Source organism: Sphaerodactylus townsendi, linkage group LG08 (genome assembly GCF_021028975.2).
Source record: "Sphaerodactylus townsendi isolate TG3544 linkage group LG08, MPM_Stown_v2.3, whole genome shotgun sequence".
Lineage (NCBI taxonomy): Eukaryota > Metazoa > Chordata > Lepidosauria > Squamata > Sphaerodactylidae > Sphaerodactylus > Sphaerodactylus townsendi.
The window spans coordinates 51,263,171-51,335,259 of NC_059432.1; the positions used below are offsets into that span (position 1 = coordinate 51,263,171).

The window sequence follows — 72,089 nt, forward strand, 5'->3', positions numbered from 1 at the left end:
ATGGATTTGCTCACATTAATTGGTTTGACTGCAGAATGATCATTGCTGATAGAAGGAAAGGCGTGCTTACTAAAGGCTATAAATACTGAGACACATATGCAAATTTACATATGATGGGAAATATATGTATTTTATGCACTGTAAACTAAATTGATCCCTTGCTGGTCTAAAGAGATTAACAGATGGCTTGAATATGGCCCTGTGAATTTTGATTATGCCCAGATGGGGTGGGGGGGGGAGCAAAACTATTCACACTGAAGTTATTGGATCTCTCTAGTGGAGAGATTTCAATGGCAGCTGGATCAACTCTTGGTGATTACGTGCCAGGAATTGCCCCCTCTTGCAAGCAGAATGAGTTCCTTTGAAAACCATAATGAATTCCAGCCTTGAAAAAAACTCTAAAATTTATGATCTTTCAACTAAATGATGTTCCTTAAAAAACAATTTAATTTTACATAAACAGATGCATCTATTTATTTACAGACTAAATTTTGAGAGACTTGATTCTCATCTGTTCACAGAGCAAATAATGGTGAAAATATGTTCTCCATACACATACACTCATTTTAGAAAGTATTTTCTTAATTTCAGCCATTCCCCAATGCATAAATATGGAAGGTTTCCCCATTTATTATACAGCACATTACTCAAATGATGCTATGATCACTTTTTAGTGTGGGATGTGCTATTTGTGGAACAGAAAGAAAGAGTCATTTTCCAGTTAGATTAAATTCTAGGCAATATAGATTTTCAGTTATAGAAATGTAAAATCCAATTTAAGGTTCACTTGTGAAAAATCAGTAAGATCACTTTGTCGATAAAAATAGAAAACCAAAATTATCATTTGAACTTTAGCCATCTTTTGTTCAAACAAAAGTCATCAGCACAATACAAAGAATAATTGAGTCTACCCGTATTCCCTTTACATAATTTTAATAGGAGTATGTTGGAAGCTTTATTTATTATTTATTTTAAAATATTCTAGAGATCTGCCCAAGGTGACAAACATTAAAAATCAGGTCATTGCCATCAAAGCACATTCAATCAGCACAGGCCAATGCCATTAAAACAAGCCAGGATTTAACAAAAGGAGAAAATACACAACGAACAACCTCAATCAATGTAGACAAATTGTCCTTGGACCAGAAAGAGGCCATACAGTGTTCAAAAGACAAAACCACTTTGTTAAAAGCTGGCTGAAAAGGAATATTTTAACATGGTGCTCAAAAGAAAGTTAGGTATGAGTCGGGTGAGTCTTGCAGGGGAGGGAACTGTAAAGATAAGATGCTACCACCAAAAAAAGCCCAGTCTCTTTATGTTGTCTTAATAAAGTCCAGGTCAGTCAAAGTCGGAAACCCCCTTTTTACTTTGTTTTTTTTTCCTATCAAGTCACAGCTGACATATGGCAAACCTGTACAGGTTTCAAGACAAGTGATGTTCATAGTGGTTTGCCATTGTCTGCACATCACGATCTTGGTTTCCTTGGTGGTCTCCTAGCTAAATACTAGTCAGGACAGACCTTGCATAGCTTTTGAGATCTAATGAGATCAAGCTAGCCTGGGCAATCCAGATTAGAGCTTGCTGTCCCTGCCTTTTTTCTTTTTTCTTCTTGTTTATTTGTTCAAAGTGCCATCAAGCCACAGCTGGCTTTTGGAAAACCAATAAGGATTTCAAAGCAAGAGACCTACAGAGATGGTTTGCCATTGCTTTCCTCTGCGTGGTGGCCCTAGAATTCCTTGGTGGCTTCCCATTCGAATACTTACCAGGGCCAACCCTGCTTAGGTTCTGAGATCTGATGAGATCATGCTAGTGTGGGACATTGTTACTTTAGCAAGGATCATATTCCTAGTCTAATCCATGTGACTTTTTTTGAAGCTGAATAATGATGGTAACAGCAAATTTCTGGTAGAAAATCCACTAATCACCACCACAATGTTTAGTAAATAGAGTTCACTATTATCAAAGTGTGTGATTTAATTGGTCATTCTAATGTCTGAAATGTGAAACCTGATGATCTATATCCTAATGAATAAGGTGGAGTCTTTGGCCATGTAAGACTGCTGCTACTGGAAGACACAGGATCCTATGCAGTGGTGGAATTCAAATAATTTAACAACTGGTTGTTTACAAGCACCATTTTAACAACCAGTTCCACTGAAGTGGTGCAAACCTGCTGAATCCCACCAGTGACCCTATGGTTATGGGAGACAGGGAATTGCTTTTGTTATTCCTTACATAGGACAGAATACAGCACTAGAAGCCAAGCGGGATCAGTTTGCCTTGATATATATGAAAATGCATTACAAATGTGTATTTATGGTAATGCAAGATAAAGCAAATCTCACCCAAATTATTAGAATTAGATAAAGCAAATCTCACCAAAATTATTAGAATTTGCTAGCGGGTACAACAAGTCTTTAGAAATGAGAAGATGGGCACATACAAACATACAAATCTAGTCCCACATTTTTTCCTTTCCTTTCTCTCTCCCAAAACCTCAGGCCATTTCCGCACGGCCTCCAGTCGCCCCCACGCCGCCAAGAGTTCTGGCGGCGTGGGGGCGTAAGCCTGTTCGCACGCATGGCTGCGAGGCAGGCGGCGAGGAAGAGCGACAGGCGGCTGGCGGCTCCGCACGGAGCCGCCTCTTCCCCCTTCCCCGCCCCACTCACGGTGTCCTCGTCGTCGCCTGCTGGGCGTCGCAGCCCCGCCCACGCTGCCCTCCGACCCCTGGAGGTCGGAGGACAGTGTGGGCGGGGCTGCGACGCCCAGCAGGCGACGACGAGGACACCGTGAGTGGGGCGGAGACGGGAGACAGCGTCTTCCCGGCGGCGCGGTTCGCACCGCGCCGCCGGGAAGACGCTTCCTCCCCAACAACAACCCTTTAAAGGGTTGTTGTTTAGGGCGGCCTGAGGCCGCCCTGGGGGGAGGGAAGCGGAGTCAGGTCGCCGCTGCTGCAACCCTGTGCGAACGGCGGCCTGGGGGTGGCGTTTTTAGCGCCCCCAGGCTGTCGTTAATGGGCCGTGCGGAAACGGCCTCAGTTTCCCTACTATGTTAGCAATACTCTTGGCAGAAAAACAGCCCAATAAATCAAGTTCTGATGTGGTAATCTGCCTTGCCCTTCCCCATTTGCTTCAGACAAGTTTTTCCTTTCTATTGTAGAGCACCAAATGCTTATAACTAAGTATACATCCATCCCTTTTAAAATGGACTAATTTTTTGTAAAATGTGTAGATACCCTTTTTGAGTGAAAGGGAGTAGAGGGTTAGTGACCTCACAGCTCTTTACCAAGTCATGCTTTTGCACAGCAGTCTACTCACCTAGAAAGCAGAAAGAATGATATTCGCTGAACTCAGTTGATGAAGAACGTTGCACACCCTAAAATGAGTGAGTATGTTTTATAACAAGCTTACCACTAAGATTAAGTGCATCTAATAAGACTTTTATACATTAACACTAAAACTGGTTAATGGAAAGTATGTGCCTCTTGATGGTTATAAAGCAGCTAGTTCTTTAGCAGCTCTGGACTCTGAATCTCAAAAAAGAGGAAGGGGAAAAAACTTGGAAGGATTCATGCTTACTAAGTGACAGGACTATATTTGTCAAAGAACACATATATTTCAGACCTGTGTAATTATCTCAGGCCAATTTTTAACTGTTTGAAAGCAGCTCTTTACTTGGGATAATTTGATATATAAATCTGTATTCTCACCAGGTATTATTTACCTTTCCATTAGGGTCCAGAGGTGAAAAAAAATCTAGTTTGCTAATCTAACAATGCAGTTTCTTACTAGTTTCCCTAAAACATACCAACACCATGAAGTACTGCTTCTTCAAGAAAAGCACTACTGTAACACAAAACTGTGATTAACATTGATTATATCTACTAACTAAATGCTTTCCTCAGAGCAGCAAGATAATGTAAGCCACCCTGGGATTTTAAGAACTCAAAATTGCTTTTCATTATTTGTCTGACCAGCTATAGGTGGCTTCTACCCTGCGTTCATCTTGAAAGTTCACTTGCTTTTCTTTTTCTCCGAGCGCCATTTCCCCATGATATGCCTCTGATCACAGGGGGAACATCTCTTTGGGTGAACATCTTTCACTTCCACTTGAAACAAGGCTTTCGTCAGTATGCTTCAATGTCCTCTGGCAAAGTGTGTCACAGCATTGTGCTGCAATTCTTGATCAGGAAATTCCTCAATATTTAGAAGTGGGTTTTAAGGAGGGCGGGATTGGGGGGGGGGGGGGGAGAGGCCTCAGTAGGGTGAAGAGCCATAGATGTTTTCCTCCAAGGCAGCCATTTTCTCCGGGGAAACTGATCTCTGTAATCTGTAGATCAGTTGTAATTCCACAAGGGCCCCTTCCGCACACGCAAAATAATGCGTTTTCAAACCACTTTCACAACTGTTTGCAAGTGGATTTTGCTATTCCGCACAGCTTCAAAGAGCACTGAAAGCAGTTTGAAAGTGCATTATTCTGCATGTGCGGAATGAGCCAAGGTTTCCAGGCCCCAGCTAACGGTTGGCTACTCTAGTACAGTACCATGCCTATGTCATGCCTATACATTAGTCAATTTATTATTGCAGTCTACTGATTTTTATGCTCAATTCAAAAATTTAATAATTTTATTATCAAAGAAGTCATATCCCTGGTGTCATAGTAGCTTCAGACATTATATTGATAAAAGTATGGAATTGCTTGCGGTTTGTATCCTCTGCCCTTTCACAGTTAGATGCATGTTTTAAATGACCGTCGCTGATTCCACGTTCAGTCTCTTTTGTATTCCCTTCGGGTTGGATTATCAGTCATCCACATGTTTTTGCCTCTTCAGAATTTACTGTGCTCTCAGGTCAGACTCTCCCTGCAGTTTCCAAGGCAGGGTAAAGTACAACTTTTCAGGGAAAAGTGAAGGAAAGGGGGGGGGATCAACATGTGTTTTGCTTCTTTTGGTTTCTTCACTCCTCCCGGCTTTCCCCACCCACACAACAGCAGTTCCTTCCAATCAGACAGAACAAGGAAGTGGGGGGTGGGCCAAATGGCAAATTGTCTCAGCTGTGATCACTTTGCAGTAGGAGAATCTTGTTCAAAAAAAAACCCTGGGAAAAACCCACTGTAAAACACACAGCCTAAGGTAAACCATACATGCTTAAAAGCCATGATACTGGCTACATTCCATTGTCTGCTTTTTCCAAGAACTGGTTAAAAAAATTAGATAATCTTATGGGCTGATACCAAAAGTGCACAGACACTAAGTACTAATTCTCAACTAAAAATCTCAAACTGAATTCATTTTTATTGTACTATGTGTGCATTTTTTAAAAATCAGAATCAGAAGCATACATTGGCAATGAATAGTGGTGGTCTCTAGAATGCTTACTCGTCCTATTTTATTGAATAAGGCTTACTCCCAATAAAGTTTTTTGAGGGGAGGATGGCAGCCATAATAATTCAACCATATTCATCCAAGACATTTGGACACATCCAACAGCTTGTTGAACAACTGGCTTCTGCTTGCAACTGAAGAGCAGGACAAGAGCCAAACTGATGGGAATTATTAGTCCAGGCTGAGATTTCTCCCCCTTTCACAAGTGACACCCCTGAACCATCTCGACTTTTGAGATAGGTGCTCCACTCAGCTAAAGTTTTTAATCATTCCTCTCAGTTCTTTCCCTGTGTTTGCTTTTTTTATTCTGATTGCTCAAAGTTCCATAGCCACTGAACTATGCTGGACATTGCTGCTGCCAGTAATCAGACCTGATTTAAAGGTGAAGCTGGATGATCCAATTTATCCATTTAAGCTGGATTGGTTTGCCACAGTATAAATTGTTAGCAGGGAAGGAATCTGTAGTATCAACAGGAAGGGAAATTGTGCAGACAACAATGACCCAGTTTAGAGAAGAAGTGTAAAGTAATGCTTAACAGATCCCATCTTCTTGCCATGTAGTATCACATTTGAATATGGCCTTGATTTACTTTAGATTTGCTACAGAAACTATTTCTCAGGTATAACAACCAATGTTCTACAGTCCAGAATGCTGGGTTTGACATCCACGTTCCAATTAGCCTTGATGTTGTAGTCCCAGTGGCTCACCATAACTAACCTTATGGATATGTCGTGTAGATAAAACAAACTAAAAGTACATAATGAAAATCATCAGCCTAAATACATTTTTATTTGGAGACCTGGGATTCTCCTGCAGTTTTTACTCAAGTAGTTGCCTCTCTCTCTCTCTCTCTCTCTCTCTCTTTCTCTCTCTCTCTCTCTCTCTCTCTCTCTTTCTCTCTCTGTCTGCCTTTTACACCAAGACTTCTAAAACAGTGTAACAAAGATCAGTATATGTACACTGCACAATGCAATAAAACTGGACCACACCATTAGGCAATAGATCATAGGTGTCAGACTCGCGGCCCTCCAGATGTTATGGACTACAGTTCCCACCATCCCCTGCCAGCATCAGGGGCCGCGAGTTTGACACCTGTGCAATAGATAATGTAATAATATCAGATTACTTCACTAGAGAAAAATGAAGTTTAAAGCTAGTTACCATATACTATAAACAATGAAGTAGGAGGGGAAGAAAAAAAGAAGAGGAAAACTGTTTAAAAATGGTCAGTCAATTAAAACAACAACCCTATTCCTCAAACAACCTTACATATTTCATGTACTCTTACAGTAGAGTCCTAAGCACAGCTATACCTTTTTAAATCCATAGGAACTATTCTAGTGTAAGGATGCTTAGGAGAAGTAGATTGAAGTCCAGTAGCATCTTAGAGACCAACAAGATTTTCAGGGTAAGAACTTTTGACAGTCAAAACTCCCTTTGTTCGTATGAATTCATCAGAACTACAGTCATGTTTGTGTATGTTGGCCTTGGCACAAAACACTGAATCTATTCTTTTAACTCTGCAGTCTGCAGAATGTTATATGTAATGTTCCAGTGATTTCTAACTTAAACTCGTAATTAGTTACATGAGATTCTTTGCAGAAATCATAAGGATTTGTGCCTTGTTTTTGTACTACAGCGATGACAAAAAAATAGAGGATCTGGGTTCACTGTGGTTCAGTGTATGGATGTTTATGTGTGATTTTGCAGTAGATTTCAACAGTCTGTATATGAATCAATAGGGTCCTGGAGAATCTGCAGTGGTGCCATGAAAAATCTGTGATTTTTCAAGTGTTTTCTGTGGACATGGATGCATTCTTTGATTTGAGCATGGATTTTGTAGGATTGCCTGTGAAATCATGATGATTCATTCGTTGAATCCTTGCTTTTGCATCGCAAGTAGAACCATGGAGCCTTGGATCATGGCTTTTTAGAGGAGCCTGCGGACAGAGAGTTGATCTGTGATTTAATAGGATGGGTGGGGGGAGTATAAAAAAGCCAGATCCCAACTTGTACTGTTTTCCTCCAGAAGCACATTCATTCAATGCCACTAATGTCCACACAACTGCCTTCTGAGTAACAACACTGTTATTTAACTTTGCTAATTTCACTGGGATTTTTTTCAGTTATAAATTGAACTTTTGACTGTGCCTAACTAGACAGACCTGGATGCTTCCAGGTAAAACACCTAAGCAGAAACGCGCGTTTGAATTTAAGCCAACCCTAACATCTCTAAGCAAATCCCATGGAATCAACTGAACAGATTTCTAATTATATGCCTCAAAGGAACTATATGTTCCTGCTAAATCTGTCATTATCTGTGTAACGTAGAAAGAGCTGCGACTATTCCGCAGATTAGAGGAAGGGCTTGAGTACCAAGGCGCCCTATCCTGTGTGTCACAAACTGCGCTTCATCAGCTCTCTGTGTTTTGATTTTTTATCCAAAGCGTGCCCGGTAGATCCATTCTCCTCAATAGGCTTCCACTTGTACGGGCCGCTGCATTCTGTTTCCTTTACAAAGTCCCCAAGAAGACCCCCTGCAAAGGCCAGCGATGCCAACCGCGGCCTGGGCTGGGCACGACGCTCTGCGGCGGCTGAGAAAGGGAAGGAACCCCTCTGCCCTCCGCCCTCTGACCGCCCAGGGAAAGAGGCGGCGCCGCTCACTCGCTCCCGCTCCGCCGGGCTGGCTCAGGCAAGATGGGGAATGCGGAAGTGGAAGCTCCGGCTCGGCAGCGCTGCAGACTCTGCCGATGCGAAGCGGCGAGGCATCGCTGAGACCCCACCTGCGGCGCGCCTTCGCCCTGCAGGCCCCGCGGGAGGCGGCCGCGCTGGCTTGGCTAACACGGCCGTGGGCAAGGAGGCGGGCGACGCGGTTGTTTCTCCCTTGCCTTGTCTCCCAGCTGTTTTAGGGAGGTGACCCGGGAAGGGCGCAGGGAGGCCTGGTGGTGCCCCGCTTGGATGGGGGGAGGGTGGTGGTCGCTCCGTGCCAACTCCTCTTCCCCGCTCTGGATGGACGGAGCCATTTTGCTCCGCTCGCTATTTCCTTGCCCCTCCCTACCCGCAGAAATGAAATAAAGGGTACTTGGGGCAGCCTTGATTCAGATAGTGTAGGGGAGCTCAGGGGGTGTTTGCCAGTCGGGGAGTGTCACTTCAGAGATTACTCAAAGGCTTTATTGTTACTTCAGTGTTACTCAAAGGTTTTATTGTTATTTTATTGTTACTTAAAGGTTTTATTCTCTCCCGCCCCCTGGGTTGAGTGTGGGAATGGAAGTGATGTTCACAGAGAGGGTGGAAGGAACTGATTGGGTTGGGTTACAAAAGAAGAATCAGTGAAAAGATCTCTGTGTGGACCATAGTCTCAAAGAGATTAAGAAATCTGGGCCCTTGGCTAAGGAATAGTTGAGAGGTTGCACATATCAAGGTTCTGTAGGGTTTTGGAAGTGCACCTCTGAAGTAGTAAGATCTTTGCAAGCTTTCATTGATCACTGCTGCTTGAACCCCATGTCGGAGACTATGTTGGCCGAACAAACCCAGAAGTGGTTCCCCACTCATGTACAGGTCACAGTCCTCCAGGCCAGAGGCTTAAAGCCAAAGGGCAAAGGTGGCACTAATGATACCTACACAATCATACAGCTGGGGAAGGAGAAGTATTCCACATCTGTGGCAGAGAAGACCCTGGACCCTGTGTGGAAAGAAGAAGCCTCATTTGAATTACCTGGATTGCTGATGGAAGGAAATGCAGAAAAATACATTCTCTCTTTGATAGTCATGCACAGGTCTCTTGTTGGCCTTGATAAATTTCTGGGACAAGTTGCAATAAATCTGAATCACATCTTTGAAGACAAGCTAAGAAGAAAAACAGAGTAAGTGTTGTTTTTCTAATACTGAAAATCTAGATTGAAACTTTTTTAAAAAAATACAGGATTACTGTAATGCACCTCAAGCTTTCTGAACATTATTACTGACTTATCAGGAGACCAAATAAGTAATTTTATTCCAAAATGGTAAATGAGAGCTCATCAGGGGATTATGGAGTGTGTGAGTCACTCATCTGTCATAGGATAGCTGGTGTGAAGTAATGGCTAAGGGAATGAGCTGGGATCTGTGATGTTGCCCGTTCACATCACGTCAGTCACATGTTCCCTAGGTGGCTTAGGACAAGCCATTTCCATATGACCCTTTCCTACAAATGGGAACAATAACCTACTGTACTGGGTTGCAAATAAAGTGATTTGAACTCTGGAATACTAATTTTATTGATGGTATCCTAGTCCACAGTGAACCTGAAGTGCACACTTTAGGATTCGGTGAGTTTGCTGGTATACAGTTCATTGGTGATGTGTAGTAATAGCTGCACCTGTCCAAATGGTAGATGATTGTGAACTATGTGGATTTCTATACCATCACCAGAAGATACTAGGAGAATGTAAACTAGTCTCATGGTAATGTTATTTTTCTTCTGTGGCAGGAAATAATATGAAGGACTAAGTGCTGAACAAAGAAACTTATTTTGGAATGTCAGTATTTTGGAATGTATACAGAGTTTTATTGTAGTGGTTTTAACGAAACTGTCTTTTTAGAGATCTGTATAGGCCTTCTCTGGCATGTAGATTTTTTATACTTTCTCTATCTACTTTACCTGCTGGTCAGTTACCTTATAGCACTTAAATGCCGTCGAATGTATGACAAGCTGTGTTCCTGTCTGTGATAGTTCCAGAAATCCACTGATTTAATATAATAATAATGCATAAGATTTCATATATTGTAGGTGTGTATTTATTCATCCCATATAATTTATACTTTTTGAGATCTTATACATTTTGAAATCTTAGCTACCCATGGCCCAATATTGAACAGGTCAAGAAGGAGTCAGCAGTAATGCCATTTTCAGTGTATGTGTTTATTTGCTTAATGCTGTCCCTGTAATTCTTTCATATATCTATCATCATTATTATTCATGCCTGAACAGTAATAACATTGTGTATATTTATTAATTAGGAAGCAATTAACTGTGTCCAAAGAAAGATTCTACAGTTCTTTCAAGGGTGGATTCTGGGCCTTGAAAATGTGAACTATCTCCTTTGGAGAGAAACACAGATTTTCAGGAAGTCTGCCATAAACTGCAATTAATTTGTTTTTAAATTTCAGTTCTAGTGAATCCTAGATTTCTCTTAAATAGAAGACATTTCTCCATTTTATGTAAGTATTTATGCAATGGGCTATAGTGTTTCTGTGAATTGCTCACTTGTCAAGAAGTTTCTTCATGGAATTTTACACAACATATTGTTGAAGGCTTTCACGGCCGGATACAACTGGTTCTGGTGGGTTTTCCAGGCTGTGTGGCCGTGGTCTGGTGGATCTTGTTCCTAATATTTCACCTTCATCTGTGGCTGGCATCTTCAGAGGTGTTTCACAGAGGGAAGTCTGTTACACACAACAAGATCCACCAGACCATGGCCCCCAGCCCAGAAAACCCACCAGAATCAGTTACACAAAATAGTTAATGGAAGAATAATGACATGAAATATTACTAAATGGAGGACAGTGTAAAATAATGTACATAATAAAGTGAATGGAAATTGTTCATAGAATCATGGAGTTGGAAGAGACCCCAAGGGTGATCAAGTCCAGTGCAGGAACACACAATCAAAGCACTCCAGACAGATGGCCATCCATCCTATGTTTAAAAATCTCCAAGAAGGGGACTCCACCACACTCGGAGTCAGAGATAGTGCATTCCACTGTCGAACAGCCCTTACTGTCAGGAAGTTTTACCTGATGTTTAGGTGGAATCTCTTTTCCTTTACCTTGAACCCATTACTCCAGGTCCTAGCCTCTGGAGCAGCAGAAAACAAGCTTGCTCCCTCACCAACATGACATCACTTCAGATATTTAAACATGGCTATCATGTCACCTCTTAACCTTCTCTTCATCATACTAAACATACCCAGCTCCCTAAGTCTCTCCTCGTAGTGCATGGATTCTAGATCTTTTACCATTTTGGTTGCCCTCCTCTGGACCCGTTTGTTGTCGAAACCAAACTAATTCATTAGGGGGAAGTGCTGCTATTCTTGTATTGTAAAGTTGCAACATTATTTTCAGATCCATTTTATAAACATGTTGAAAGGCTGACTGTTGTGGGTTATTCAGTCTGTGGCCATCCATTGGCTGGGTGAAACGTTAGGAGCAAAAAATACCAGATCATGACCACACAGTCCAGAAAACCCACAATAGCCAGTTAATTCCAGCCATAAAAACCTTCAACAATACAATGTTGAAAAGCACTAATGAGTAAACCACCTCTGCTGGAAAATCCATTTTCATGTACAAAACTAAAGTCCAGTGGTACCTTAGACTAATAACACTTATTTTGTTTTGTTTTACTACAGCAGACCCTTCTGCTTTCTCATGTATTACTACATTCCTGTTTTGCTCCAACTTTTTACTCCATCCCCATTTGACACTGAAACCGTAATTACATTAATTAGTCAGAGGAACAAGGATCATAGTTCTAAGTAAAAATTTTCATGAAAAATATAATTTGTCTGAAAATTCCTCCTATTGGCTGATGTGATTGGCATCACTGGTCTATGTATCTGCTTCCACTAAAATGCTTACTGATTAGCTGGATTTTCTCATATCTTCTTATCAGGCTTTAAGGTGAGAAGGCTGTAATATTTAGATGGGTAGAAAATGGGTGCTCAGTTTGTCATCTGATGTTATTGTTGGGGTCTCACATTCTTTCCTGATAGATCTTATGTCACTCCCATCGGCACCCTAAAGAAGAAATAGGTAGATGAAAAGGATGTGAGAATGCAGGATTTGAATGAAACACATACAATATGTGTAACTTGAATGGTCTTTGGGATCATGCTTGCTCTCTTTTGAGAGGAAATCACCCAGGACATGTGAACTGAGCAACTGAGGTACCTGTGGATTGTTATGTTTGTTAGTATACTGGAGTTCCTACTTTGTTAGCTCAATTTTGCAGTTTCATCTTTGTTATGGGGCTTTTAATTTAGAATCCAAAACAGGTACCAGAAATACTTGAGTTGATGCCTGAGTTGAGGCAGTGGTTTTCTCCATTTAAAATGGTGTCATCTATCCTGAGAATTATCTGTGCTCTTTAACCCTCTTCTTCAGGACAAGCTGCTGTGAGTTGGAGGCAAAAGAACGTGATCTGTATGTTCTCAGGGCAAATCCCTGTTCTTAAATCAGTGCACATGTTCCAGACTTAGACCTGGTGTTATAAACCAGGCCATCCTCTTCCATGGCATTGATGAGGGGTTTAGGTGTCTGGGATTTCATATTACCTCTCCAAATTTTGTTGTGATCTCCTTGTCACGCTAAGCACTTCACCAGTACCCCCAGGAACCATAATTTCTATTGTGCCAATGTATTTCTCATGAAAATTTGGCAGGGAGTTTGATGAAAAGGAGAATTTCAGGTGTTTGTGAGCATAAAATGTCAGAGAAGCTCATTCAGGATACTTCCCTTTTGTCAGTCTATTCATGGAATGCCTTGTTCTTCTCTAACAATGCAAATTACTGCAGCTGAAGTAAATGGTGTGAAAACTGGAACATAATGTATGTAGATCTTTTCACACCCTCTAAGGGCCACAATTTATATTGAACAGCCATGATTTTCTGTTACAAGTCTGAAGTAAATTCCTATTCCAAGAAATGTCATTTAAGTCCTTGCAGCATGTCACTCTTCATGATTACATGGCAAAAGGAGGTGAGAAGCCAAGGAAAATGTGAGTGTAACAGTTTATACCTTTCTGTCACTGGCTGTATTGGTGTATGTCTTTTGGCCTCTAAAAAGTTAATCAATAGAACGTTCCTAGATTATCACTACCACTTGGCTTCTCAGTTTCCCCTGCCAGGTTATGGCTTCTGCTGTCATAAGACTTTTTATAGTTTAAATAAGAAGAAAGGGAGTTTGGATTTATACCCCACCTTTTCCTCCTGTAAGCAGACTCAAGGCAGATTACAAACTCCCTTCCCTTCCTCTCCCCGCAACAGACACCTTGTGATGTCGGTGGGGCTAAGAGAATTCCGAAGAAGTGTGACTAGCCCAAGGTCACCCAACAGGAATTCAGGAGTGTGGAAACAAATTTGGTTCACACCAAATACAAATGTGGATATCGCCATATATCACCCAGTTCTCCAGATTAGAGTCTACTGCTCTTAACCACTCCACCACACTGGCTGGAACCCTAATGTTTTTTAGCCTACAGATACTGTGGGAATTTTAAGAAAGGGTAGTAGGAACCATTGCAACATGGCTGCCAATAAGGCAGGAATGTAGCTCTGTTCAGAAATTACAGTAAACTCATCCTGCATGTACTTATGTACCTGTGTTTGTAAGAAAGACCCAATGCATGCTTGCTTTTCAGATGAAAGCAGGGGACCAGTATCTACATAAATGTGGAATTTATATCACACGTTGTGTTGCATATGACTTGAGAATTACTTAGTGCATATATAAAGGAAAATGAAATGTATGTTTTTTCATTTGTTTACAACATTTATAGCCTGTGTTTTTGCCCTCAAAAAAGCCATCAAGGTGCCTAACAGTTTAAAACATAAATGATAACATTACCCTTTAAATCAAATCAACCCCTTACTGCCTTGAGAGACTCTGCTAAGAGTGAAGCTTCTTGATAGAATCTACACTCCTTACGGCATAGCTGACATACACAAACCTTCTCATGCTAAGGTGCGTGTTCAAAAGGGCCTTACACTACTTTGTCAATATTATGGAGTACATGTTAGACTTCATGTTTTTTGTAGGCTCTTTAAGCAAACATGGAAATTCAGTGTGTAGAAAACAAGCAGAGTTGAAAGCAGAACAGGGCAATCATGATTTATTTATTAATTTAAGGAATGTATATGCTACCTATGAAGAAAGTGTTCAAGGCAAAATCTGAGACCTGTGGATATCAGCATAGAGCAGGGATGTCAAACATATAGCCTAGGGGCTGCATCCGCACCCTTGAGACTGTTTATCAGGCCTGGGAGCCAGCTGGAAGAACCCTCTCCCCTTACCAGGCCAGGTTGGGAGCAAGGGATTGGTTCCCTCCACTGACTCATGAACCTGATACACCCTCTCAAGGCAGTCTTTCTGTGGGTTCGTCAGTCCAAGCACCCCCAGTGCCATTCTGGGGCCAGCTGAGGCAGCCACCCCCCACCCCGGGCCCAGCCCAACCAAGTCACATTTATGTCATATCTGTGCCTCCTACAATACGTTCAACATTCCTGGCATAGAACTTCAGTATGGAAGCATGATATCTGAACTAGAGATACTGGAGCACTAAGACCAAAATGTCTTTTAAGTTGTTGCCTGGAAAGTCGCATTTCTCACTCTTCCAGTGTGGAAGAGACTGTATGGGCTTAGTTCTAGCCTGCATGTTTCTTTGTAGCCAAAAAGCTGAACCTTGGTAAATTACTATAGGTGACAGATCTCCAATGCATGGTGATATTATAACTATGATATAGGAAAACAAGACAGTTGCATGGTGATGTAGGCATTGTAAAAATGTTAGAATACCGTTGTTTAGGAAAACAAGAATCAGAAGTATTTTATTCTTCCTCCCCAACCTAGTAGCACTTTTCTTTCATACACCATTTTGGTGTATATGTGAAACCTATGGACAAATAAGATTTCTGGTATATGTAGTCCAGTTGTAGTTATTTATATGGAGATTAAGAGTGCATTGGTATTCTGAGCTGCCCATGGACTCATAATTCTAAATGCAAAAGTTGGATGCCCGGCAAGCATAATTTCAATTTCTTTCAGAACAGCTAATATTTTTTTTATTAAATTGAGATTTTTTTGCTTTCAAACGCATTTAGCAGATCTAGAGTATTATAGTCAAAGTGACATTGATGTGACCATAACAGTGCTTATTTGGGAGGATAAATGATCCAAATATTTGATGAAGTGTCTTTATTGGTAATATTTTTAGTTTTTAATATATTTAATAGTTTCCTCCTTCCAACACAGCTGTACATATGGTGCTCTAAGAGACAGACTTCAGAGTCACTAGAGTATTACAAAAAAGATATTTAATATTCTGCACAATGCTAAACTTTGTCAGCAATTCCCTAGTGTGCTTTTTTTTTCTTTGTAAGGAAAATGAAGGCTACCAGCTGATCTAGAGTTCCTAGGAAGATTTCTGACCAAGCAATATGTAAGACTTTCTGTTTATCAGGAAGAAGTATGGTTGATGTGGCTTTAGCAGTATATTAGACTACAGACTAATAGTCTCTTGTATGTAGCACATTTAAATTACTTTTGATTGCCCCATTGAACAGTATATGCCTTTAAAATAATCCGTGTGGTAAAGTTTCTTCAAGCTGTGATATTATGAAGGGGCCCCTCTTGTATTACATATTTTACTGTCTTCATTCTGGCACAAGATTTAAGCAGCTAAAACAATGGTTAATATCACTCGGCATATAAATACTTTTATTACCATTATTCAGATTTTTTTTTTCCTTTCATGAGTGTGAAAAATCATTAGTTTAGGTTTTTGGGGCCTTTTTAAACTCTTGTTCAGAATTGGTGCAGGTGGTGATCATCAAGATTTTATTCACAGATCTTGTGTCGTTGCACCAGAAGTGCTATGAGCTACTCATGTTCCATTTCCCTTGGTTAGATGTTGCTGAGGATGGAGTAAAGGGGGCATAGAGCCTGTTCTTTAGTTACTTCAGAAAAATCTGAAACTACTGTTTCTTTCCTTCTCAACACAGTGAGAATTAAGAGGTAAAGCAGACTGTGTCATGATTGGATAAATGTAGTATCTTCCTCACTAACCAGTCTATACTTAGAAATATTTTGGAGGATGATGAAGCTTCAAGAACCCATTCACATAAGTACAGTACAGGTTGTTTTATCAGTTGTAGTTTCTTTTTCCTGTGACTGAGGGGAAGGGTGCTCAGGAACCTCAACCAGATTGACGTTGGAAAGTAAGATTTGCTGTTTGGGTCAGTAGCATGGGTTTCCATATCATTTGATATTAGTTTGGATTAGTGTTATGGAAGACAGAGGCCAAAATGTAGAAGACAACACCTTTAGAAACTTGCTTTCTGTATATTTGCTTAACCCTGTATTTTGGAAATGCTGTAATTTCTGTGAAATATCTTAATTGATCACTGATGGTATTACACTTGTGTTGTAGGGAAGAAGCCATAATAGAAACAGTAGTCTTAGTTACACTTCTTTTCACAATGTCACTAGATCAAAAAAGTCAATGGGCATATATTTTAAGTACACACTCCTTGTTAATGTAGTTTATATTTGCAAAAGCACCTTTTTGAAGAAATGATGGTTTGTGCATTATATTTCCATCAGATTAGATCTTGTAGTGATTTTTAGAATCTTAGGCTGTTTCCACACGGGCGGAAAACAGCACCCTAGGGACGGTAAAAACACCATCCCTGGGACGCTGTTCGCAGAGCAGCAGCGTCATGCTCGCCCCCCTCAAGTGGTGCGAAAATGCTGATTTCAAAACTCATTCAACGAGTGAGTTTTTTGAAAAGCAACATCTTCTACCTGGTACCGTGCGAACGGCAGTGGGTGGAATGTGGCGTTTTCCCCGTGCCGCTTTCCCCCGTCCCCACGCTCGCTCGCCCATGCAAAAACAGCCTTAGATTTAATTCTTACACAAAACATTTAAAATAAAAATCTGTAAACAAGTGAATTTGTGGGCTTCTTGTATTGCTCAAATCAGGGGACATTTTGCACATCTTTTGATTGTTGTCTGAGTGGTATTTAGCAATGTATCATAATATGATATATATTGTTTACAACAGTAGTAGAGTGTTATCAGTCAGATTCTATCTAATACCCCATTGTTACTGTCTTTTGTTATCTGTGACTAGCAATAAAGCTCGTTGAGTAAGAAAATACAACAGACTTCAGAAAATTGTTGTTTGCAAAGCTAAATCCTGGCTTTGCAAATGGCGGGGGGGGGGGACCAACATTGTGCCTATGAAGATGGGGAGAGTTCTTCCCATCTTCATGCCCCCTCCACTCATTTGCAAAACTGGATCCTGGTTTTGCAAAAGGGAGGGGAGCCAGCAGGGTGCTGTTGCCTTCATGCAGCCGCTTTTGCAATGGTACCCCCTCCTTTTTGAAAGGTACCTGTGCGAAGGCAGCCACGTCCCCTATAGTGGCAGCCTTTGCAAAGGTTGCTGGGATGTTTAATCTTTCCTTTTGTGGGGAAAGCTGGAATCTAGACCCTCCTGAATGGTCTATACGAGGTCTATACTTCCCAGCAGTCCTTGCTTTTTCTGGTTTGTTATCGGGAACCTGCTGCTCAATTATATAGTAAGAAGATTCTACTTTTCCCTTTTCTGCTTTTTTCAATTGAAGCCAGCTGTTGTAAATGCTTAAATGTGTGTGCATTTTTGTATCTAGAAATACTGTAAACAACCCCCCACATAGATAATCAAATGATTTTTAATGTGTTTTAGTACACTATAATGTAAAAACTGGAAATAAGTTTGGTATGTAATAATTCAATGCTAAAACTTATATCTTCTTGCCAAATTCTTTTCCTAATATTCTTCTCCTATTTACGTAGCATGCCCCATCTAATAAAAAACATTTGTTGTCCCAGTAACCCTTGTTCACATTCATTTACTCAGAAGATTTATCACCGTATATGCTCGTGTATAAGTTGACCCACATATAAATCGAGACACCTAATTTTACCACAAACAACTGGGAAAACGTATTGACTCGTATATAAGTCGAGGGTGGGAAATGCAGCAGCTACTGGTAAATTTCAAAAATAAAAATAGATACCAATAAAATTACATTAATTGAGGCATCAGTAGGTTAAATGTTTCTGAATATTTATTTCAAAGAAAAACAGTAAACTGGCTCTGTAAGTGGAAAAGAGGGTCAACAAGAACAATATGGTCTCAACAATAACTTTAAAAGTACAAAAACCTTAGCTCAATCAGCAACCAAGCTAAAACACAAGAGTTAAAATCCTTCAAAACTGGATTCCTCCTCATCTGTATATCCAAATGTAACCCAGCTTAGATTTTAAGAGGGATATTATCAGAAGTAGAAATTTACTACTAGCTTCCATTGTAAACAATGGGGGATGGGGCACCCCCTTTGGGGGATCAATAACTTTGGATCCCCTGACCCAAACTTCACCAAACCTGGCTGGTATCATAAAGAGACTCTCCTGATTATACCAGCCTGGTTTGGTGAAATTTGGTTCAGAGGGTCCAAAGTTATGGACCCTCAAAAGGGTAGCCCCAGCTACTGTTAGCTCCCCTTGAAAACAATGGGGAATGGGGACACCTCCTTTGGGGGTCCATAACTTTGGACCCCCAAAACCAAACTTTACCAAACTTGGCTGGTATCATCAGGAGTGTCTTCTGAGGGTACCCTGAAATTTTGGTGCCGCTAGCATAAAAACTGTGCCCCCTGCTGGCCGGCAGAGTAAAAACACACAAAAAATTTAATGACCTGTGTATAAGTTGAGGGGAGCTTTTTCAGCATTAAAAATGTGTTGAAAAATTCGACATACATGAGTATATGTGGTACTTGAGTTTGTTCTCCCCAGTACTATAAAAGATGTATACCGGTACATTGTACCATTTAAAAAAAACTCCTAGACTCTGATTGACTTCTAATTCTAGTTTTAAGTTAGTGTCACTACAGTTGCATATATTACAGTGTCTGCTATTGGATTTCTGCTTTAAAAGGCCACTGCGTATATCTCTATTTATACAGATATTCTGAAAAATCAACACAGGTTTTATTAGAATTATTTTGCAAATATGAACCTACAGGTATTGTTCCACTTTGCCAATGAGGGTGAAAAGAAATTGGTCCTAATTGTTGTTAGCTTTCTTTGCACTGACTCCAAAGGCTGTATGCAAAGTGTAGCCTTTATATTAATCGGAGTCCTTTGTTCAAATCAGTGGTTATCTGTGTCAAGATTGTTTGGTCTGTGAATACAGGCCGTGCAAGTAGTGAAACATGCTAGTTGTTAATAATGAGTATTAAGGGTTGGTTGGTAAATTATTTCGCAGGTTTTAGCTATGTAGACTGGCCACAAGGAGAGTCCAAGATGTTTATTTAAAACCTTAAAGTCCATTATGGATTATTATAAACATAATAAACATCAGGTATTAGTTCAGAAATCTTTAATTGAAAACATATGCCAATATGAAAATATATTTACTAGTTACTGTTACAGAGCTTTTAGGCAAACCTGAATTGAAATGACTACAGAGCTTATTTCTCAGTGTCGCCAGTTGCCATTCCTTCTAAATTATATACATTAAGCTAAGTTTCCTTTGAATAGTTTTTCAATTTTTTAAAGTGGAGCATTTCTGTTCTCAAGTGCTGGATCTGCTAACTCTCCAGGACTGCATACTTGTGAGCAAGTCCTATCAAAATAAATAGACGTTTCATCTAAGTAAGTGTGTATAAGTAAGATGCACATGTAGTTCATAGCATTCCGTGATAAAATATAGAGTGATTATTTATTTATTTATTTATTTATTTATTTATTATTTATTTATTTATTATTTATTTTATTAAACTTTTATACTGCCCCATCCCCGAAGGGCTCTAGGATCTAGGATTAATGTATGAAAATGGTAGTGGTGTTTGTCCCAGCTTGGGGGCTATTGGGATGTAGCATCACGGCAGTGGTGCTTTGCCACAGCATCACGGCAGTGGTGGGATTCAAATAATTTAACAACCGGTTCCGGAGGTGGGATTCAAATAATTTAACAACTGTTTTTTTACAAGCACCATTTTAACAACCGTTTCTGCCGAAGTGGTGTGAACCTGCTGAATCCCACTACTATGTAGCTCCTGCCTTTTCTGTGTTTTTCCTGAATTTTTCCCCAAGTCTGTTTCACTGTGATGTTAGAGGTTGTAGAAAAGTTGGGGGACATGTGTATGAACAGGAAAGTCCAGATCTTCCTACTCCCACCTGCATCATTTCCTCTGCTCAAATGCTCTGCAGCAGCCATTCACATCCTACTGGATGGCTTTTTTAAAAGATTGGCAATGGACATATCATTATAATGTTATTGTAATCTATCAGTTTCTCTGAATTTTCAGCTTTCATTTTTTAAAAAATAGCCGCTTTGGTTGTGAAGATATAAGGGGAACGGCATATATCTGCAAGGAAAGTGACTTGTGGCATTATGTGGATTACAAAAAAAGTCCCCCACCTCGGTGGTTCGGGAGATGGCCTGTGTGGGAGAGTTGGGCAGGGAAATTTGCCATGTGGAAGCTCTAATGGTGCTGTGTTGTATCGGCTGCCATAGCAGCAATGAAGAAACTAATCAAGCTGAACCCTTTATGGAAAACACCATTGTTTGGGGAAAGGGTTTGCTTTTCTTAAATGAAGGAGAAAAGATTTTGGATTTTCATGTTTCCTCATATTTCAGAGGTCTTATTTCTAGAAGAAGCTTTTTGTTTGTTTTAAAATAAGCATTTAACGTATTTCTATCTCTTACCTTATATTAAAACATTAACAAACTCCACTTAGTATATTTATGTTTTCTGATACCAAGGATTTAAAGCTTAATGGAGAAGTAGGCTAGTGTTCTGTTCAAATTACTACATAGTTTTGATTTTATTCATATGTGCATGGAAGCTAATTTACTTCAGTAATTAGGAGTTTACCACATTGTTTGATCAATTAGTCCAACTGTTAAAAGAGTTTTTCAGTTATTTAATGGTATAATCTTTTGAGTTTCCTATACGCATCATAATTTGTTGAAGTCCGTGAATATTTCAAGACCTTTTACAAGTGTGTGGATGGGCAGTGCCAAGAATAATTTCAGTACATTTTTAACTGGATTTTCTCTATGCTGGAGGATTTTGTTCTTGTCTTGTTTTGCTTATCAATTTGATCAATATATATCCAATTAACTGGTTTCTTCTTACTGTTTTCTATACTTCCTTGCAGAACATGACTTAAGGAAGAGGTAATGGAGAATTCACCCCAATCCAAAGCAGCAAAAAAATCTTACTATGTCATCTCAAGTTCTTTATACATAGTGCTGGCACCTTTTTTAAGCATCCCAGCAATTCTGGCGATCCCAGAACCAATAAGAATCAATCCCATTTGCTGAAAAGAGTGTGTTTAATTCAACAGAGTTTGTACATATAGATAATATTTGGAAAGTTCATGTGCATGGATGCTGACAGGGTATGGAAAGGAGGTCAAAAGAACATTCAGCTCTGGGCCCCTTAGACATACAGAAGGCCCAAATATTTCCTTTAACAACTGAGCTTTCAAAGCCCCCACCAACACTGGAAAATGTAGCTAAGCATTTTTTTTTGGGGGGGGGGAGGTTGCTAGGTAAGTTATTGACGTCCAGAACTGTTAAGGTCATGTTTTCAGGAATGCGTCTTCCAAGAACAGCAGGTGAACAGGCAGTGCTGAGTGATCTGAGCATGTGATTGAGATGGTGGCATCAGGAGGAAAGGTTTAGCAGTGGGGACAATGTCATAGACAATAAGTAGCATTTAAGTGGTTTGGGTGCTTTATAAATAAAAATGCATTTCAAGTGGTTAGAACATTCAGAAAATATTTGAGTATGCTTGCTGCATTTGTACCAACGTTCTCTTGATTAACAGAAATCAGCTTTTAATTGCTAACATTTCATGTCAAGATCCTATGCTGCAAAATGTATGCTTAAAACTTTGTCCAAAACCATTGAGATGTAGAGATGGTTTAATTTTATTAATTGTATCTTGTTATTATTAAATGAGATTTTTAAGCGGCAGTTCAAACAGAATAGAATATTTGGTTCAGTGCAACACAGTTTATTGGGTGTTATCTTCTCTTTTAAGGTGGTTTAGCCTAGAATCTAAACAAGGAAAAAGAACTAAAGACAGAGGAGACATAAAGGTCAACATACAGTTTATGAGGAACAATATGACAGCAAGTATGTTTGATCTCTCAATGAAGGACAAAACTAAATCTCCTTTTGCTAAACTAAAGGACAAAATGAAGGGGCGCAAGACTGATGGGACACTTTTGGATACATCTTCTGCAATCATCCCAAGCACTCATACTCCAGAAATGAATGCTGCAGCTTCCCTTAGTGAAATACAGTTAAAATCAAAACCAAAAAAGCCTTTCCTTTTGGGACCTCAGAGACTATCATCAGCTCATTCAATGTCTGATTTAATTGGACCTCAAGTGTCTTCAGAAAAAAATAAATCAGGCACAGTTGGCAATCCATACCTTTTCAGACGTCAGCTAGAGTCTGTTGGTTCTATGGATGAAAGCGGTAAGTTAAAATTTTTGGATTTTAATCAGTGACAATGGTTGGACATTGGTATCTGATATTAATATATGTACTTCTGTGCCAACTCTCAGAAGATGCCTGAATGAAGAACAAGTTAAATGTGTAAAATCCAATGACGATAATAAAAAATACTTTGAAAATATGCAAAGTTTTGATAAAATGAAATGTTTAAATCAGTGCTGAAAAGACTTCGTTTTTGCAGGCATCTCATTGCTTCTCACTCCATGTATGCTGACTTCTATAGTGATATCCTCTGCATGCAAATGTGGCAGATAGTATTGTAAATCAGCTTTAGTTATGCCTCAAATAGGAAACCATTACATATAGAGAATTGTGACAGCTGACTGTGGCAGCTGAAATGTTGTTATGATCCCATTCATACCATGCCAAGACTCTGCTTAGTTTTTCTCCATGACAGAGACTGCTTTTTAGATTAACGATAGCTGATCCCAGTGGTGGGATTCAGCAGGTTCGCACCACTTCGGTTGTTAAAATGGTGCTTGTGGACAACCAGTTGTTAAATTATTTGAAACCCACCACAGGCTGATCCTATTGGAGTACAATTGACTTGCTCAGTTTTGCTAATATGTTGTAGGTTAGCTGCCAATTCCAGCGTACAATGGTTTATGATGGTATTCTAATCACTGTATCTTTCCATCCTGGGCACTCGCTTGATTGTTCACTACTGCTCATTCTCCTGTAGTTTTAGAGCAAAGTAAATTTGAAACAGATGGTAGATCACCGTGTCTAGATGTATTTTGCCTCTTAATAAAGCCAAAATTATTTTCATACAATGGAAATTTTGAAATTATGTGGGGAAATTGTAGAAATTTGGGAAAAAATCTATAACATATTCAATCCTGATTTTTTCATACAAAATCCAAACTCACTTCTTTACTTTGAGTGCAAAATATATTATGTATACATTTATAGCTTGACAATATTGCATTGATGGGATATAGTTATGAAATGTTAAAGCACAATTGTCCCCCACCTACAAGTTACAAATAGATAGCATCATATTTGTAGTAAAAGGGAAGTTCTTATGTGAACTTTTTTTCTGCTTCAGAAAACTATGCAGAAACAGCCACTTCTGTCTACCCAAATAGCCTCACGTATACACCATAACTAACAATAATTCTTTCAAGCTTCCAACTCGCTGAGAAACCTGGTATCTGGTTCTGTCCTGATCATTAGCAATGTTAAGAGACTGTCTTTAAACTGAGACTGAGTTAAACTTTAGAGACTGAGGCCCCTTCCGCACACGCAAAATAATGCGTTTTCAAACCACTTTCACAACTGGTCGTTTCCCCACTTACCATGACCACCCTTTGCTGCATGCTACTCTCAGCGCGTGTCATTTCTGCGCGGGGTCATCAAAAGGTGCCGTTTTGAGGAGCACCAGGAACGACGCGCGCTGAGGGGGCGCGAGAGCGGCAGCGTCGGGGTGGTGGCGGAGTGCCGGGGGACCCCGCGCTACTTGGTGACAGTAGCGCGCAGCCGATGGTAAGTGGGAAAATGACCACTGTTTGCAAGTGGATTTTGCCATTCCGCACAGCTTCAAAGAGCACTGAACGCAGTTTGAAAGTGCATTATTCTGCATGTGCGGAATGAGCCTGAGTTAGAGACTGAGTTAGAGTTAGAGACTGAGTTAAACTTTAAAATACATATCTCTTCAATAATACATCACAGACACACAGAGTACCATTGAAACTGTGGACAGAAGTAGCCACATGAAACCTCATAGTGTGTCACTTGAAATGTATTGCTTAAAACAGTACCCTCAACTTTCTTTTTCTAAACAGAAAAACTTTCTGAAAGATTAGTAGCTTCCAGTTCTGAGGGTTTTTTTAAATTTCTGTAAACTTCAAAGAAATGAAAATAGCCATTGATTGGAATAAATTTGTCTTTTCTCTCAAGCCTTTTTATTTTTTTCATTTGGTGTATGTATTTACAAGACTAGACCAGTTTTTTTTCACGCGGTATAGAAGATGGGAGAACCTGAAGGAGTCGTCATGATCAGATGGGTGTGTGTATCCCTAGTATACAGGAATTTGTAATCACCCTGGTGCTGTAAATGACCTTAATTAGTTGTTGTATCGATTGCTAGTATTTTGAGGGAGTGAAGGGAAATTAAAATAAAATTTAAAATTATTCCTTATGAAGCATTCTACTCACTATTCCAAAGGAAAAAATATTTCTATAAGTGCCATTTTTAATTTTTCACATTTCTATTTTCCAGTTGAATCTTCCCCCCCAACAAAAAAATCAGAGGAAAAATACTGTTCCTCTTTCCCCACTCCAACTTGTCCACTACTTCCCCCCCATAGCTTTACAGTTACCTAGAGTTACTTTGATGGAGATTCAGATAATATGAAATTCCAATTCCAAAGCCTTTATTGGCATTATAAATTACAGAGTTAGTAGAAAAGGGGCATTTATCGATTCAGATAATATTTAGAATATCTTACAAAAATTTACAAGACATTTTTAGGCACCCACAAGGACTTTCATATGAAAAGCACCCAGTCAAAGGTTGGCTTATAAATCCTACTGATTCAGTACATGAGATCTGAACACATTCTTCATTCTTGCATTTAAATGATTTGGATTAGAATAAGTCTAATTTTCACCAGGCCTTGTCTATATTAAGAACTCTTTAAAAATAAACTATCAGTAGTTATCTGTTGGAATAATTATTATTTGCAACAGCTTCTAAAAGCAAGTTATGAATGATTTTTTAGTGTACAACCAGCTTTGATGTCTTGTCATTAATTGTATTCTAATAACAAAATCATTTGCAGGAAATCTAAAATCTCCACACAGACGGACGTTAAGTGCAGATACAACTAAAGTGAATCGGCTTGACAGCACAGCTGATGACAGCGAGTCAGTTTTTGGAGCGCAGAATGACCCTTTTACAAACGTGAGCGCTTCATTGCCTCAGAAGTTTGCCACACTGCCGAGACAGAAGAATCCATTTGAGGAGAATCCTATCTCATGGGACCAAAATGTAGGCTTGTTTTCAAAAACTCATGAAGTAAAAAAAGACCATAAGAAAGAGAAAAAGGAGAAGGTTAGTCTTTTTGAAAGAGTCACTGGGAAAAAAGATAGCAAGCGGTCGGAAAGACTTAGCAACGGAGGATCAGATGGCTCCGCTGACTTGAAATCACCTAGTCCATTTGGGGAAAATCATCAAGGCCATTTTGATTTTGATCCAACTAATCCCTTTACAAGCAGATTCAAACCGACAAGTGTGCTGTCATCTTCTAGGTAAGGTTTTCTATTTAAATGTTATGTCTTACAGTCACTATTTTTATAACTTGAAACCATTAGGTGTTCAAGCACAAATATGTTGGGCTTTAATTAGAGCTATAGACTTCCGAAATAGTTCTTCTTTGTATTTTTACAGTAGTATTGAGCCCCAGATGGCTCTTAGTAGGCTGTAATGGAGCTAGCTCAGCTGTTGTGTAGGAAGCTCTATCCTCCATGTCCCCTATTAATAAACAGCCTTGCACTTCTAACATGAAAAACCAATTTCTGACCTTAACTGACTGGTGGGAAGAATTCTGGAAGCAAAAAAGGAATGTTTCTTTCTTGCCTTAAAATCCTCCTTTGTATGTTCATTTATCATGACTTTGGTGATAGCCTTTTCACTGAGATATACAGCTCTGTAAATTCCCTTATTAGGAAATCCAGTCTGGTTGCTTATAGTTCAGGCATCCCCAACCCTTTTTAGTCTGTGGAAAACTTTTAAATTCTGAAATGAGGGGATGGGTTTAACCACAAAATGGCTGCTGTAGGAGGTAGAGCCAAACAAATCTTCAAGATTTCTGTTTCCCCAAAGCAAAAGAACATTGGGTTTTACTTATACCATTTTTAAGCTGTTTTCTGTCTGAAGACATTGAAAGGTATATGAAAAAATTCTATGAGTAAAAATAATGTTAATACCAAGGAACATGGAATCAGAGAGGGAGTGCTGTGTCTGGTCTTGGCTCCTTGGCCTTGTAATGGGAGTAGTTAAGGGTGTTCTTACAGGCTACTGAAAGTCGGTGAATAGAACCAGATGTTACCATCACTAAGGATTAAAATCAGAAAATTGTTGGGATAAGAATGTAGCAATTTGCTGAGCTGGGTGACCAGTTTCCCCTCCCGCTCTTTTACCAATGTAAAATTGTTAAGATTTGCTGATACAATAAATGGTTTATTATTATATTAGGGGAGCAGCTCAATCCAGGGTAGCAGGGCAAAGGGACCTGGGAAATCAGCATGAGCTCGCTCTGACGTGCATGCCCAAATTTCCAGGACAAGCAGCAGTTGCACCAGTGGAGGGGGCAAAGATGGCAGTGGGTGGGTGCTGCACAGCTTGATGGTGCCCAATCTAGCAGTGGGCTTGGACCTCAAAGATGAATAGAAGAATAGAATAGAATAGAATCTTTATTGGCCAAGTGTGATTGGACACACAAGGAATTTGTCTCCGGTGCATATGCTCTCAGTGTACATAAAAGAAAAATACATTTGTCAAGAATCATAATGTGCTGGCTTCCACTGAGCTTTCAGCCCTCAGACTTGAACTACCCAAAAGGGTGGCATAAGTCTGTTTTAGACTATGGAGGACTTTCAGGTGCCCAGGACTTTGCTTTTTTTCACTGCCTCCCTGCACTGGTTGGAAGCCCTCTGGAGGCAACATGGTAGGAACGCTGTCCCTGGCCGCCAGAGCCTTCTTGATCCGGCTGTCTCTTCCACAAGAATTATAAGCCTGCCCTTGTGGAGTATTGAAAGCAAAATTTAGTTAGCCTCGAAAATAAATTAATGAAAGTTTCTAGCCTATAGAAAATTGAAAGTGTACTATGTGTATATTTAAGAACCATTTGTCCAGTCTGGCTCGTTAGACCACATACGTTTTCTTTTAAAAATAGCAATTAAATATTTGGACATTTTTAAAAAAATCTTGGCATTGGAAAAATATTGAAGCCTCAATTCCTAATTCACCTTGATGGATTCTAATTGTCCAAAGATTGTGGTGAAAGGGTGGGACTGAATTTACATCTAATTTCAGCACAGCACACACTTTTCTGTGTCAGTTAAGCTTCCATATAGCCTTTCTCCTCTCCCCTCCTTTAATTTGAACCAGGTTTTGCTAGAACTTGGACTGTAAGTTGTTTTTAGTGCTTGTGAAATAATTGTAAGCAGCCTTTCATGACCTTCAGACTGTAATCAAAATTAGATTTGCCATAAAGAGTCTGTAACTAGAACTCACTTCATGTGTTCCTCTCATCTCACTGCCAAAAGAAAAGAAAAGATACAGTCAATTTGTTGATTGGGTCCTTATCTAAACTTATTAGATCTTGCAAGCTCCGAGTCATCACTGACCCACGGGGTCATGTCACATCAAGACTTTTTCTATGCAGACTTCATTTGTGGGGTGGTTTGCCATTGACTTCCCCAGTTATCTACACTTTACCCCTAGCAAGCTGGGTATTCATTTTTCCAAATTTGAAAGGATAGACGGCTGAGTCAGCCTTGAGCTTGCTACCTGTAACCAGCTTCCATTGAGGTTGAACTTTGGCTACAATACTTTCTACACTGCACTACTGGATCTTACTGGCATGAATAAGGAGAGTATAACTCTCTGGAAAATGTTTTTCATTTGCTAAGTGATAAGAATTTGATCAGTGTTGAACTGTCCATGAGTTTTTAAAAATGAAAAGCAGAACTCATGCTACGGAGAAATATGCCATAAATCAGAGACTTGGTCTAATCACTTGGGGAGCAGTTTCAAGTTACCATTGGGAATCAGACACTCACCCAGGTAATGCCAAGTCTATATTAGACCCTAATACCCCAGTTCTTCTTTAGTGGTAATGAAATGTGCTTTATAAGTCCTAATCTACAGCTTTGGAAGTTTAATTTTACGTACTGTTGAATTTCCTTCATCAGTATGACTGTACTCATTCATTGCAATGACACTTAATGAGTTCATGCATAACTTTTTTTACCGGACAGTCCCATACAGTGAAGATACCCAAGGAGAAATGTCAATGCAAATATAAAAGTCCTGCATAAAGTCACCAGATCTATGTTCAGCGTTCTGTAAAAAAATGTTTGTTGTTTTAATCTACACTACAGTAGGCTAATACACTGATGTGAAAATTTCTCAATTTACAGCATTTGACAGGTGCTAAAAGAAAAGCATCTTTAATTTTAATGTGTTGTTAGGCCCTCTTTAGAGGGATTGTGCAAGTTATTAACAAGGTCCTCCGAGACAGGAGACGGGTAATTAACAAGACCTATAGAAAGAGAGTTTGGGTAATTAACAAGCTCTTAGGCACTGGACACAGGGTAACAAATAGCCCAGTAGTTAAAGGCGACAGGTTGTTACTAGTATGATCATATGCCAGATTTGAGAATATGAATAGATAGGTGTCTCAGTGAGGTGTCTAATTAGTATTTTTGTTATATATAAACTCCTTAGATTACATTTCTTTAATAGAACAGTCACGATAATAGCAATGCATCTATTCACCCATTCCCTTGCATAATTGAGATGTCATTTGAAAATTGTAGTGGCCTTAGCAAAGTGTACTGGTGGAAAAAAAGAGAAAAATGAAAATGACATATTAAGAAAGTAGCATTTTAATTAGCTAAGTTATGCTTGGTTGAGATGTATGCATCCTAAGTGATGTGTTCCTTGATATCCGCTAAGCTGTTGGGCACATCCTTTATGTGTTAAGCATGAGAAATTTGAATGCCTCCTCAATGTAGCATCAGGTCTCATATTCTACATGGCTTTATTTTCTTACTTGAGAAGAAGGTGACATTCTGACACTTGGTTACTCCTTTTTGAATAATCCCTAGAAGCACTGTCAGCCATCCCAATATGCAGGAGGTTGGATCTGAGCACACCCTGTGAGATCTCATTTCTGCTGAACTTTTAAAAATCTCTTCTTTACTTTCTTTTGTGATTAGATCCTACTTCTAGCTTCCTTTCCTTCAACTGTCTCTCCCTTTTACAATACAGAAGGTCAGACAGAAGAGAAGAAGAGTTTGGATTTATATTCCCCCTTTCTCTCCTGTAAGGAGACTCAAAGGGGCTTGCAATCTCCTTGCCCTTTCACCCTCACAACAAACATCCTGTGAGGTAGGTGGAGCTGAGAGAGCTCAGAAGAACTGTGACTAGCCCAAGGTCACCCAGCTGGCATGTGTGGGAGTTCACAGGCTAATCTGAATTCCCCAGATAATCCTCCACAGCTCAAGCGGCAGAGCGGGGAATCAAACCTGGTTACTCCAGATTAGAATGCACCTCCTCTTAACCACTATGCCACTGCTGCTGGAAACCCAGGCCTCCAGACCTCTCCAATTGCCCCGCCAACCCCTCCTCAAGCCTGCAGGACTCAGCAAGCTGCAGCAGCCCAAGCAGGTGGGAGAGCCAGGCAGCAGCTATCCCAGGCCAGGGCCAGCAAAGGCAGGACTTCTCTCAGAGCCCCGCCTGGCAGGAAGCTGGCCCAGCAGCAGGAATAGTTCTGTTCTCCCAGGAGCCAAAATGCAGAGCTTTAAAACAGAGGGCCAGGAAGGGCCTGGTCAAAGAGACAGGTTCAGGGGTGGGGCTGCAGAGGAGAAGAATTCTATAAAGGCGTCAGGGAGGAGAAGGCTAGTTGGCGGCTGCCTGCTGTAAGACCAGTCAACCACTAGCAGCGGCTTACTGAGGCACTACTCAGGTTGAGAGTATCTGAGACTCAAGGTTGGTCCCTGAGGTGACAGGAGCACCTGGTCGTTACACAGACTTTCTCTTCAGCTTTGCTGATTTACTTTCCTTCTCTCTCCCCTATCCCCACCATCACTGTTACCATCTTGGCTGTGACAGTGTTCCAGGCTGATTTGGCTTCAGAAGTCTAAGGCACTGCAACATCTTCTGAAGGGGATCTCTGCAACAACTTTGACTCTTTTTTCTGATTTTAAAAGACCGGTGATATTACCAGACCGGTAGGCATGGCTAGAACTGTTTATATCCAGGAAGGTGGAAACAAAGAATGGGCAATCATCAGGCTTGTTGAAAGCACTATATGGAATTCCTGAAACCATCTTTTGCCCCTGCTCAAGCACCAGAAATGCAGGGAGGCAATCACCTATCCAAGCCCTGAGCATTTGACACCCCAGGCCACTTTTTGGCTCACTAAAGCAGCATTCATAAGGCCTTTTTGCCCCTTGTGTAATTATCTCTCCATTGTATTGTCGAAGGCTTTCACGGCCGGAATCACTTGGGTGCTGTGTGGTTTCCGGGCTGTATGGCCGTGTTCTGGCAGCATTCTCTCCTGACGTTTCGCCTGCGTCTGTGGCTGGCATCTTCAGAGGATCCTCTGAAGATGCCAGCCACAGACGCATGGCCAACATCTGTATCGAAGGCATCTCTGCATGCAACCCTTGAAGCCACACAGCACCCAAACTATCTCTCCATTACACGATATAGTTCTAAATAAGGCAATTCTGTCATTAAGTTGGTCCTGGGTCAGATAGAGAAAAGATGGAAATTTGTTACAAGGATTTGCTCCAGGAAGGGCGCTTTCTTTTTGCAGGAGGAACTCCCTTCACTGTTCGTCTGTGCCATAAAGATCCAACAATCCCAGACACTTTTAAGTACATGAACCCAAACAAAATCAAGAGGACCCAAAAGAGGTCTAGGAGTTGTTCTCTGATTTAGGGGGCTGGGTTATATGTTTCCTTTCCCAGACTTCTTTTGAGGAAATAATGGAGGGATGGATATCATTCAGGATTTAGGGATCCTGCCTACACATTTCTAAGAAGCCCCCATACACACTTTCTACCTGCTGATTTATTTATTTAATTACAAAATGTATACTTTGTCTTTCTGCCCTCATCAGGGACAAATATGAAACATACATAATAAAAATACATCTTAAAATATACGATTAAAAACAAACAAAAGCACATTATTAAAGCTATTTAAAACAAGCTAAAATGTGCAGGCAAAAATATAGTGGTTAAGAGTGTTGGACTAATATCTGAGAGACTTAGGTTCACATGGAAGCTCCTTGGTCATCCTTGGGCCAGTCACTATGTCAGCCTAACCTGCCTCACAGGGTTGTTGTGTGGATAAAATAGAGAAGAAGAGAATATTATAATATTAAAATAGAGAAGAAGAGAATAACTGCTGCACAGAGCAGCAGTCTGGTCTCCAATCTCCATGTTTATCAAACACTTAAAAATGGATTCCATTTACTTGACTTGGGCAGCAAGTCCTCCAGCAAGCAGTATACATTGATAGTCAGCAACCAGTGTCCCAATTAGAGCATAAAATATCTCAAGAATCAGGATGTCATGTTCTCCTCAAGTGAGAAATGAGCATTGGATTTACCAAGAAGGTAAGATGAGGAGAGGACATCCTGGACTCACCCACTGTTTTTAGAGGGGGTCCTTTTTTTTCTTTCTAATCCACTGTGAAAAATTGTTTGTCCACTGTATTTCAGTCTAATACAGAAATTCTAGGCTGCTTTCCTTGTTTGTGAGTAAGGATTCAAATCTACAGTGTTTGTGCCACATTAAGTGATAATTCCTAATTAGAAGAGGTCTGTGTGGAGCTGGAGTTTCATTAAAATAAATGAAATGTAGTGTAAGTCAATGAATTAGGATTTATAACATCTTTTGGAAGAGGCTGTAACTAAGGTTGAATCCCCACCTTAGCCAGGTTTCAGAACACAAACTTACCAGGTTTGAGGAATGACCTCCCCATTGCTTTTGTGGCAGATTCCGTTTCTGGCGCTCGTTCTCCCTGTTAATCCGCGTTCCGGCAGGACCTGGTTGCAAGTGGCATAGACCCCATTAACACAGTTCAGAGCTGATCCAAGAAGGGAGAGGGATTGAGGGTTTGCGGAAACCCTGACTCGTTCCAGCCCTGGAGTGTAATCGCGGAATTTGGATGGCAACCAGTCCGAATGCGCTGCGATGTGCACACAGCCTTTCCTTGGTTTCATTTCTGCTTTTGCGATCGGCCAGCAGAAGGGGACGCAAATGTTAAACAGTCAAACGTGTAACTTTGAATCGTTAATAGTTTACACAGGTAACGATTAACTGTTTGCACAGTTAAACATTAAACTTTTACACGCTGGGGTTTTTTTTTATCACGCCCCTACAATGTACGTTTCCGCAGTGGGAAAAGGTCCTGCCCCATCAAGTCATGCCAGCCAATCAGGGGAGCCCGGAGAAGCGAGCTCGCCTGGTAGTGGGGATTGCTAAAGTTTTGCAACCGGGTGTGTCTGCTGTGTGCTCGCTGCGGTGGGGAGGGAGAAACTCTGATGAAGAGGACATGATTTCACAACGAACAGGTTTGGATCTGCGTGCAAATTTCAAGTGGGGATTTGACCTAAGTTGCAATGAAAAGGTATCCTCTCTAGCCATCTAAGCTGTTAGAAGAAAGAAAATTAACATGAACAGCTGTTAATTCCTCCTGGTGGCAACTCTTCACTTCTCCTTTTGCATTCTATCCAAAGGGAGAAGAACATTTTATCATAAGAGTGTACCTTCTGATGATCAGATTTCTGCAGGATCTTAATGATTCCTTCAGAATTTATTTCAAAGTTTATTTTTAAAAGTTGTGAGCATTTGCTGCCAAGGGTCTTTGTAGTATGCAATATGTTTGACTCAGTACTGTTCAATGTGTTTGAGTTCGTATTCTGCTAAGCTCTGTATCTGCTGGAAACAAGAAGTGTTTGTCTTTTACATACCTTTGTTGCCATCTTCCATCCCAGTTCTAGCAAAGACAGTTCAGTAATAAATTCCCTGCTACTAGACTCTGGATTCTTTCTTAGAATTTCACTTAATTAAAAAAAAACTTTTGTTCAGAAATACTAAATACTAAATGGAAAGTTGTTATAGACTCATTCAGGTTTTGTTTCAGCGAGTATGTTTTGTTATTGCTCTGTTAGAAAAGACTATGATGCAAATATCAAAAGAAGTTATTTTTTAGCATGTTAAGAGAAATTTCAGTGTGTTGTACAATGAAAAATACAAATTAAACCTGTTTGGTTCTATCCTGTAATCTATTGACAGCTTATCCTGTATTGACAGTTTATCCTGTAATCTATTGACAGCAGCAGTGGCGTAGGAGGTTAAGAGCTCGTGTATCTAATCTGGAGGAACCGGGTTTGATTCTCCGCTCTGCCGCCTGAGCTGTGGAGGCTTATCTGGGAAATTCAGATTAGCCTGTACACTCCCACACACGCCAGCTGGGTGACCTTGGGCTAGTCACAGCTTCTCGGAGCTCTCTCAGCCCCACCTACCTCACAGGGTGTTTGTTGTGAGGGAGCAAGGGCAAGGATATTGCAAGCCCCTTTGAATCTCCTACAGGAGAGAAAGGGGGGATGTAAATCTAAACTCTTCTTCTTCTCTTCTCATGTTTTGAAATGTTCTATTGCTACTTCAAACATTTTGAAAATCACGTCTCAAAAAATTTTTTAAATGTCTGGAGTAATCTCCATCTGTTTTGTTTATCTTTCTGCTTTCTTGGTCTCTGCCAGTCTCAGTGTAACATTATTTGTCTCATCTGTGAATTTCCATGCTTCTGCACGCTGATGAGATTTAATGTTCAAGCTTGGCTGCTTTAAGGTGTCAGATATTAACTTGGCATACCTGTTGTTGATCATGCAAGTATTTGTTAAGTTTCAAACAGCCTAAATGCTTGCACTGTTTTCTATTTTGGGGTTTAACATTCCATCTTCAATGCTGGCAAAGTATGGTTTCCCCATTTTTCACAAACTGCTTTCCAGTTCAATTGATTTGCAAGGTTAGGGAAACATAACCATTAATTTCTTGTTCTTGAATGTTCTTTATACAGGCATATATTCATCATTAAACATTACTTTGGGTACTTTTAAAGAGTTATTTCCCTAATCTCGTATCTGTACAAATGTAAAGTAAGAATTTTGGTACATGCTTAGCATTGACTGGTGTATGTTTGCTCTCTCGTATTCTAAAAGAGGTCTGTGTGGAGCTGGAGTTTCATTAAAATAAATGAAATTTTGCTCTCTTGTTTGCTCTCTCGTATTCTAAAAGGGTGGCAGTATGTTACCTTCATAAGGGTTATAGAATCCTTATGATTGAACTATTTATTTATTTAGTTATTTAGTTATCTATCTATCTATCTATTTATTTATTTGGTTATTTATTAGTTTTATATACCACTCTCCCCCGAAGGGCTCTGGGCGGTGCACAACATATAAATCGAAGTAGAGCACAGTTTAAAACATAACAAATACAACTATAATAACATATATATGGCTCTAAAGGATTAAATAGTTAAAACCTCTATTAAAACACAGCGTTACAGTATATAATGCCTCGTGTCCAGCAGCTAAAACCCTCCCGAGAGGGGAGTAGTAAGTCCTTCAGATGTTATGAGGACCATCAGAGAGGGGAGATCCCCAAAAGGGGGGGGGGTGCGCTGCATCAGCGGCCGTTCTCTCCAAAAGCCCAGTGGAACAACTCAGCAGCAGTGGCGTAGGAGGTTAAGAGCTCGTGTATCTAATCTGGAGGAACCGGGTTTGATTCCCAGCTCTGCCACCTGAGCTGTGGAGGCTTATCTGGAAAATTCAGATTAGCCTGTGTACTCCCACACACGCCAGCTGGGTGACCTTGGGCTAGTCACAGCTTCTCAGAGCTCTCTCAGCCCCACCTACCTCACAGGGTGTTTGTTGTGAGGGGGGAAGGGCAAGGAGATTGTCAGCCCCTTTGAGTCTCCTACAGGAGAGAAAGGGGGGATATAAATCCAAACTCTTCTTACAGCCCCTGTGGAACTCACCAAGATCCCGCAGGGCCTGGACAGCTGGAGGGAGAGAGTTCCACCAGGCAGGGGCCAGGGCTGTAAAGGCCCTGGCCCGAGTGGAGGCCAGCCGCATTATTGAGGAGCCAGGGATCACCAGCAGGTTGGCCTCCGTCGAGTGCAGAAGCCGAACCGGGACATGTGGGGCAAGTCAGTTCCGAAGGATTTATAATTTTATAATTTAAACTATGGGCCACATTTATTGAAGCACTGAAAAGTTGGGTTTGTGAAGACGTGCGGTTACAGTTTTCCTGACCTGGCTAGCTGAGGTTAGCGCAGTCTCATAAGATCTTGTATGCTAAGTAGAGTTGGCCTTGATTAGTATTTATATGTGATACCACCAGCCAGGTCCAGGGTTGTGACGCAGAAGCAGGCAACGACAAACTACCTGTGAACATCTCTTGTCTTGAAAGCCCATGGGATTGCCCTTAAGTCAGCTGTGACTTTCAGAGGTGGTTGGCAGTTGCCTGCATCTATGTCACGGCCCAGGATGTCCTTGGTTGTCTCCCATCCAAATAATAACCTTTGCTGACCCAGCTTAGTTTCGAAGAGTCAACAAAGACCAGGCTAGCTCAGGGATCTGCAACCTGCAGCTCTCCAGATGTTCATGGACTACAAATCCCATCAGCCCCTGCCAGCATGGCCAATTGGCCATATATTTACTTAGCTATGTACTAATTGCAAATTCCTCTGCATTATAAGTCAAAATCTAGCTAGGCACACTTCCAAGAGAAGTAACAGGAAAGACAGTTGAATGAACTATCCTTTGTAAAGGAGTCATTCACTGATTCCGAGAGGACAGCTTAGTATCCAGTGTATTCTGATTTTTACATTTTAGGCTGAGTTTGCCCATTATGATTGCAGCTTTGTGGTATACAAGCATATGAAGTGGAATGAGAATGCAACTGTCCTTCAATAAATACTATTTACATTAGAGTGTTGTGGAATCTATGTTGGTTACAGAATACTGACATGAACAGTTTATCCCAGTATTTTAACAACATACACCAACCATTTAGATTCTTCTAATGGAATTATACATTTTTGTACATGTTACATAATGTTCCTGGCATTGAATGGTTTTGGAAGTTTTTCAGGCCTTCAGAATTCATCTTAAAGAAATGTTGAATGTTATATAATTTGAAATATCATGAATTGTCCTGTTTCGAAAAGGCTGTGATAGTGAATCCTCTTTTAAGTTTTTAAATTTTTACAAAATTTATTGTATGTATTGTGCTGTTGTAAACATGTATGATGATTTCTTAAAAGTACAGCTTGTTGATTCAGCAGAGCCTATTCTGAGTAAACATACATAGGATGGGTCTTATAGTTGTCATATAGTTCAAAAAGATTGCTATTTTTGTAAAGCAACTATAATGAATTGGTTTGTAAGCTGGCATGAAATTGATTGTAGTTTTGAGATTCCAAATACAAAGGTATTTGTATTTGAATGTAGAGTAGACTTTATTTACAGTCAATGACCAAGTATGTTACAAATCTCCAATTTAGAAAAAAATATTTACAACAAAACAAGAATGCAGATCTCTCTCCTGTATTCCAGCATTATCCATCTTTGTATTTGAATGAGTGACTTTAAGATGAATTACATCCATCTTTGAATCGCAGATACTGAAATGGGATGGCTAACACAATCCAAGCTGTAGTTTTTTAAAAAAATATCCTGGCAGTGAAATCTTTTGATCTTCATCTTTAACATTGTATAATTAAAACTTCTGACTTTATTAAAGGAACCTTTTGCTGCATAAATGTTAAAGCAAATTGAACTGTGCAAGCATATCTGTATTTTTGAGATTAAGTGGGACATTTAAATACTCAGTAACTCTTGCATTTCTACAGTTAATAGCAATATGAAGAGGGTGGTAATTATACCAAAGGAATGTGACTGAAGTGTCAAAACATACCTTAAGGCTTTTATATTTAGAGTTGTCCCTGTGAATGTTTCCACAGCCATCCTGAGAGATGTAACACAGATGATGTTCCTTTTCTGCTAGCTTTTTAGAAGGTAAGTATTAGGATCCATGATGCTTAAGAACTAGGAAGTGTCACCCCAGGTCATCTTTGTGGTTACAGTATAGGTCTTATACATGGATTCCATGGCTAGAGAATATTTCCAAGAAAGTGGTATCCCATCCCTTTCCTCAAGAAAATATTTTTGGATTATTTGCACATACCTTGCGCTGTAAATTTCTTGATAAGAGACATAATGCTTCTAAACCCATACATTATCAGAAGAAAGTATGCAGATTGCTGTTACAATTGAAAACAGAGAAAGAAACTGTAAAGAAGGTTATGTTAAAATGGGCCAAAGACTATTTAACAATGGAGGAATGGGAAGGCTTATGGAAGTGAAATAATAGTTGCACTTGTTCTGTAAAATTAAAAGAAAATTTTCTGAAACTCTTCCATAGATGGTATTTAACCCCTATAAGATTGTCCAAGATAAATGCGGAAACTAGTTCAATATGTTGGAAATGTAAAAAAGGAAATTGGCACATCTTTGGTGGGATTGTGAGTTAGTTAAAAATTCTGGAGAAAAGTGATCAGTAGAATTGAAAAAATTTTTAAAGTACAAATGGAAATGAAACCTGAAATAATCCTTGGCATAACGACAGATAATATAATTTTTAAAAATGATAATATTTTTCTATATTTGATTACTCCGGTGAGACTGGAGATAGTGAAGCTTTGGAAATCTGAGAAAACACCTTCAATGAAAGATTGGGAGAAGAAGATCTTTGCTATAATGGAAGCAGATGAACTAACCTGGAAATTGAGAGAAGGCAGACACCTCCAAAAGAAATGGGAAAATTTACAAAAGTTAGTTGAGCTTAATTAGATAGTGCTACTTGAAGATTACTTAACAAATGTAAAGGGAAAAATAAAAATACTAGATTGAGGTTATTGTGTTAGAATGCTAGTAATGTGTAGGATTAGAAAATAGTATAAATATGTTATATAAAAACTAGGTAGTTTCTCACAGCTGAAGTTGGTTTGGGCTTTTTTTCTTTCTTTCCTTTCTCTTTTTGTGTTTCTTTTTTTCCCCTCACTTTTTCTTTTTCCTTAAAGGTAATTATAATGTATTTGTGAATGGAAATAATATGGAATAATTGTTGATGTAAATTCTAAATAATTTTATTCAAATAAAAAATAAAACATTTTAAAAAAGAAATTTACAAACAGACTTAGAAAAGAACTACTCATCATTCTTAAGTCTTTCTATTGTGGGGGTGGGTGGGTGGGAGCTTGGTTGCCAATGCCTGTGGCTGTGTCGTACGTTTCAACCTTTCTAGTGGTTCTTGTTCTGTTTTCCAATCCCAGTGCAAGTCCCTTGGCCCAGTTTAGGCTTCTCACTCTCAACAGGAACTTTAGAAGAAGGAATATTAGTAATCCCACTGAATGAACTCCTCCTCCAGATTTGTCATCTTTTTATGTGATATGGTTACTTTTGGATCCCACATCTGCACCCCGAGTGCCTCTTTTTCTTTTCTGGCTGTGAATCCCTCCAGTAAAAGCAGTTCTTGATAGTGTCTCCTGTATTAGCGTTTGATGTCATTCTGATGGTGATGGATAAGGAGTTGCTTCATTTCAGAAGATGGAATCATCTTTATCCATTTCTCTGGTACTAGCTCTTTCACCTTGCCTCCTATGTGTCATCACAAACCTATGCCACTGCAGCCCAAACTGTGAGTTTCAGGATATGAAACAAATTGGAGCTATGATCCTTCAGACAGTTATCAGCTTTGTTCTGCAGAGCTGTCTACCCTTGGTGCTCCATTTATAATGAAACACTGGAGGATTGTGAACCCTGTAATTCCAACTGGGATCAATTATCCTATTCACATTCTCATTTTGGATCTGCTTATTGTTGCTTATTCTCATTTCAGATATCCATGACTTTAATTAACCATGATATCCTTGTTATGTTCGCCTTTCACTGAAATTGCTTTGATCTCAGTCATCGACTATAGTGGCAATAGCTTCTTCTTACCCCTCTCCCAATGCCATGACCAGTGTGAGTAGTGACTGGTGTGGGGCCTATGGCTGTGGCAACCCTAAGGGGCAGAGAGGAGGATGGATGGTCTTTCAAGTGTTAGCTCTCTTGTGATCCCACTTGACTTACCTGTGGTAGTTGTCTGGGTTAATAGTACTAGTTGCAGCCATAGAGTTGTGATTCCTAGTGAGTGCTTTGGAGGTACAGTATTGTATGGGGTCTGAGAGTACTAGCTACATTATCCATTTGCCCTTCCTTCCTGTTCTTGCTTATTGGTTCAGTGTATGTACTTTCACCAGAATAACTCATCACTAGTATATCTTCTACTGTTCCCCATGCTGTGGGTTTGAGAGCATGGCGATGTCACCACATACTGCATGCCTACATGTGTCACCAGAATTCCTTACCTGGATCAGTGTAGCATTTGGCAAACCCTGGCAGGAGAGGGTGGAATTAGTGTTGTTCATGTTGTGTGTGTGTGTATACACACATAGTGGAAGTGTGGAAGTTTTGTTGTTGTTAATTTAAAAACTTTTGTCATTAGGTGCAGCACAAAGCTGGCCCAGGAAATAGTTCTATTGAGCTTTGGGATTGGGATGTGTGAAAGGTTGTCCATTTCTCTATTCTTTTCTCCTGCTGCTGCAGTAAGTCTAACAAGCCAGGGCTGTTCCAGATTTGTAGCAGCACAACACTGTTATGCTGCATGATTGCTTCTATCTGCTATGTTCATTCAATTTGCACGGGTCATGTGGGTACCAATCCTGCCCTTTTTTCTACAACTGGTATATCTCTGCTGTAGGATTTCACCATTAGTTGATTGATGTAGTAATAAACCAGTTAAAGTTTACAGCTCTACACTATATATTTTACTATTTTAGTATTTGCAGGTTAATTTAGTCATGAACAACTCGTGAGATCCCTGTATTGTATGTTTTCATGCAATACAAGCTGTTTATACCTCACAGAATTGGCCCAGAGTAATCTGGAACTATTTCAAAATCCAACTTCATAGAATACTGGAAATTTGGCTGGGAGCTCCTTGGTATTTGTTTTCTTTTTGAACAGCAGCCACAGAGGCCCTGCATGGATCAGGGTCACAGCCATTGGGTAGGGTAATAGGGGTTAGCCTTTCTTCCCCAGCCTGAAACCACACCATGGAGCTACATTGTGGAAAGATATGGGCAAGATATAGAGGTACATATGGTACATATGCTTCAGGGGGAAAATAGGAGCTCTGTGGAAAGATTTCAAATTAGTGAAATGGCACAGATAAAGGGTTTACTTTCACTCTTCGCTGACCCAAAAATGAGCCTCTGTACTGCTTTTATTTTTAAAAAACCCTTTTGAGAAATCTTAATATACAACTCCTAGCATCTTTCTCTAGTGTGACTCTCAAAAGCCCCTTTATTTTATTGCTTAAAAATCATTCTCATGAGTCTAAAATCTGCATAGCTGCATTCATATAATTCATTGTAAAATTTGGCCCATGAGGAATAATCTGGTAGCTTTCACAGAATGATGATAATCTTGTGTTTCATTTTTAATAACAAAAATCTCTTTCTAACGTTTGTAGCTGGAATAAATCTTGAAAATATGGCTGTGTCTTTAAAAGGCAGAGGAAGTCAAAATGAAATATTCTCACCCATCTGAGAACTGAAATCTACTTAGCGTAGATTGTTCCCCCCCCTCCCCATGGTCCTAAGTTCTTTACCACAAAAATGTTTTCTTAAAAAAATGCTTAAATCCACTTCACTTTTATTGCCATTAAATGCACTGTAGTATATGAAATAATTGACTGCACAAAAATATTGCCAGTGTTGTAAAGTAGACAGTACAAAAAGTTTGGAATTCGTTGCAAATTTAACACCATCAGACTTGAGCTCAGTAGGGATTGGGTGTGCCTGTACTCTGTTTCTCATAAAGATGTTAGTAGATTTCATATTCCTCTGCCACAGAACAAAGCATGCTGGACCTTTTTTGTTGTAGAATGCTCCACCTGGGTCCTAAAGCCTACTTAGTCATGCTCCCCCCATCCGTTTGAAAGTAAAAATGCATTTTGGCATAAATGTTGTTTGTATGTTCAGTAATATACAAAATAATGTTCAATAATGCACAAAATAATGGCTTTGACAAACACGGAGTAAAAATGAATCTTAACACTCATATTAATTCAGGACTATATTCGAATGCGGAAGCATACAATTTTATCACCTGCTGCACTTCAACTGACTGAACAAACATATTTATGTGAAACAGAGTACAGTTCAGTGCAGAAAACAAGTATCCCTCTGTAGGCTGTAATGCTCACCATTCCCATATTTTCTTGCATTGCTTTGGGCCTCACTTTGCTTTAAACAAAGTATTTCTTTGCTACTTTTTCTTTCTGTACTAGGGTATATATGCCTTTCTGGTGGGGCTACAACTATATTCATCTGATGTAGGAAGCTCAGACCCATGAAAACCTATGCCACGATATATGTTATTTCTTTCTGGATTAGATTAAAGGGCATTTATGAATCATAAGTACTTCCACTGGAATGAGTGGTTTTTCTGAAAATTGTTGACTGGCTGCTACTGCTGAATACTATGACCTGAAAATCTTCTAAGCACCAACATATTTACTATATAAATATACTCTTGCCTTCCCACTGCCATATGTTTTGTAATGTGGAAATATTTTATGTACATTTAGTACTGGAAAAATTTAATTACGGTATATTACGCAGGCTTTATTTTTGAATAGAAAATAGCTCATGGTCTTAAGTTTTTTATCTGTTGTATGAACATCTAGAACTGTAGTGGCGAACCTATGGCACTCCAGATGTCCATGGACTACAATTCCCATCAGCCCCTGCTTGCATGGCCAATTGGGCATGCTGGCAGGTGCTGATGGGAATTGTAGTCCATGAACATCTAGAGTGCCATAGGTTCACCACCACTGACCTAGAAGATATCTGATAGTTCTTTGTGGTCTCTATATTTGTTAATATTGCTTAATTGATGTTTAAAGTAGTTAACAACACAGTTAACCAGCTTATTCAAGCTTCACCCCTCAACCCTACTTGGAAAGCTCACATTTTCTTCGGATATAAAAACTGCCAGGGCAAATATAAATACACTGTTAGAGTTCCTTTATTCTAAAAGTGGGGAGGGGGAACAGTGCATTGCTGCAGTTATTGAGGCTTTTAATTCTAAGATTATTCCACAGATTTTATTTGTGGCAGGCATTTTGATTAATGGGGTCACTGAGTCCATTGACTGCCCACTTCTTCAAATTTTATAACAGCTAACAAGTGTCCCAAGGTGTGTGGCAGGGAGTGTGTTTTGATTAGACTTTGTGCAGCACCTGATGGTGTCCAGAGCCTGGTTAGGAGCCTTCAGTGTAAGACTGAAGACACTCTTTTCAATATTGAATACCTGGAGGGTGGGGTGGGGGGCTTTTACATTTACTGAAGAAAGATTCCTTTAAAAGTGTGTGCTTAGGGCAGTGATGGCGAACCTATGGCACAGGTGCCAGAGGTGGCACTCAGAGCCCTCTCTGTGGGCATGCGCACACAGAGTTCCTCATGTGGGGGGCAGAAAATCACCCCCCCACACACACACACACATCTAGGCTGGCCTGGGCCACTGAGCACGACATGCGCACACCACAGTGGGCAGGGAGGACTCGGCTGGCGGGCCTGGTGCCTGTGCTCCGGGTGGCTGCTGCCCGAAGGGGGTGGGGTGCAGAGGAAGCAGAGATGCTAGAGAGGCACAGAGTGGTGCACACGGGACTGGCTGGAGGCTAGAGCAGGCTGGCCCCTGCTCAAGTGGGTGGGGCAGAAGAAGAGGGAGCCAACCGGTTTTTTCTAAACTAAAACCTCAGCATTCAGGTTAAATTGCCTGGTTGGCTCTTTGCAATAAATAAATGGGGTTTGGGTTGCAATTTGGGCACTCGGTCTCAAAAAGGTTCACCATCACTGGCTTAGGGATATTCACTATTCTGAAGCTGTAAGGATAGCTAGGCCCCAGAGATGTTTGGCTGGTAACGACATGGCCAGGGCCTTTATGGCTCTGTCCCTGGCCTGGTGAAACACTCTCCCTGCTGACATCTAGACCCTGCGGAGTTTATCCCAATTCCGCCTGTAAAAACAGAGTTGCTCTGCTGGGCCTTCTCTGCCATGCTGGCTGGGTATCCCTTTTCCTAAAATAATTTCTGGCCTCGTCTGGAAACGGCGTGCATCTGTCTTTAAGCCCCCAGGTAGTTTTTTCTTGCCATCTTTTGTAATCTATTTTTAAAGTTTAAATGTATATATATTTGTATTATTTATTATATTGTATTTTTTATATGCTTTAATATGTACACCGCCCTGAGTCCTACGGGAGATTGGCAGAATATAAATGTAATAAATCAATCAACAGGAAAAGGGTAATTGAATTTGACCACACAAACCAACAGGCCCATCAAGATGTGTATGCTGATTTTTTTACATTGGAGAGTTTTCACAATTTGACATCACCACCACCAACCCCCCTACCCCACCCCGGAAATATCTTCTTAAAGCTCCTCGGTACATTTGGAATAGGTATGCTTTTAGGTTAGGTAGACTAATGGTGCCATCCAAAGGGAGGGCAAATCTGCTAGTGGGAGTGGTGCATGGCCACATTGGCAGATTCCGGGGCACTTGCCTCAGCAGAGAGGCTATTTTGCTGGCCACTGCAGCCACTGCAACACTCCCCAGCACTGGGACATGGTGCTGAATGCAGCACCTGTATCCCAGGGCCCCTGGTGCCACCATGGTCATAGCAGGAATGGGGCAGGTACATGGCTATTTCAGCCTTTGTCAGTGTTATGCCAACCAGCCTGGGCCTCAGAGCTGTGCCACCAAAAAGAGGCCTCAGACTTATGCCAATGGTTGCTTCTCAGTGGCAGGGAGGCTTTTTTTACTGTTCTAACCTCCATACACAATCAATAAGCCTTCATGGGAGCAACAAGGTGTCGCCGCATTGGCGCCATGGCCCGCTGCTGAGTTTGGATGGGGCTGCCCATTTGCTGCCAACTGCAGAACTTAGAGGGTGCTTCACCAAAACTTCTGACTGCTACTTTTGCTCTGCATGTGGAATAATAGAAACCATAGACTACCTCATTTTTGCGATTGATAAATGCCACTCAGAGACCTCTGGATTGTACCTATTCTGAGTAAATATCAGAGTACCTATTGCATATTGCTTCAGCTCTTCTTTGGTGGAAGACACCAGTCCTGAAATAATGCAGTGTGTTGCCAAATTGGGCTTTCTTTCAGCTCTTTCAGAGATGGGTTTTCATTTGCTCCGCTGTATTTTAATGTCTACTGCTTTGTATTTTATCTTGTATCTGTATTGACTTTGCTCACACCTTTGATCAGAGGAGCATAATAATTCAAAAAAGATATTGCCTAATGGTAATCTTCCCTCTAAAGAAATATGCTTTTCGGATTTATGAACCTCACAGTTGATCTTTACATCCAATATTGTGAAACAGATCATAGCTTTATATATAAATATTATATACAGATAAATATTATATAATATGTCTTTTTGGTTACTTCCTTAGTCTTAATGTGAATCCTTCAAAAACTGAAGACCTCAGGAATGCCACAGTAAGTTGACAGAAATGCCAGTTCATTTTGTGTGATGTCTTTAAAAACATTGTAAATTTGACCAGTCTAGTAAAGAGGTAAGGTAGTGTCTCCTGTGCACATGCATTAGAATGCTTTTGCTAGTTCTGACCATCCAGCCCATTGGTTTGTGCCTGACACTGGCTGGCCAATTTCTCCTGGAGTAACCCACAAGCAGAGCATAAGGTTTTTTTTTCCCACCTGGTGATCAGTGAGAGAGTGCAGCTAAATATATGGGATCTCCTTAGCTATAAAGGTGTGTTAACAGCTCTTAGCAATCTTCCATGACTGTGCATAAGAATGTTTTCTGGTCTTTACATTAAAGTTCATCAGCATATCTTTTGTTAGTGAGTTTCATACTTTAATTATGCAATAAATGAAGGAATAGTTGTTGTTTTTTTTCAGTTTCTGAAACTGCTGCCTGATAAGGTTGTTCTGTTATGTGAGAGAAAAATAACATTCTCAATCCAATTATTTCCACATCATTCTTAATTTTCATGATTTTATAACCCATTCGTTCTCTACCCTAGTTGTCTTTTTTTCTAAATTAAAAGCCTCAACGTCTTTAGCATTTACTTTTGGAGATGGTGCTCCACTTCTTTGTCATGTTAGTTGTTCTTTTTCCAGTTTTATTGAGCCTCAAGTCTCAACCCACTATTGCTCCACTATAGATTTGTATCAGATTATTCATTTTATCATCTACCTCAATAATTGTCTATTAAATTAGTTTAATAGAATATATATATACTAAGCAATAGAGTTATTGAAAAAGAAGAAACGTAACAAGACTTTCTCAAATCTTAATCCTATAAATCTTCAGAATCTTTTTTAGGAGAGGTAAACAAAAATGCAAATAGTAAGTTGATGAGTAAACATAGCAGAGTTGGTAGTAGAAATGAATGAACTCTCCTGAACAATGAAAAGGTTCTCAGAGGCTTGAACTGATTCTTTGGAATATTCATTTGACCATGAAAAGTCGAAAGATTAGCCAGTATGGTGAGAATTTGAGATTCAAAATCTCTTTCATTCAGTTAGAAACATGGTGGTATTAGATCCACCTCTCTAAGCAGCGTAGGTTTAAACAGTGAATTTGGCACTTGGTTGTTTGAAAAATACTGCAGCTTCTGGACACATAAATAGTCTGTAGTCCCCTGTACACTTAGAAGTAAATTGCATCAGATTTTGTATGGGGAAGTTATCAGTAAACTCAAAAGATGAGAATGCATATCTCATTCTTTTTTAAAAAAAATCTTTATTAGTTTATTAATATAAACAAATTCAAACATTTCATGACCTTTATACACAATTTCAATCAGAAGAAAAAAGAAAAGAAGATCCATTTCTTCAACTAAATTTCCTGCTAAAACATGAATTGTGTACAATCAACTTCTTCACGTCCAAGTTGTGACTTAAAATTTTTATTAACATCACTCTGTAAACCAACTTTTACACTATTTACTTAATAAATCTGTGTCATTTTCAAATTACAAAACTTCTTCTTTCTATCAGTGTTGCATTTGCTGACAGGTATTGAAATCCATCTCTATTATTAAGGTAGCTTAATAGCAGATCCCAATCTTCTGGAATTTTTCCCCAGTTCTTATATTTTACTAATGTCAAGAGTTTCTCCATTGCAGCATATTCTGTCAATTTACTCAGCCAATGTTTTGTGTTCTTCAGAAGGGATTTCTGAAGATTTCTAGTTATTTGCTGAATTGATATATCAATTTTTCATTCCCTTTACAAATTCTTAAATCAAGTTTATTTAACAGAAACATCTCTGGTCTGAACTTAAAATGATATCCCAATGTCTTTTTCATCACTTTATAAACCTCAAACCAAAATCTTTTAATCTTCTTATATCCCCATCGCATATGTTTAAATGACCCTTTTTCTTCCTTACATTTCCAACACATATCTGATATCTTTATATACATTTTAGCTAGTCTAGCTAGATATGAATACCATAGGAAGAATATCTTATAAAAAAATTTCTTTCAAATTAATACAACACACAAGGTTTGTCTCCAAATTTTATCCTACTGCTCCAATTTAATTTCAGTCCTCAAACCTTGTGTGCATCTTATCAAGTTTTCCTTAATCCTTTCTGCCTTTCTCTCTTGCTAGCATGAGTTTATACATTTTTAAACTAAAAATTTGTCCTCTGTACATAAAGCTTTTCTCAGTTCAGAATTGTGGGTAGAGGCCCGTTTCATACGGGCAAAATATGGCGTAGTCCTTAGCCATGGAAAAAGAAGCGTCAGAAGGCGAGGCGTTCTTGGCGCAGCGCTGGCGGAGAATCGCTTGAGTCGCGCCGTCGCTTGGCAACGCTAAACCGGCGCGAAGGCGGTGTATTCCGCGGCAAAGCCACTCGCTTTCCACCATGGCTATCGGCGCTCGTCGCGAACAGCAGCCGCGGAGCTGTCGTCCAAAATGGCGTCGGGCTATACTGCGGACCGCCTTGAGTCGCCAAACGCCTTGTCGCGAAGGCAGCCCGGCTTCACTGGCGGCTTCGTCGCTTGAACCGTCTACGCATTTCTATGGGGCTCTTGAACAAGGGCGCCCGCAGCCTCCGCCTGTACAATGTGCAATGAGCGGCTTTTTTTTGGGATGCGTCGCAATTTGCGATGTCATCGCGTCGCTGCTTTTGGCCGTGCGGAAACGGCCCGACTCAAATCCAACCTTCTCACCTTGTTCAAACTGTTTTTTCAACTGATGATATGGAAACCAATGGCATTGATCTCCATTTGCCACTATTTCATTTCTTTCCCTATGGAATCTGTTTTCCTATACTATACCCCATACCTCAAATAATATATGTTCTAACTTTCAATAGTACCTCTTCATGTGGGGGTATTGACCAAGATATTTTATAATCGTCATCCTCCTATATTTTCCCAAAACTTTACTTAGGCCCTTTCCGCACGGAGGCGGAAGGGCTTGGGTCGGTGTTTCTGATGCCGACCCGACGACACTGGGACAGTCTGCATGGATGGTCCCAGAAAGAACCGGGAAGAGGCGAGCTGGTAATAAGCCCGATCGACTTCCTGCTCTCCGGCCCTCCGGCGTGTCGCGGGGGCCTGAGGACCGCGCCTCCTGCCCTGCGCACCTGCTTCCGTTAATGTAAGCAGAGTAGGGAAGCGTGTCCCAAACTGGCGCAACGCCGGAGGGCCAGAGAGCAGGTGAGTGAAGGCAGGGAGTGTGGGGGGGGGGGGGAAGCGCAGAAAAGTGCACTTCCCAGCGCACTCTGAAAACGCCGGCTCGGCGCCAGGCGGGTGGCGCGGCCACAAAGCAGCTGTGCTCCCTATGCGAATGGCGTGTTTGCCATCCCCAGGCCGCCATATTCCACCCGTGTGGAAACGGCCTTATAGACCTTTGTATATTATGCTCATTAAATTCTTGCAGATGCATGTCCCATTCACTGTTATTTAAACAGGGTTACAATATACCAGGATGCAGAAAAAGTGAGAAATATTTTAAATTAATCTCTTGCCATGTAAAACATTTTTTAATCTGTCCATGTTTTTATAATGCAGAAAACTCATGTTTCAGTTAGATAAAAATGAATTCAACCAAGCAGTGACTTAATCTTCAAGTTTAAAATCAATATCAAAAGCTGCTGTAGCTTGGCAGTTTTGGATCACCTTCCATTGAATGTTAGTTATGACTACATGTGTAAGATTCAGCAGATACCATTACAATAAATGATGTGTGGTTATGTGTACCCAATCTTCTGCATATTTACTCAGAAAAAATTGCTGCTGAAGTCAATGTAGGTTACTCCTGGGTAGACTACATAGAATTGCACCCTTTGGGATATGTTTATTGATTACTGTGTATTAAAAAAATAAAACTCAGGCTTATCTTATGACTGTTTAGCAAAAGCTTAATGAAAATTTTACCTACTAATTATTTAGAAGAATTGATGATGATAACAAGCATTCCAATTCTGAAAAACAAACTACCCCATATCTTACTTTTAAGTTTATGAAATCCAGTTAGACAGTAGAAAGTATTATTTTATAGCTAATACAACTATTGTGTAAAAAAAGTGTTACAAAACTATTATTAAATAGTTCTAAATAATTTGTGGGATGTTTTTCAAATGAATTGTTATTTCTTTTCTTCCCTTCGATGCAGTGTTTGGTAATTAAGTTTGTGTGCCTTGTGCTCTGGTGGTGCCAACACCTGTCTGTGAATGAGCAGTGTTTAAACAAGAGCAGTAGCCAGTTAAAAGGGCAGTGAGAGTTCTTTAAAGCCTAATTAAGAGCTGAAAGGAAGATGAAGCAAGTAGGACAAGACATGTGAAAGTATCTTGGTTGATATTCCCAAAGCAAAGTTCCTCATTAGAACAACAAGCAGATGATCAAAGGATGCCAAGTTACCATTTTATCTCTCCAGTTCCCAGTAGTTGTGACTATCCATTGGTACCCAGATAATATTTGGTTATCAAGGCTTTCCCTGCCTATTCACCTATTTAAAATCTTTTTGTCCTTTCCTCCCGCCCCCTGAAATGTGGGTATTATAGAAATATGCTTAGTAAATGACAGAAAAAAGATTTGTTACAATTACATTTCCCATCATTCCTTTAACATATGTAAAAACTCATTCTTATGTTTTCTAAAGGCTGAACTCATGGTGTTTTCAGTAACTTCAGTATATTTGCATAAACACTTATCAGTTGTTCATTAAAATGTGCATATGGTCTGAGCGTAAGTGAACATCTTAAAGTTATATTTATGCAGGACCATCTGTGATTCAATATATAATAATATGTTGTGACTACTGTCAGCATTTCTTTTTTATAGGTGACAAATTTGACAGTTTATTGTATATTATGAAGGATTTTTTAAAAAAAGAATGTATGTGTTTGTGAGTGTTATACTTGTAGACAAACACATCAAGCAATAATGGCTATTTCTCCAGTTCATTGTTGGGAGAATATAATATTATCTGAATTTAATGTGAAATCCTCACAGACAGATACATCTGTGAAGTGTTTGCATACTAGTATGGGAATTTTGGAATTGTGATAATTGACGAAAACACTGAAACGATAAATTATATCTCATGAATTTAAACCATTTGAGTATACTTTTGCATTCATTTGTTTCAAGGAGCTCAAAACTGTAAACAGTTGACCAAGTGCTTATCTTGTAGCATTTATACTGGCTTGCTGGCTAGCCCTGTCTAATTAGCTTGATTTCAACTTTGCCACCTGCATGTTTTAATGATGTGAAAAGTGCCAAGTATAGATAGTGGATGTTCTGAAAGGGAGTGAAGGTGAATTCTTGCATATTTGAGGTGGGATGTTTCTTAAATCATCAGCATATGTCCTCCTTAATGATAGGCTTAATGATGGGCTTCAATTCTAAACATCAGGCTTCCCAAAGTTTAAAGTTTGATTTGCAGCCTGATGGTAACAGTTCAAATATTTTGTGCTGTATGTGTCTCAGGATTTGAACTGTTTGTGACTTTCCTACTGCAGGCTGAGTGAGTTTGTTTTCTAATGGGCTGGTTGAAGGTTGTTTTGTCAGTGCTATACCAGAGAACTAAGTCTTACACATAATTTTGTAGTTCAAGGCACCTTTTGTTCTACATTATTTAGAACTCTGGTTGGTTTCCATTCTGGGTTGTCACCCAATTGTTATTTGGCTGTAAACAGATTCCTAAATCTGTTACACTTGCCCATCACTGTACATTGACTCATTGGAAAGGACTGCTAAAAACACTTTTTAAAAATTAGACTAACTCAGAATTCTGTACATTTTGTATCTTATTTTGTAAACCAGTCAATCTGTAGAATCAGTGGCCTCTTCTTTCTAGATCAATGCAGTGTTAGAATTCTGCAGTATTTCTTACTTTGCCTAAAATATAGCTGTTACAACACATACTAAGCAGTCTTGAAAATGAGCATAAACAACCTTATCCACAGACTATTTAGTCCAATTGAAATCTGCTTAAATCCAAGTACTCTGATTTTTGTATCACAGCCATGGGAGGACTAGAATGGGTAATTAGACAAACAAGACTTAAGAAGCTACATAAATCCTTGGCTGCATTCCTAAAGGTTGAGTTGTCAAAGAAAAGGCAGTTCAAACAGTAGTTTTGGGATATTCCTCAGTTACACAATTCTATTTTCCACATTCCCATGGTAGACAAGACCTGACATAGATGAATCACCAAAAAAGGGGGTACCCTCTCTCATCACATTATTGGCTAGATATATAGGCACAAAACAAATAGAGTGGGGCTTTGGCTAATAATATTGTGCAAATTTACAAATTACATCATTTTTTGAAAGACATCAGTTCTGGACTGATGTCTTCTGTACTTGTGGTGTAATTGTAAAATCTACCAGATATTTGGATATTCACTGCCTGGCTCTGTTTGTCAAAAACTGAACTTTAATTTTACTTCTTTAAAAACCCGCCTTTTGTTTCTTTCTATCCACTTGTGTCAGTTGATTGCTTTAGAAGAGAAGGGGAAAGCATATTCACAAATATACATTCGTCACCTGTAGCATCAGGGACTTGATATGAAAATCTATTGGATCGATTTTCACATTGCCTGATAGTAAATTAAATATAATCTAATAGAAACAATTCATATATTCTGCTGCAAGTAACTGTGTGACCAATTGAACCTGCACATGTGAATTAGCCTCTAACATTTAAGATTTTTTTATATATAGAATGTGTTAGATGTTGACAAATGCTTAAAATAGAACATACATTCATTAAAAAGCATGAGTGCAGAAGAATTATCTCAGTGTTGGGAAGCACCCAAGAAATGTTTTTGAACCACATCTATTATCCATTTTAATCGTTTTGGATTTTTTTCAAATGTAGACTGGTTCCCTTGCAGCATCTTCTGCCAGGCAAGTGGGAAGTATTCCAGAGAAATGTTCACTTAATAACGCTGCACTGTGGGTCCCAGATGGAGGCCTGTTTCCCTTAGATCTCAATTACAATCTGCTCCTGCTTTTGCTACAGACCAACAGTGAGAGCTTGAAAAAGTTGGTGTACTGTAAATTCCTTCGTATTTATATTTTGCTGCAACTTCTCTTCCCTTTCTTACTGAAGTGATGCCAGGATTGATCAGCAAAATCATTCAAATGGTTCCAGTGCTCTTTCTGGGACCAAAATTGCTTTGTAAATAAGTAAATGCTCACACATCATAAAAGATCTTGTTTTTAGATTAAAATTGTTTTGGTTAAATTTGAGGGCGCTGGTATTCTTTTTTAACAGGGACATGGATCAAATCAGATGTTCCTGTTGAATGGCTAGCCGGTGGGAAGTAGATAATTGTTCTTATCAGTCTATTTCAGTTAAACCAGAGAGATATGGCAACTTCCAGTTAGTATTCTCATCAGTGCAATCCCCCAATTTGCAAAAAAAAAAAAGGGATTTTTCTGACAATTTCTCTGATGTTAATTGCCTTCCGTCATGCAACAGCATTTCTAGTGGTTCTCACATCACAATTCTAATATTAAAATCTGCCCTTACATCAGTCCACATACTGGGATAAGGAAGTGGACTGCAGTGAGAGAATATTATTTCAACATTTATTTTGTATAATGAGAAGTGTTCTGGGGATTCTGTTACGGTAGACTCCTTACTTATTCATGACATTTGTGACCCACTGATCATGGTCCTCAGGCATCATGAAACTGAGAGGAGCACAGGAGTAATGCATGATGATTGAACTTCAGTATTGTTTGAATATCCCTAGAAGTTACATTAGACGAGCTTTTAGCAGTTCTTAGGGTGTATTATAGTATGAGGTCAACAGTGAATTTTGAACATTGTAAAGATGCATGTTGTGTGTGTATATACAGAGATGTTTGATTTTTGGTGAGTCTTCTAGCCACCGATTATTAGAAGCTGATTATCTGTCTGAGGTCAGTACTGGAAGCACTGTTCTGTGTTCTTGTTTAAATATAGTTATAATGCATAACCTAATGTCTTATAAGATACTGGGACATTATAGAGAAGTTTCATTTTCATACCCTCTCATTTTGGTACCGTAATAATATTGGTACCAAAAACATTTCCAAAATGTTTATTTAAATTCTGCTGTTTTCTAGGATGGGAATCCTTTTGATGCTGCTGCAGGGTATCGTAATCTGACATATGAAGAGGTGTTACAAGAATTAGTGAAACACAAAGAGCAACTTAAGAAGAAGGACACCCATATTCGTGAACTTGAGGACTACATTGACAATCTTCTTGTACGAGTAATGGAAGAAACTCCCAGTATTCTCCGAGTGCCATATGAACCTTCTCGACGAGCTGGCAAATTTTCCAAAAGCTGAGTCTCTGCCACTACCCCATGGCATTTCTTTAGAGAGTAATGAAATGGACAGCTTATTGATACCCTACATTCCACTACCCCTCATTTCTTCCTGAAAGATAGGTTGTCTCCAAATATCAACAGGTTTTGTCCACACCTGCACATGAACTCATAACATTACAAAATAAAACTAAGTTCTATTTGCCATAAGATATTCCTTTTACATTAAATAGTTACATGAAGGTAGTTTTTACGTCATAGTTAACTTCATTACCACTGTACACATAGGATCCCATACACTTGAATATTTTCTGTGCACCTCAGTCAGTCTCTTTGATACAGCATGCTGTCAGCGTGGATGCGCACAAGCAGGTTGTAGTTTGCAATTCTAAACATGAAGAAAAATGTGATAATGTGAGGCTTTATTGTTAATATTTTATTTATTAATAGCCACCAAACCATGCTTAATAAAGAAGAAGCGTCATGCCATGTTTTTGCCACATGGATTGGTTCTAAAGTGGAATTCATTTGAAAAAATTAAACTGGGGATCTCTAAATTTTGTCTTTATGAATTTGGACTTTTCAAGTTATTAAAGTAACAGCAAGTTATTAGAGTTCCGTGGAATATAACAAACTAGATATGTTGCATACAGGTAAAGCATACCACCTATTTAAACATACAAGTATACATTAAGTAAATCAAAAGAAGTGATATATAAATACCTCGTGTGGTTAATGTTTGTGTGATTTAAGACAGATACAGCTCATTGACAATGTTTAAAGAATCTGTATGCCAGAATATGCAATTTTCCCTGGCTTTTGCCAAAGTGTGACAAGAAAATGCAAATGTTATACTTGTCTGCCTTTGCCAGTCTGGATGGTGATTGCTTTAAATAAGTGGTTTAAAAACAACTATATTCTACTTCAAATATCAAATATTGTCCTTTATTTGAACATAATGGATGTATTTAAATTAACACACCTCAGATAGGGTAATATTTGTATATAGTGTTGTGTCTGCCTCTCAAAGTATCTGAATGCATTTTTTAATGAAAAACACTGCTTTATACCAATCAAAAAAGTTATTGTATTGTAATCTGCATTATACAGGAGTGTTTGCTAAGATGAAGTTTTCAGAAGGAAGGAACAGTTGACTATTAAATAGTAGGATTCCTTTGTGCTAAGGTATGAAACATGGGAATCATACAGAAGGACCTTTCTGTGGGAGAGGGGGGACTCTGAAGAATAAAACTGACTTTCACCTTTTTAAAATAATAATAATAATTGCCCCTTGTTTAGGTAGTTCACAGATGCATGCTTAAACCCCTTGCAGCTGTACTCCCTTTCTGTAGGCCCACAAAACGCCGTTGCAGAGGCAACCCTACTGGAATGTCTGAAACCTCAACTCAAAGGAACAACAGTTTTTTTGCCAGGCAAGAGAGATGCAGTCAATGGAGCAGCAGCAAAAGAATCTCAGTATCTCAGGAGGTTTCTCTATTATCATCCTAGTAGCTCAAAGGAGGAGGATGGGTTTGGGTTTTCCCACTTGGGTATTGTCAGTAAGAAGGCAGTGGACACCTTTTGGCTATCAGCTTGCTTTGGCAGCACATATACTAAAATTGGAACAATACAGAGAAGCAAAAGCAGCGGCAGTAAAATGGAAGGGGCTAGGCTAGAACTTCACATACTTGAGAACAGTCCTCTAACTGCACACTCAGTTAGACATGCACAATACTGTGCCTCGTTTCTGTATTATGAAGTCTCCAACAGCCTTGATATTTCTGCGTGTCATATGTATCAGGACAAAAAGGGTGGCAGAGAAAAGGAATTTTGCAGCAAAAATGCACAGGCAGTGTATGCCCAAGGTCTTCAGGTTGCATCTTGCATGAGGAAAGTTATCAGAAAGCCCTGCAGGGAGTCCCAGCTCTAGTTGAGGTTCTGCACTACAGAAAGTAATCACTTAGGATACGTTTTTCATTCTGCTTGGCAGCTCCCTGCAACAATCTTTTTTTTTCAACAGGCCCCCATGCCCCACCCCCTTGTTGCAGATGGGGGGCGGGGGGCGGGCGGGCATTGCCACAATTTAATCTGTTTTATCCCAGCATCCTGGACTCCATTCTTTCCCACCTGTCCTCATGCCAGTTTCTGGGGTGTAGGTTTCTAAGATGCCAGCAGTAATGAGAAATAACTTGCCCTTACTGTTTTTTAAAAACAGTGCTCAGGGGGGCTGTGGCTGTGACTGGCTGCCTATTTAGTCAAAATCCTCACCCACGCAGGGCTAGGGGACCTCGTGGAAACAGTTGTTTTTTCCTCCAGCATGTGTACGGCTATTTTTAAAACTATACCATGGTTAACACTGGTGCAGGTTAAGGAGATTAGGATTGTCACTAAATCTTGGTCTGTCCTCAACATGTATGGCCAATGCTGCCTATGTCTAAGCTGGCACTGAATTTATATCAGCCTGTCTGATGTGGCTTAGTACGTACATATCTTCAGGATGCCCCTGTGTAGAACTTCATTCCCACCACAAGCTGTTCATAGGCAGGCTTACGATGGTTCTTTCTGTTAGTCTAATTCAAGTCTTCACATTTTTACTTTATTATATTATATGCAAGTGCCAAATGATACATTCTGATCTGTTGTCATTTTTTTGTGTAAAGTAGATGTGCATACCCAGTATTTATACCACACTGTATTTAAAAATATTAAACATCCAAAGCTTGGAGATGTTTTCATGTACGAAAGACTTCTGCTTGTGAGGTTGAAGGTCATTGATGATGAACTTGAACTTGCATTATGTGCAACTTCATCACATCTCTTCAATAAGTTACTCAAGTAAAATAGAGAAGAGCATAAGTCGAATAACTCTTCAGCTTATATTGTTAGAAATATTTATTTTCTATTGCTTTTAAAATTATACTCAGATCTTAATGTGAATGATCAAAGTACATAGTGAAATATATCAATTTTAACACAAAGAAGAATCAACAAGAATTTGATGATTGTGTGGTGTGTGTTTATAGATTGCATTAGCTGAAAAACTTGTTTACCTTCTAGTCATTACATCCTCTCTGACTTTTAAATTAGCATCTTCTTTCTAATACTTACTTGCAAGCATCTGGAAAACACAGATGTACCTTAGATAAGGTATTGTTTCTAAAATAGGCATAGTTCTTTTTTCACCATCAAATGTACAATCTGAATCTTAGTACAGCCATTTGATGATGCACTAAGTCTTCTACAAAGACTTGATGCATCATCAGACAGACGGTAGGCAGGCACACAACTGCCTTGTACAACGGTTCACTTTTTGGGAGCAGCAACCCAGCCCCAGCTGTGGTGGAGGCAGGAGTCTCTGTGTGTGACAGTAGGGTTGCTATGTCAGGTTCACTTCATCCACATATAAAGAAACCCATCAAGTACAACCTTGGTGGGATCACTCTCCAGTTTGAGAATGTTTTCAGACTCATTGGGTTTGTTAAGCCACATGCAATATTAATTGTAGAATAAAACGTTGCCTACTAGAACATTGTATATGTACCTTCAGTGTAAAATAGCTTCTGCAGAGTATTTTAGGAGTTGGAAAAATCCATCCTCTCAGGCCTCACATGTCACACATTCTTAACAGAGCTTTCTTGTTAACACAAAGGGCTTATCAGCAAACAGACATTTTGAAATGTTCTTTTTGAAGCAGCACCGCCTACCAGCAGAATCTTTAGTACTTTTGTAAAGAACATGGAGTCATGTTTAAGGTTGTAAATATCAAGTGAAAAGTTACTGCCATCAAAAAGAATGCTTAATATTTGTATTACTTTTGCTGTTGTGTTTTTATGCTGAGCTTGATTGCCAATTATCAATGAATGTAGAACTATTCATAGATGAAGCTTAGCTACATCTGATATCAGCTGTAAATCAAGGGCTAATTGTAATGTTTCAGCAATGACAGTGTCACCTTGTATTTGAAGGTTTTATGAATCCATCCACTTTCTCAATTAAGCATCAGTTCAGTCCCTCCCCATTCCAATCTCATAATCTTTGCTCAGTTAAAATATTTTAAAGCATTTTGTCTATATTGCCACACTAAAATATTATTTACAGCTATACCTTTTAAAGATGAATGTAGATTAAATTTTCCCAGAACTGGAAGTTTTTACAGCCCTGACTATAATAGTATATGAACGTGTATGTATTTTTAAATGTATGTAATGTATGCCCACTTCTGTGCTCTCAAAAGCAACTGATTACTGATTAAATAACTGCTAAATTAAAAGGGCTTCTAATCCTGCTAAAATTATTTTGTTCAGTTATTTAAGGAGCTTATTTCCAGAAGTTCAAAAAGTACTGTTAGTACAGTAGCATGGCTTACACTTCTGTATCCCCATTCTGTTTATCCAGATATATTCTAAATGTGATTATAGTTTACTGGCAGTATTAAATATGCAGCAGTATTGTCCAAAGGTTGAGGGTCCTCTTTTTTTCTACCAAGTAGTAGTCAAAACTACACATTCTGGTGATGTTCTGTGATTGACAATGCAATCTTAATCTTCAGTGGGCTTAGAAGGGTGTAACTGTTTAGGAAGCTATTGCTTTAAGATTACCAAGCACCCTTGAGAGGGTCTGAGTCTGCATGAAGGCTGTAGTGGTGGAGTAGATATGGGATTAACTCTTTTCCCCTGTATTATTTCTCTAATATTTAGAGATCAAACATCCAAGTTGCTATTTGCCTCTGTTGGGGAAAAGACAGGTATTAAAGAGAATAATCTCTGCCCCCCCCCCCTTTACTAGAGCTATAAGTATCTTGGGGTGCAGTCAGTTTCTATCAGAAAAACAATGTGTATGGAAAAAGGAGTTAAAACTCTTCCTATGTCACAACTGCAGTCCAAATCAAGTGCCATCCCAACAGCTGCAATCTGAGTATTCTGATTACAAATCTAATGTGTAATTGGGTCCTAACAATGCCTGTAGCATTGTTGGAACCTCATTTGATATTTTCAAATATGCTGTTTCAATCTTACACATGATGCAACTGTTCCATTGAGCATAGATGTTTTCCAGTTGGTATATTTGTTTTGGTACAACATAATGCTGTAGAATCATAAAGCAAGTCAACAAAAGATATGAGCATGTCTTGGCAAACAAGGTTTTGTTTTTGTGCAATGATTGATCAAGTGTGTATTTTTATGGCCATGGAAAGTCACATCTTATAGGTCTGCGTGGCATCTGTATGTGTAGAAAGTTGAAAAGCATGTCATGTCATTTGGGGTTGTGTTTGTAGTCCTTCTTACTTGGTCAAAACTGTGATCTTGATTTTAGAATTTCCCCAGTTGTTGTTGCATGTCAGACACCAATAAAATTCCATTGTGCACTGCAGTAATTTGTCTTATTGTTCTAACACATTCATCACAGTAGAATTCAGACCTGCACTCATTACTTATGATGACAGTCCTCTGAAAACTAAAAACTATGAGTTCACTATTCTATCTCTGATCTCCTAAGTGAATGGACTTTTGTATTTTTTTCAGTGTCAGCAGCAGCTTCAACCTCATAGCATAGTGTCACCTCTGTTTGAAATGTAATACAAGAAAACAAAATTTTAAATATTAACACAACAAATCCAAATAATATAGTTTCAATGAAACACAGTCTTCAAAGCCCTTCTTCAGCCCACTCTCCTCCAAGGTAAAAAACAACAACCCAGAACAAGTGGGAAAAAACAGGCTCAAAATTTAGAAATGGAAAAATTATCACTGTGGAATCAAAGAAATCTCCCTATAATCATGCTCCAAAGCTTCATGGGGAAAAAAGAATCTTGCATAATTTCATGTGTCTGTGTCATCATGTTACCTCATCTACCCCAGTAAAGTGTGGATGCAGTGTTTCTCCTGATCTGAAGAGAATGGAGAAACTCCTCCGTCATCGGGGAGTCATGTGCACTGGCACTCTGTAATCAAGCCCTTTTCATGCTGTTGTGGTATTGGTCCTGAGCAAATTTCCCTCATGTCCACCTGGCAACAGGAAACTCAAGGCAAAACAGGCTGCGGCACTTTTGCAAAGGGAGCCTTCCACTAACCCTCCTATAAACCAGCTGTGGCCAGACAATGAGGGGTGTGGCTGGTTAGCTGCATCAGAGGTAGTAGAAGAGGAGGGAGTACGCTTGGGTTTAAGAGGGGCCTGGTAAGTCACATGAAGGGGCCAAGGGCTAGAGCCATGATGGTGACCCCACATGTTTGGGCAGGCCTTAAAGGCTGTGGTGAGCTACTTCCTGTGGTGGTCAGGAAAGGATAATGCCCAGGGTAAGACTGCAGATAAGGAAGGAGTGGTCCGCCCACTCTTAAAAAGACCATCGTTAGATCCTGGAGATCTGGCCAATTACCGCCCCGTCTCGAATCTTTCGTTTCTGGGGAAGGTAATTGAGAGAGTGGTGTTGGAGCAGCTTCAGGGCTTCCTGGAGGACACATCGGCCTTCGATCCCTTCCAGTCCGGCTTCCGTGCTGGGCATGGGACGGAGACTGTTCTTGTCGCCGTCACAGATACGCTCCGTATGCAACTTGACCGAGGCGGATCGGCGCTGCTGGTGTTGTTAGATCTTACCGCAGCGTTTGATGTGGTTGACCACGACCTTTTGACCCACCGCCTGGCCGCTTCTGGGGTGCGGGGCACTGTCCTTCAGTGGATTGCCTCATTTCTCCGGGACCGGGGTCAGCAAGTGTGGTGTGGGGACCAAGCTTCCCGGAGGTGCCCACTTCATTGTGGTGTGCCACTGCGAGTAGCAGAGAGCTGGACTAGATGGACTTTGGTCTGATCCAGCTGGCTTGTTCTTATGTTCTTATGTTCTTAACCATGACTTTTTGTTTGCACTTGTCTAGAATTAATGTTTATTTATTTGGCACTTAAAATGATCAATGCAATATATATTTAATTGATTTTTAAAAATAAAGCATTTCATATAGAGAAAAAAATCAGTTATGTCTAATCTGGCATCCCTTAAACCCTGGGGCCTTACATATAGTTCACCTCTATGATCAGGGCCATCCTGGTCACAGCCCTGTTCCTTCCTCATGAGTGGCTCCCTCACAACTTCACATCTCCTAATCTGAGTAAACACGTTTTCCTTTCTCTAACATTTTGCCTCCAAAACCTGGAAAGCCAAATCCAATCCAACCTCTTCCATTAAGCCAGAGTATTTTCTATCTTCATTTGTCACCTCCGAATTTCCTTGATTTCCACATATTTTGGAAGAAGTTTGTGCCTGTAGCAAAGATATGTTATTTTGTTCAGTGTCTTACTGCTTTGGAACCATTAGAGGTTCAAAACATGAGGCTTGTTCAGTCTTGTAACATAATTTGTGAAGAGATAACATTTCTTAGTGAAATAATTTCTCAGCCTGTTCAAAGGTTGGAGTTTTTGTGTATTGTAAGCAATTGAACGCAATAATGAGAGTTAGATTTGAAAGCAGCTGCTTTAACGTTTATGTATACCTCTCTTTTCTTAAGTACTAGCTAAGATTACTGCAGAATTGCCCTTGAAGACTGTCCAGAAGCTATAGTTGGTACGGAATGCTGTGACTACAATCCAGACTGTAGTTTTGGGAACCATATATCACTGCAGTCTTGTTTAATCTATATTGGTTCCCAGTTTCTTCTGGGCTCAATTCAAGGGGCTGGTATTTTTAAAGCCCTATATGGCTTATTGGTCATCTTTTTCAGATTCACTCGCCATCTGAGACTGGTGGCACAACAACCAGAGAAAGGAACTTCCCAGTCAAAATGGCGAACCTTTGGAACTTCTTTCCCAGGGAGATTTACTCCTTTACTCCTTTCCCTCCATTGTTATCTTCTGACAGCAGATGAAGACCTTTTTGTTTTGCTTGTAACTGTTACTGAACATCTTTCCTAGTTGTGTTGTTATGTTTAGTATGTCTATATATTTTTATGGAATTGTACATCTGGGAAAACCTATTTGGATGTAAAGGTGGCATAGAAATGTTTCAAATATAGTCTTTCTGGGAGAGGGGGAATGAACTGAGTTAAGCTTCTCTCATTTCCGCAGCAAGACAGCTGCAAATGTCAGGAAGTTTGGCAGATGGGTTAGTTACTAAGGCACTGTCTATAAAACATATGTCAGGGGCAAGTGAATTGCTTCAGCCTGCTGTCACCTTCATTTTCTGGGTCTTGAGGACACCGTTTTCTAAATCTTTAGGGATTAAACTAACCAATAGCAGCAGGAAATGTCTTAAGAAATCTGGTGTCACAGGCTGACTGTGTCAGACCAGATTGCTTCTATTGTTGCCCCACGTAGGTGCCTGTCGCTTGGTGCCAATAGCTTTAACAAGGAAAAACACTGCAATGTGTCATGTCACCTCCTCCTCTAAATGATTCATGCAGGACTTGTTAAGGTGATGTGGGCCTCATTCTCAGATATCTGTGGTTTCCATTAGGAATTCCTTGAAAACTGACTCCCCAGGACACCTTTAGAGGTAACTTCAAAGGGTCTCATTAATGAATATCATGCCACTTATACAAGAGTTTGAACAATAGCATTAGGAAAACCTGTGTTCTCCTTGGTCTGTGGTTAAGGCAACGTATTAGCTCTATAGCAAAGATCGAAAATGAAAAACAAATCTTGCTTTAACAGATGTGAATTTAATCAGTTATCAGCAAAGCCTTCTATTCCTAAGTAGTATGCATTTACCAGTAAAATAGCACAATTAACAACTGCTTGATATGATTCCCCCAAAGAATATGCCCTGCTTTTTTATATAATTAGCCAAAGTGGTTTGTGGGCAAGGTCTCTTTCAAATGCATTCTTTCTGAATAGTTTATTTTCTGTTCCAGAAATTAAAGTGATTTCAAAACTACAGTTCAACTGCTACAATCTCAGAACATTCTTAACATGTCATACTCTGCAACATTATTCTGCAACATGTCGTATTCTGCAACAATCTCAGAACATGTCATATTCTGCAACATTACCAAATAATTGTAATTTACAATAAATAGCTTTATTGATATGTAAGATGAAAAATAAGTTTGTTTTTTAAAGGGATTACTCCTAATATTTCAATCTGAAGGTGCTGCTTCCTGATGAAGCCCTTTTGTGGTTGCATCCGCCATGCTGTATCAAAATTCCAAAAGAATATGCCAGCTCAGAAGGATTGGGGATCCCAATATATGTGCTTGCCAATAAAAGCCTCATAGCCATACATTAATTTAATCTCTGCAATTGCACAGGAGGAGTCCTATAGTGAAGTGGTAAATTGCTCAGCTTATAACCTGAGCTCAATCCTGATGAAAGTCCTGTTCAGGTAGCCAGTTTAAGGTTGACTCAGCCTTCTGAGGTCAATAAAATGAGTGCCCAGCTTGATGGGGGTAAAGTGTAGATCACGAGGGAAGGCAATGGCAAACCACCCATCAACAAAGTCTGCCTAGTAAACACAGATGTGATGTCACCCCATGGGTCAATAATGATAAAAGGTAAGTTGATGAATGACAGAGGAAAGATTTTTAGGTTAAGAAATTCCTAGATATTTGCAGGGTGGATCCTGAGGAGCGTGGAGTTTTCCATAGTTCATATTCTGAGTAACTGTTATTGGCCTCCTCACTAGTTTTTGGTGTTCTATCTGTTTATATGTTTCATTGAATTATTGTATATATAATTCACTTTAATATTTTTTAAAGTTGAAACATTTTAATGACTGCTGCCTTGGGAACCCTATTTGAATGGAAAGACAGCATAGAAATGTTTGAAATCAATGAATATTTAATGGTATAATGTAAGATGTTAACCATTCTCATGGCTGTAGATAAAGAATTCAACCGGAGTTGTAAAATAACCATTCTATACTCCACTATCTGGGAGTGAGCTACATTGCACATGTGGGTACTTATTCAGCCATCCATTGAATTTTCAGAGCATGATGACCCCCCTTCTCTTTCCCATTGCAGCCCACTGTGCCCCCCCCTCTGTTTTGTTTATGGGGACCAGTGGACCCTCAAGAATAGACCATGGGTCCAAACGGGGGGTCTGTACTGATCAGAGAGAGCCTTCATATTTAAATACTGTTAAGTTTTTAGAACTGCATGGATGGATACATGCCACTGGGACTTACTTCTGAATAGACTCGCATTGGATTCTGCCATTAGCAAAATAACTACAAAAAAGGTTAACTTGACACATTTCTGGAAAATCTTGAGACCTGCCTCTGTTCTTTGGTTATGTTCAAGTCTACAACTGGGTGGCTCCAAAAATATTCCATTGAGTGACCCCTTGAAAAAACTCAGCAACCAAGATCTGGGTACAATCTCATAAATTATGTAGCCATTTCTGGAACTTTTGAAATCATGCCTTACTTTTAAGGGATATCAAGATTAAAAATGTGATCTTTTTGGTAAAAATGTCTGAAAACAAGGATCAAAATCACATAAGTCTTTTATCCATTTAATATGTTTTTAAACACTTTGGAAAACAAAAGCAAATTTTGGTCAGCTAGAGAATCAACAACAAAGTTAGAAGTCGCTGAAGTTTTGTCTCAGATATTCACTTGGAGTTCCACCCATGATCACTATTACATTTTGAAAGGTAATAAAACTAGCTGGGGATTCCCATTTGATCTCTAATGTGCATTCTTTTGTGTGGGAGATATCATATTCAGTTGAATCAATGCAGCTGGTAAATGAAAAAAAAAACCTGGAGTGAAACCAGAGCAAGCAGCTTAATGAGAATCAGTGGAGCAAGGCCTAGTCTTTCACTGTGGCCATAGTTCACTTGTGCAGCAACTACATGACATGTTAGCCATTGGGTTGTCTCTTTTCTAAACTGAAAAGTCCCAGACTCTTCAGCCTTTCCTCATAGGGAAGGTGATCTAACCCCCCCCCCTTTTATACTTTTTCCTGCTATATTTGATCTACCCTCCCCCCTTTTATATTTTTTCCTGCTATATGATGTCTTTTTTGAGATACAGTGATCAGAACTACAAAGGTTCCAAGCAACACCATTGATCTATACAGGAGCATTATAATGCTGGCCTTTTTTCTTTTCAATCGCTTTCCTAATAACCCCTAACATAGGCCGTTTCCGCATGGAGGCGGAAGCGCCTGGGTCGGCGCATTTCACGCCGACCCGACAACGCTGGGACCGTTCGCATGAACGGTCCCAGAAAGAGCTGGGACAACGGCGCCGCGGAGGGCCATCGCCCGGCCGACCCGGCGCATCCCCGGCCCTCCGGCACGTCGCCGAGGCCTGGAGACACGCCCCCCTGGCCCTGCGCGACTGCTCCAGCGTCGCCGGGCAGGGGGGCGTGTCCCCAGGCGTCGGCGATGCGCCGGTGGGCCAGGGACAAGGTAAGTGCAGGGAGGGAGTGGGTGGGGGAAGCGCCTGGAAGCTGCTGCCGTTCGCACGGCAGCGGCTTCCAGCCGGCGTTTCCACAACAAGTGCGCTTCCAAGCTTCGGGCCGGGCGGGCGGAAACGGCCATAGAGTTTGCCTTTTTCACCACAGCAGCACCCTGGGTGCATACTTTTATTGAGCTACCCTAAGATTTCTTTTCCCTCTCAGTCTTAGCAAGTTCAAACCCCATTAGCCTCTACTTGAAAGTGAGACTTTTTACTGCAATGTGCATCACCTTATTCTTATCAACATTGAACTTTATTTGCCACATTGTTGCCTGCTCACTCCATTTGTGGAGATCTTCACCATCCCAAATAATTTTGTGTCATCTGCAAACCTGGTAGTTACACCCAAAATTCCAGATAATTTATGAATAAATTACGTGATACTGGCTCCAATAAGGATTTTTGTGGGACCCCACTGCATACTTCCCTCCATTGTGAGAACTGTCCATTTATGCCTAGTCTTTGCTTCTTGTCATTTAACCAGTGTTTGGTCCATAAGAGACCAGTCCAATGACTGTTGAATTTACTCAGGAGCCTTTGGTGAGGTAGCTTGTCTAAAGCATTTTGAATGTCCAAATATATAGTATCTACTGGGTAATTGTTATCTACATGCTTATTCACTTTCTCAGAGAACTCCAAAATGTTGGTGAGGGAGCATACGTACAGATTTAATCCATTTTTAAATATCTAAAAAAATATGATCCATGCACAGTTATCTATATGCCATGGTTTGATTAGTAATATAGAATTATGAGATAACCCTTACAAACACTCCAAAACTGAGGCTGTGAGTGGTGATTAACAAAGTACCTCCTTTGTCCAGGAAAGTAAAGCAGGATTGCCTGTTATCCCCCACTTCTATCCAGTCTTTATGTTAATGACCTTTCAGAGGTACTTTCAGTAGAAGTTGGCTTTCCACCTTTACCTAGATGTTTTGTTTTCTAGAGAAGTTTCTGGTCTCCTTTTCCTTTCCTTTTTCTGATTGATTCTTTTCTGTCAGCCTTGCTAGAGCTCATAGAGTATGTTTTGCATTATTTTGGCATTTTGCTCCCTTCTGCTTTTTTATCCTATTTCTATCCATTGACCATCTCTAAATATCAGAGGGATTTTCTCTTGGATAGGTTAAATGTTTTCCCCTCCACTGTTCTGCTGTGTAGGTTCCAAGAATAGCCTACTTGGATAGATTCTGCCAAGTAGGATCCAGTGTAATTGACATTTTATCTCATGCACTTTTTGACTGTGTGTTGGTGGTCCCTTTGTTTGGGTTTGGCAGGTGATAGATTCTGATGCTTTCTTTTTTCTCTCAAGCTTTCCTGCTAGCTAACAGTGATATTGGTATGACAATGGCTGTAGAAAGGTAAAGGGGTTTTTTTTAATGTTGCTGTTGCCCATCTAACCTCTTTATTTGCCAGAATAATTCAAGAGCTTCTTATTTTCCAGGCTTTCAAAATGAATATGAGATGAGTGGCATCCATTTTCTTGCACAACTGGTGGAAGTTAAAATTCTCTTTGGCAAAATAACAGAGAGCCCAATACCTTCATGTGAAAGAGCTCACCCTGAAAGTTGGTCCTTTCACTGGGCTAAAAGAAAGCCTGCTTTTTGATTCTGGAAAAAAATATGTTGCACAACTTTGTGAAGCAGAGAACTACATATGACAAGGTTCTGGATGAAAGCATGTTTTTGATCTAGTCGTCAGTTTAATAATTATGTGGCTGCAGTCCAGAAGTGCCTAGCAGAAGCCAAGTTTAGGCTTAATAACTGGGAAGATCTCAGAATTCAATCAGAAAGGGAAATGTCATCTTGCATCATAGACCCACATTCAAATCACCACACACTGGAAATGAAGCTTATGAGGGTGATCTTTGGCTGGACACTCTCCCTTGTGGCTACAATATATAAGACTGTTTTATTTTTACAATACGGTCATCAGCCATTTAAGTTCTCTCCTTCCCTGTCAACTTTAAGCTGAAAAAAATCACCCAAAGTAGCTTTATCCCTCACTAGAATATTTATGGATGCCTGTAATTTTTCTGTGGAGTGGCTGGTAAAAACAGTTCAGTAGTAGATTTTTCAGTGATAAAATAGGAAGTGAGAAGCATCTAAAAGACCCCTCTCCCCTAATGCTGTTCTGTTTCTGGGGGGGGGGGGGATCAGCCCCATCACATGCATTTGCAAAAAAAGAAAAAAAGTATTTTGGAATAAGTATGAAAGAAAGCATAATGTATGATTTGAATCTTAGCCAACTCTACTTTTATAGAGTTGTTGTGAGGATATATGCTTTGGAACCATGCTTCCCTGAACTCCCTGGGGGAAGGGTTGGCTAAATATTTATATAGATAAATAGATTCCATTTGACTGGGGTTTTTTTAAAGCAAACCCTCAAAGTATTGCTACTAGTGATATGAAGACAGCGGCATGAAGACTGTGTGGCAAGTATTTCATCAACTCATTCCAATAGCATTTTATATGCTTCAAATGCTTTCTCTTTTTATTTATTCCTCTAATAAGCCAGTGAGGTAGATACCAATTGTGCATATTCTACAGCTACGGTAATAAGGGAGGAAGACTGATTTTCCTAGATCACTCTGAGAACAGATCATTTAAAAGCGGTTGGAACCTATCCAATGCCACTATGCTGCCTTGTGATTAAACCAGCCATACTATTAGATAAAGAATCATTCAGTAAAATAAACATCATGTTGTTCTACTTAAGAAATCTGCTAAGTCTGCATTAATAATGCTTCTTGTGTAGGAAGGAGGATTTCTATGTTAACCACCATGTATTAGAAGACCCCATGGGAACTTCTCATCTTGGCATGTGCAAGATTTAAAACTGAGAGTGGGAGGTTGAAGAAAACCATGACAAAGGGGAAGAGTTTTGGTGGTTATGGAAAATCTGATTTGCTATCTGCTCCCCAGTGGGTTGTGGCACATGTTTGTCCTCTGCCCAGCTATATAGATGAAACGCTGTATTTCAAGTTTGGCACAAGTACTATAAATTTACATGGTATTTTAACTTGCCTGTGCAGAGGGTGTGGTGCAAAACTCTGCCTAAAGGCGAATGCTGATTTCCATGAAATTATGCCAGACTTACCTTAAATCTGAGTGCAAAGGATGCAACCAAACTTTAGAAGCAATATTACTTGCAAGAATTGTATGGTGCTCAGCACCCTGGGGGAAAACATTTGCAAATATAGTTTTCACACACAGCCTGTTGTTTGAGAAGCAACTCTCTCCAGTCATGGTTGCTTGATCTGAGTAACTGTTGTAGTTGCCCATATCTCCCTCATTGTGGTGTGTTCTGTGTGATAGGAATTAAACTGTGTGTCAGTGATTAACAAAAACTATCAGTGTCAGTGTGTTTGGCAGCTGGGTGAAACTCCCTTGATGTACAGTTTGAGAAACTTTGTTCTTGAAGTGATATGCATGACATGGTATGTAGTTTATTTGCCTTGGAGGCATCTCATCTACACGGGTACTTTGTGCACATTCTTTAGGTATTTCCATCTGTGTCTCTTTTTTTGGCTGCAGAATTGAGCATGTCATTCTTGGAAGTCACCTTTCATATACAGGCTGGCATCTTTTCATGTTCTGGTACATTCTTGTAGTCAAAAATGAAAACAAAAAGAAATACAAAATCCTGCCTAGAAAAAAACAAGGCAAATAATGTGAATTACAAAAAGTACTGTGTAGCTTTTTGAGTCTGAAACATGTTTAGGAACTTCATGCTTAGGAATCATGCCTGGGAAGTCCTGCTTAGGAACTTCAGTACAAAATAATTATGATGCATGTTAGCATAAAATACTTGCAAATAAGCTTAGAATTGGAATTTGCCTTTATCAGTATGAATTCATGAAGGAATTGATCCAGGACAAATGAACCTACACATAGCTTTCAGCACTCTCTAATGGTTCAAACATGATCTTTGAGTGTAGAGACTGACTCAAAAAAGGCCATGAATGTGAGCTCTTATATTTTAGGACTATGCAAGTTATCAGGTGTTATCGAGGTTCAAACTACACATGACATTGGCAGGCCCTTGCCTTTAAATGATTCCTAGTCTCTCTCCATCAAATATATTCAATTTTGAGAGCAAAAGGAATCCACAGGTGACCAGTTCTATACCATTTCCCTTCCAATAGGTTTCATCCCTTTAGTCTGTCTGCTGACATTACTTTTCCCTCAGTTCAATTCTGAAACCAGAAGTCCAGCTGGAAGAAGAGCATGCGCACGCGCACACACACGCACACACACACACACACACACACAATCTGCTTACTACCTGGGAAAGTTTGCTCACAACTTACAGATACTATAATACAGGTGACTGGCTAGTTTTGCAATATTCTGGGGGTGCTGTTGCACCACCAATGCTGTTGCTGTGGAATGATGGCATAAGTTCTTCTAACCTCTCAAATGAATTTGCTTTGTAATTTTTGTTGGGCATGTCTTGTGCTCTTGTGCATCTTTCCAAAGTGAAAAATCTCTTAAACACAGAGATATACACACCACTCTTCTCTTTGCACAACATACAACAAATCTAACTGCTGGTACATTGGGACATTTTATTAGCAAAATCTCAAAAGCATCAATGCAGAAACAATTTTAAAAGTGCCTCACCAGAAATGGCAACTTAAGTATTTTACTAAAAATCAAGAACACTTGACATTGTGCATAGCAGGGGGGGAAAAGGATAGGAAGAAGACTGTAGCTATGAAGCTCTCAGTCTGGTAAAAATCTCACCCAACGTCTCATCACAGATTACTGTTTAACCAAATAGGCTATTTGGAAAGTTTAACAGTTGCCAGATACTCCAACCATCACCATGCATAAGGATCCATGGCAGAAAAGATTGTTCCACATGTTGAGTAATGTAGTAATACTAGCAAGCCCAGCCACGCGTTGCTGTGGCAATTGTCCTTCTCATCACAGTCCGCAACCCACACAGATGTCCATGCAGGTCCAATGATCCCCAGCAAAGCCTTTTGGGGTGATCAAATGGAATTCTTCTTTCCCTTTTCAATGCACATCGTTATATGCTGCTGTCTTGTTTTTTTAGTATAAGGTAACCCTTCCCATTCCACAACGGAACTGTCCAGAGTGTGAATCCCGCTGTCCATGAGGCTAGTTGTACTTGCACAGTCTGGCTTGCAGGGAGAGGCAGAACTGGGGACAAGCAGAGCTATCCCAGTCAGGCAGCAGAGGCAGGGTGGTGAGAGCTCTCAGATCGAGGCCAGCTCCCTGGGTTCGCCAAGGAGCCATGCGCCAAAGAAGCAGAGCAGGTAGTGGTGTTGGGTTTGCCCCCAGCGGATTTTCTTAGAAGAAAAAAGGCCAGCAAACTCCAGCTTCGCTTTTCTGCGTAAAAGAGAGCTGTAAAGCGTGAATATGGGTGAGGAAGCGGGTTAGTGGTGTTGTTTGGATGCTGAGGGAGGGCAGAGCGAGGTGTGTGAGGATGAGCTGGATGTGTGTTATGTGGTAGCAGTGGGTGAGGCACAGAGTGAAAGTTACCTGCGTGTGAGGGGAACCCACCTACCTGGCGTCTCACCGCGGCAAGGAGTGTGGTACAATGTGTTTTCACTTCCACTTTCGTATTACCTAACGAGTATTACCTATTTACTTTGTTTCCACTGCTCATCTCTACCCATCTGCTGCAAACGATTCGAGCCCTCAGGCCACAGACAGTGAACCAAAGCTGCACGAACATTCACAAGGGTACGACAGTTAGAACGGGGGGCAGCGCTTCATGGCCTGGTCGCAATTAAGCCAGGAAAGAAGCGGAGTTTTACCTGCCTCGGGTATGGACTTTCGGCAGTTTGAAGGTCCGAGTACCTGCCAGCAACAGGGAGGGACGTCATGTGAAAATTTTGGGGCGATCCATCCAGCAGCTTCTGAGGGAGACCATCAGGGACAAACACACTGTTACATTTTTATATATATAGATAAGCAATGATGTAGCAGAAAATTGTTCCATTTAAGAAACTGCTCAGTTACATTGACTCCATGTCAGTTTCTTGCTGTGACCTTCTTTTGGGCCTAAAATAGGAATCAGAAGCTTGGGCTCGCTTTTTCCACTGATTTCATTTAGTTTTTCATTTACAACCAGTTTTGGGCCTTCAGTTTCAAGCAGTAAAATGCAAACTTTTTCACGCAAGAGATTCATTACACAGCTTCTATAGGTTGGTAGGATATAGAGAATGATTAAAATGTGACAATCTCCATGGTTTCATTAGCAGCTCAGCGTGCAATATGATGAAAGCAATGTCATCTAACAAGACCTGCTTCTTAATCATATTTAGAAGAAGTTCTAAGAACATGTCAGGGAGATCATCAAGTTCTGCTCCACAAAATTCTAGTCAGGATATATATTACACTTTGTCATGCCTGAACATCAATAAGCCGCAATACAGTGTGTTGCTCAGGTTTTGGCAAAGGATGTATGGTGCCTCTCAATCTAGTACCAAGGGAGCAATGTGTACAATGCCATCTCATTTGTCTGCTGTGAAAGACTTTTAAAACAAAAGAAGAGAACTCTGTGTTCATGTGGCTGTTTCAAGAGGTCAGCAGTGAGCCTAGTTGACTGAAATGATTAGGAATCTACATTAATAGGGTTCTTTTTAATTCATTTATTAGATCAACATTTAGAATAATTGCAACATAGACTTGATAAGCTGATTTGTGTGACTCTTTCTGCTTTTTATTACGGTAGTGAGAGCTGCTTTGCATGGGTAGAACTATCCCTTGGTATGGCTGTTCGGCACATGTACCATTTCAAATGGAAGGGACTGGATCTTTTAATGGGGAGAGGCTGTGGCTCAATGCTTGGCATGCAGAAGATCCCAGGCTCAATCCCTGGTATTTCCAGTTAAAGGGGATCAGATAGTAGGTGATATGAAAGACCTGGAGAGCCACTGCCAGTCTGAGTAGACCACAGGTTTGCAACCTGCAGCTCTCCAGATGTTCATGGACTACAGTTCCCATCAGCCCCTGCCACTGTGGTCATGGTGGCAGGGGCTGATGGGAACTGTAGACCATGAACATCTGAAGAGCTGCAGGTTGCAGTCCCCTGGACTAGACGATAACAGTCTTGGACCAATGGTCTGATTCAGTGTAAAGCAGCTTCAATGCTTCATATGAAAAATGACTTTCACATAGAAAAAAAACCCTAGTATGTCAGGAGGAAGGCTTTGCTAGGCTTTGAGTATGAGTATGCAGGAGATTTTTTA

At 39.9% G+C, this 72,089-nt stretch overlaps 1 protein-coding gene across 2 annotated transcripts; it reads left to right on the plus strand.

Moving 5' to 3' along the window:
• The first annotated feature begins 8,008 nt into the window (after positions 1-8,008).
• RAB11FIP2 (RAB11 family interacting protein 2) lies at positions 8,009-58,847 on the plus strand. 2 transcript variants are annotated; one of them, XM_048506002.1, is made up of 5 exons: positions 8,009-9,247; positions 22,242-22,684; positions 25,507-25,975; positions 45,119-45,164; positions 53,272-58,847. In XM_048506002.1, exons 1-5 carry the CDS (start codon positions 8,886-8,888, stop codon positions 53,497-53,499), a joined length of 1,548 nt encoding a protein of 515 aa, XP_048361959.1. In that variant the 5' UTR covers positions 8,009-8,885; the 3' UTR covers positions 53,500-58,847. The 2 variants fall into 2 exon arrangements, with proteins under 2 accessions (XP_048361959.1, XP_048361961.1); XM_048506004.1 differs by lacking the exon at positions 45,119-45,164 and having other exon boundaries at positions 53,272-53,461.
• Positions 58,848-72,089: the final 13,242 nt, after the last annotated feature.

Excerpts from the sequence above, each read along its gene's own strand:
- RAB11FIP2 (XM_048506002.1), top strand. The coding sequence starts at position 8,886 with ATGTCGGAGACTATGTTGGCCGAACAAACCCAGAAGTGGTTCCCCACT. Across the intron at positions 22,685-25,506 it reads TGGTTCTATGGATGAAAGCG|GAAATCTAAAATCTCCACAC; the intron begins GTAAGTTAAAAT and ends AATCATTTGCAG. Across the intron at positions 25,976-45,118 it reads AGTGTGCTGTCATCTTCTAG|TCTTAATGTGAATCCTTCAA; the intron begins GTAAGGTTTTCT and ends TTACTTCCTTAG.